This window comes from Lissotriton vulgaris, chromosome 5 (genome assembly GCF_964263255.1).
Source record: "Lissotriton vulgaris chromosome 5, aLisVul1.2, whole genome shotgun sequence".
NCBI lineage: Eukaryota > Metazoa > Chordata > Amphibia > Caudata > Salamandridae > Lissotriton > Lissotriton vulgaris.
The window spans coordinates 1,537,093,863-1,537,165,951 of NC_141693.1; the positions used below are offsets into that span (position 1 = coordinate 1,537,093,863).

The 72,089-nt window shown below is 42.3% G+C and overlaps 1 protein-coding gene across 1 annotated transcript; it reads right to left on the reverse strand.

Moving 5' to 3' along the window:
- Positions 1-25,537: 25,537 nt before the first annotated feature.
- LOC147712961 (taste receptor type 2 member 40-like) lies at positions 25,538-26,458 on the reverse strand. The gene has a single exon (XM_086919746.1). The coding sequence runs from the start codon at positions 26,456-26,458 to the stop codon at positions 25,538-25,540; it is 921 nt and encodes a 306-aa protein (XP_086775872.1).
- Positions 26,459-72,089: the final 45,631 nt, after the last annotated feature.

Genomic DNA, 72,089 nt, shown 5'->3' on the forward strand with positions numbered 1-72,089 from the left:
ACTTTGTTGTTTGCTAATAGTGGTCTTTCATGTGTTTTTTTAACAGAACAACAGATTCAAATCAACTTCTGAAAAGGAAGCAAAAATGCCTTCAAAGCAAAGAAATATCAAAAATAACATACGGAAAAGGAGAACATCAACAACAGAGTTTATGGAATCCTCTTCAACAAGTACTTCAAAAAACACCAGAAAAGCTTCTGGTAAGCCAATTAAGTCTTTTCTTCGCAACATATGTCGTAGAAAAAAAAATGATATTGCTAATGTGAATATACAGAAAAAGTCAACAAATCTAAAAAGGAAAGAGAAGCCCACAAAAAATGTTTCCATTGGAGCAGGAGAGAAGAGAATGGATAGTAATAGAAGTGTAAATGTTTTTAGACTTCTTTCGTAGGGGAATGTTTCGCAATAGGGTAGTTTTAAATTTGCTAAAAAATGATAAGAAAAGTAAACTAAAAGCTGCTTTTTACAATAAAAAGAAAAGTGTAGAAAAGATTGTTGATCAGGCTTTTGAAGTTAAGAAAAAATTATTTATTTTAATAATCAATAGAATTAGGATACTTAATAAGGCAATTGATGTTTTCAAATCGAACAGTAGATGGAAAATAATTATTAATCGGAGTAATTTTTGTGAAGTATTTTCTGGTGAATGGATGCATAGTTCAAGTTCTGAGCCTTTTTTCAATGAGGAGAGTTACTTTCAGGAAAATGATTTGGTGCATGCAGTTGACACCAGTGGTCGTGCATATGAGGTGAAAGATAGTTGTGTGATGGAAAAAGAGAAACTTGTATCTAGAGATGCAGAAGAGGTGTTAGCTGATGAAGTTTTAGGGAGACGTACTAAGGGTCCAGTGTACACATGGAAATGCAGTAGTATTTGTAGTGTGCGACAGGAATCAATCGATTTGCTTCGAAATTTCTTACGTACATATAGTAAAAAAAGTCTCAAACAAAAAATGAAGATCCTGCAAGAGTTAGATCCTTGCAGAGTGAGAGAAAACACAGGTTTGCAAGGGCATTCAATAGCTTGTCTTTCTAGAAAAGTTTGTCGGAGTGTTTTTCATCATTTTAGGATGTTAGCAGTGCATCATAATAACGTAAGGAAATTAGTGAGAAAGTTGTATTATGCAAAAAGTCCTGCACTTAAGCTTAAACAGTTAAATAGTGCTCTTTTGCATGGATCTGAAGTGGATGTGAAGACTATTTGTGAAGAAATTGAGTTTTGTTATTTTGGGAACAAAGAGGACAGTGTAGAAATAGATATAGTAATGGATGGTAATGCAGAAGATAATGGACAAATTTCAAGTATTGAAAAGTTTGATCAGGAAATTATCAAGTTTAAGGTGAAATCAAGTGAGAGGCCTAATTTAACTTTGTGTGTGTTGTCGACGGACTCATTATAAAATTCAGACTAGGTTAGTTGATTTATATGCAAAAAGTGAATTGGAAAATAATAGTGAATGGGAGGATTTTGTAAGTTATTTGTTGGTGGAGAATTCTTTTGATTTAAGTTTGGATCAGTGTATTTGTAATTATTGTTTGAAAAAATTAAATGAAAATAGAATGCCTGCTAGAGCAGTTTATAATAATCTTCAGTTGATAGATATTCCTTCTGAATTGATGGATCTAAATACTTATGAATCTATTTTGATTCAATGTGTCCATCCTTTTCAGGCTATTGTACGCATGGAGCCTAAGACAGGGAAATTGCCTCCATCAGATTTACTGAGAGGATTAAAGGGAAGAGTTGTTTATTTGCCTCTAGATGTAAAGAAAAATATTAATACAATTGGTGTAGAAAGAGTAGAAGAAGATCCTTTAGTTATTCTAGTTAATGGGGTTCCAACAAAGAGTAAGAAAATTTGGCAAGATTTAGTGGATGTTAAAAAAGTCAAGAAGGCAACGTTGTATTTGGTCAAAAACAATGAGTACTACAAAGATGTAAGTGTTGGAGCAGAGGAAACAGCTATAGAAGAAGATAGTGATTCTTCAGTTGGTCAAATTGAAAAAGTTGATGTGTCTAGAACTGAAGAAATATATGAACATTATACTGTTCATCCTTTGCATTCCAAAGAAGTAATGGGAAATGCAATTGACTTGTTTCAAATGAAAGCAGCAAAAGGAAGTCCCATTAGTGTATGGGAAGAAAGTTTGGAAGCTCGTTGATTTCCACAATTATTTCCAACAGGTTGTGGTGGACGATATGATGATCGACCAGTTCAAATTCCTGCAGCTGAATACCGGACTCTAAGATTATATGCAGAAGATCCAAGGTTTCGTCAATGCATTCCATATTTATTTCATCTACTGTTTGAAAGTGATTTGTCTGGGCTTTCTTATGCAGTTAATCATATATTAAAAAGTGGACCTCATTTGCAGAATGTTTGTGCAAGGGACTTTATGGAGAAAGTTAATCTGCAAGACAGTATTTTGGAATCTCAGCTAATCAATCTCATGGCATGTCAACGTGGAACCAACGAGTATTGGTTTCGTCGTCATGGAGAATTGAAATGTATGCTAAGAAACTTAGGAACTCCTACATGGTTCCTCACTCTTAGCTGTGCTGAGTATGCATGGGACGATTTACTTCAATTTCTACGAGAGGCAAATGAAAACATACCAAATATAGAATTGAAAACACCAGGAGAACTGTGTTCTTTAGATCCAGTGAATGTTTGCAGATATTTTAATCATAGATTTGAAGCTATGATGTCTTTTATTACCAACAAAAAAAATCCTCCCCTTGGAGAGGTTTTGGATTTCTTTTGGAGGAAGGAATATCAAGCGAGAGGTGCTCCTCATATACATATGTTGTTGTGGATTAAAGATGCACCCAAATTTGGATCAGATTCAGATGAAACAGTGATGAGTTTCATTGAAGAGTATTCAACATGTGCTGTTCCAAAATCTACTGAAGAAAACAATTTAAGGCAACAAGTTTTACGTTTTCAATCTCATCGTTGTGGAAAGTACTGTCGTCGAAAATTTAAAAACAAGGAAAAGTACTACACGAAATGTCGTTTTGCATTTCCTCGACCAGTGATTTCTAAGGGAAGAGTAAATAATTTGATGTCATCTCTACGACATACTGTGACGAGGAAATCTCCCAAAAATACATATAATTTGAGAAGAAATGAAGAATCTAAGTACATCAACGATTACAACCCAGTGATTTTGTCCATGTGGAATGCTAACATGGATATTCAGTTCGTTGCTGACAACTCTATTGCTGTGGCTCGATATGTGACATCTTACATCACGAAAAAAGAAAAGACAGAATTGAAGGAAATGTGGGAGGACATTTCACATGAAAAGAGTCTAAGCAAGAAATTATACAGTTTCAGTCTGAAGATGTTGTCGCATCGAGAAATTGGAGCATATGAATGTTCTGATCGGTTATCATCAGCAAGTCTCTATGCCAAATCAAGAACAATCATTTGGGTGAGTCTTGGTCTTGCTGCAACACGAAACCGAGTTTTGAAATCTGTAAAAGAAATTGAATATTTGGCGGAAAAAGAACCGAACAGTACAGATATTTTGAAGACAAATATGTTGGATACATACTATCCAAATAGAAGTACTCACCTTGAGAACACATGTTTGTATGAAGTTCTTCAAAACTACAGTTATAAGAGGAACATCACAGAAGATATCAATAATGGAAAATATGCACTCATTGGCTATGAAGGATGTCTAGTGAAGCAGAAAAAAGGCCATTTGATTAATCATCGAAAATTGAGTTGTGAAGTTCCAGACAAAAGAGAATTTTACTATTTAGCTCTTTTGCAACTCTTTAAGCCATGGCGTACAGAAGAGGAACTACTTGGAGATTTTCTCTGTTATGAAGACTCTTTTAATGCAACTAAGGATACCATAGAATGTCCTATTTTTCTGGAAAGGGGCGACCACTCGGTCCCCCCGCACGTATGGCAGAGTACCACGATCCCCCCGGGAAGCCATCTTGGGCGGGAGGCGTGTCTCGGCTGGTATGCCCGAAGCGGCGTAGCCGGGGCGCGCTTTTTCCCGCCCTAGAGTGGGCTGGCCTAGACACTGACGCGGCTGGCCACGCCCTCGGGGCAGGCAGGGGCGGGTTTACGCCCGCCCTGAAGACGGATAAAAGGGGACGCAAGACCGGAAGGTATCCTCTTGTTCCTGTGCTCTGAAGCTGCACCTCCTCGCTGCACGTGAGCTCGAGACGGAACGAAGAGCCAATTTTGAGCGTTGTAATCCTTCTTTTTGTCTTACAGATACTCTGTCGGAGAAATGCCCAAGAAAGGCGGAAAGAGAATGACGACTGAACAGATGCTTCGGGTCCTCATGAAGGAGATGACCGAGCTGAAGAAGCGGGTGGCGGAGAGAGAGGGGGAAGGGGGGCCGGAACGTCCTTCGGCTGGAGCAGCCCCAGGAGGGAGAGCCAAGAGGCCAAGGAGGGGACCAGCTGGGGGAGACGTCCCGGTTCCCCGTACCCCGCTTGAAGCGCCAACCCCAGTACCCGTGGAGGGGAATCCGATTCCGTGGTGGTCACCCCGGTGTCCAATGAGGATATGCCGCCCGAGCTGGCAGCACAACTTGCAGCGTGGTTGGGCGAAGGTAGTGAGGGCGCCACGGCTGTCGACGCGCAGGCGCTGATGAAGCAACTGCGTGAGAAACGGGAGGCAGCCAAGGTGTCCGCGCCGGCTGCAGTAGTTGACAACCCACAAGGGACGATTACGACCGCAGAGTCAGCGTCCGGTGCAGGTAAGCGGCCATTGCCGATTGCGAGTCAGCACCCTCTCGTAGAGAAAGGTTGGGTCAACATGTGCCTTTGGCAATTAAAGAGAAAGATTTGGGCGGGGGAATATGTGAACGTCTTCTCGTTGCTTGTTGATCATTATGAGGTGGAGCATGTTAAGGGCCAGAAAGACCTCATGCATCCGAGTGTTTGGCGCGCAAAAATGGCCGCCTTTAAAGTGAATGAGAATATTGGCAATTGGGGCAAAGCATGGGGGATTTTTACGTCGATCTTAGGGGAACGTAGGCCCGAGTTACTTTCCGAGTTGCCGACCTATCAGTCGCGAATCATGGGGTACTCGACATCACACCAGGGTAACCATTGGTTCTGCTACGATAATCTTTTTAGAAAGGCTAAAGAGCATAATAAAAACTTAACCTGGGATTGCTACGATTCTTTGACATGGGATAAAATGAAGGAGACAGGTATGTTGAAAATGCCATTGGTAGGGGGTAATGTTGGCGAATCTTCCCGCCAATATGCGGGGACGCCCTTTCGATCAGGTACGGGTACCGACGATCACTCGAGACCTGCCAGCAATACAGGGAAAAGGGGGTTCTGCTGGAACTTCAACAGAGGTAAATGTACTAGGCCCCAGGGATCGTGTAAATTTAGACATGAATGTAGTGGGTGCGGGTCGTCCCATCCTGAGTCCACGTGCAGAGCCAAAACGGGTGATAACGGGGGTAGAGGAGGCGCCAAACAGGTCTAACATAGTCCGAGGGGTGCCTTTACCTACCCCGATTGATACCTTGGCGATGATTCCCTGGCTCAGTGAATACCCGGATCGTACTTCTGCTGGGGTGCTGCGGAACGGGTTCTCGTATGGTTTCCGCATCCCAGTAGGGGACTTTCAGGGTGTGGAGAAGTGTAAAAATCAACTTTCGGTCCTACAGCATACGACCGTGGTACAGGAGAAGATCCGGAAAGAAGTTACTCGAGGTCGGGTTGCCGGCCCGTTTAGTGTACCCCCGGTGCAGAGTTTTGTTTGTTCTCCTTTAGGGGTGGTCCCCAAGAAGGACCCGGGTGAGTTCCGACTGATTCATAATTTATCAGCTCCACGTGGTCTTTCTGTAAACGATGCAATAGACCCAGAAGTGTGTTCGGTGCGGTACGCATCTTTCGATGAGGCCGCAGCCATTTTGAATCGCCTGGGGCCCGGGGCGCTGATGGCGAAGTCGGATATCGAGTCAGCGTTCCGGTTGCTCCCGGTACACCCAGACGATCAGCGTCTCCTAGGTTTCACGTTTCAGGGTCATTATTACATGGATAGGTGTATGCCGATGGGGTGCTCTATATCTTGTGCCTATTTCGAGAAATTCAGTAGTTTTCTACAATGGGTCTTCACAAGGAGGACGGGTTTCCAACATGTAATGCATTACCTTGATGACTTTCTGTTCCTTGGGGCAGCCGGGGATCTCGAATGTGGCCAGGCCTTGGCCGACTTTTGTGTATTAATGAAGCAGTTTGGTGTGCCATTGGCACCAGGTAAGACGGTGGGTCCTGCGACTTGCCTCGAGTTTCTGGGGATCGAGTTAGACTCCAGTGAGGGTTGTTTTCGTTTACCAGCTGACAAAGTGGGGAAGTTCAGGGCAGCCCTGCAAATGTGTATAAATGGATCTAAAGTTACGCTGCATCAGTTACAGCAGTTGGTGGGACAGTTGAACTTTGCCCTGAGGGTTATACCGATGGCCCGCCCCTTTTCCCGTTCGATTGCCCAAGCTATGGTCGGCCTAAAGGAGGGTCATCATCGCACGAGACTATCGGCTGAGGTCCGCCAGGACATGCGCATTTGGTTAGCATTCCTGGCGGATTTTAATGGTCGAGTCGTCTGGAACAAACCGGCCGTGTCCTCTGAAGAGCTGGGGCTATGGACAGATTCGGCAGGTAGCATAGGTTTTGGTGCCATCTTCGGCACAAAATGGTCGGCACAAAGATGGCCGGCATGGTGGCATGACAATGGACTGACAAGTAATATTGCTTTCTTGGAACTTTTCCCCATTTTGGTGGCCCTAAGAACCTGGCCCGAAGGGTTCAAAGATCACTCTGTGGTATTTTGGTCTGACAATATGACTGTGGTCGAGTGCATCAATAGCCAGGCAGCACGATGTAAACTGATTTTAAGACTGCTCAAAGAAATTGTTTTACTGTGTATGCAACTGAATGTGCTATTGAGAGCTAAACATGTCCCGGGGGTACTGAATCAGGCAGCTGATGCACTGTCTCGTTTTCATATGCAGGCTTTCTCGGGTTTCCTTCCCACAGCGGACCCAGAGCCGGCACCCTTTCCCGAAGCTCTCTGGTCTCTTGGTGCCCCGAACTTCGTCACCTCGTGGGAGAGAGCCTAACACCAAGGACAAGGAAGGCATATGAAGGGGCGTTTCGGTCCTATTTAGCCTTTTTGGGGACTGATGGAGAGGGGCTTTGGGGCCACGAGGAATGGGTAGTGAATTTTCTGATGTCCTTACGTAGGGCTGGGAAATCGGTGGCTACGGCCCAGAGGCATCGTGCTGCCATTTCCTTTGTTGCCAGGGCTCATGGTATCCAGGACCCGACAGCGTCTTTCATTGTACAGAAAGCGCTGCGTGGGTGGCAACGCCTTGAGGGTCGCAGAGTAGATGAGAGGCGCCCGATAGGTTTGGATAGGTTGGCCCAGTTGTTGGCCACACTCCCTGCCACATGTTCATCTCAGTTTGAGACGGTGTTGTTCCGAGCCGCTTTCACGCTGGCATTTCATGGAGCGATGCGGGTAAGCGAACTGGTGGCGAGGAACAAACGGGATGTGACAGGGGGTTTGTGCCGGGAACACGTTCAGGTCAGAGGAGAGACAATGACTGTCTCCTTTGTCAGGTCCAAGACCGACCAAGATGGGATGGGTGACTGCATAATCATACCCAGCATTCCCGGGTCCTCCATGTGTCCAGTAAAGTGTTTAGAAAACTACCTAGCACGAAGGGTGGCATCATGGGGGGGGACCTTGTTGAGACACGCGGATGCCACCCCACTGACGAGATTTCAGTTTCAGCGGGTGCTTGCGATGTCAATTGCCGCTGCGGGCTTGAACCCGGGCGAGTTTGGGACCCACTCCTTTCGGATAGGGGCTGCTACGGAAGCTACAGCCAGGGGTCTTAATGTTGAACAAGTGAAACGAGTGGGGCGTTGGTCCTCCAAGTGTTATAAGAGGTATGTGCGGTTGCACATGTTGTGAAGCTGTAATGATGTACTCACGCTTCTTGTCTTTGTTTGGTTTTCAGTTGCGCAAGCCTACGAGGCGGGGCGGACTATGCAGTCGACCCAACACCGGGCCAGCGGTCAGACATCACCGGCTGTGAAGAAGGAGGTGTGGGTCGTGGGCCACTCATACGTGAGGCGTGCTGCGGACGTATTCAAAGCAGGTGACATGATTCACGTAGCTGGGGAATACGGGTACAGGGTGTCCTTCTACGGAAGAGGCGGGCTCTGTATTGACCAGTTTCAAGCATTTTTCGAGGGTTTGTTAGGGCGGACGAGGTCACCGCCGTCTATAATCATAGTGCATCTAGGGGGCAACGATTTGGTCACCACCGGTAGACGACTTCTCCTGGAGGCAATGCTTTCCACTGTAAGTTGGTTGGCGAGGAGAGTTCCGGGGTGCACAATTGCGTGGTCACATATGATCCCACGAAAGGTGTGGCGAGGGGCTATTTCTGTTCCTGCTTTGAATCACTCTGTGAGGAAGCTTAATAACAAAGTGAGTAGGTTGTTCCGTTCCAGGACATTGCATTCTATTTCGCATGGCTGTATTAATGATGACAGTATGTATTTGGGGGATGGTGTGCATTTGTCTCGGGTGGGGAATGAGTTACTCATAGGAGACTTCTTAGCATGGTTAAAAACGTTAAAACATGACCTTTAGGTAGGAGCTTTGTGGGGGGTCCGGATAGCCGGTCAACTATCCGGCCTGTGGCGGTAAGGTCATGATCGGTGAGCACTAATTGGAAGATCCCTATGAGTGGGCGTCACCCAACACGGATGGGAGCGCTCGGGAGAGGTGGCCATTGGCCCCTCAACGGGGAGGCGGTCCCTTCTAAGGATGGGTCGCCGAAAGAAAAGGAAAGGCGGTCAAGGCCCCTTCCTGTGTAGGAGGGGTTACAGCCCCCTCCTGGGGAATTTCCCGGGGCCAGTGACGTCTGCGACGGCAGATGTGGTAAGTTGTGCGGGGTTTGGGGGGGGGTCTACGCTACCTTCTAGATACCTCACACGAGTCCTCGAACGACCTTTAAGTGGCGTCGAGTTTTATTGGTGCCCCCGTCAAGTCAAAGGGAAATTGGTAGTTGCACTTGAGGTACGCCTCAGTGCTGTCGCCCCTCACAAGTGGGGGGGGTATTTCTGGTTAGGGATCTTGACACCGGTTACGACCTTGCCGTTGGCCCTTAAACGTTAGGATGTACAATTTCATAATTTCAAGTAAATGTGTGTAGGATGTTAGTTCGGCTAGGAGAACCTCTGTATTAGAGAATCTGTTAAGGTTAGCCAAACATCGCAATGTGGTAATGAAATTGTACATAATATAAAATGTTGATTTAATGTTTTAATTTTGTTTTAATAAATACGGCCGGGAGGGTTACTCCCTCCCTCTTCCAAAAACTTCAAGAACTGTTTCCGGTTTCCCTCCTTTGGGGATTGTGTTGAGAGGTGGTGGCGGGTATCTCAGCCATATGGAAAGGGGCGACCACTCGGTCCCCCCGCACGTATGGCAGAGTACCACGATCCCCCCGGGAAGCCATCTTGGGCGGGAGGCGTGTCTCGGCTGGTATGCCCGAAGCGGCGTAGCCGGGCGCGCTTTTTTCCCGCCCTAGAGTGGGCTGGCCTAGACACTGACGCGGCTGGCCACGCCCTCGGGGCAGGCAGGGGCGGGTTTACGCCCGCCCTGAAGACGGATAAAAGGGGACGCAAGACCGGAAGGCATCCTCTTGTTCCTGTGCTCTGAAGCTGCACCTCCTCGCTGCACGTGAGCTCGAGACGGAACGAAGAGCCAATTTTGACCCACCCACCAGCCCCTGATGACAGCAAGTGGTTTTGAATAAAGTTGATGGATAACTCTGATTTTCGTTTACAGGTTGTGGTATTATCGTGATGATTTTGAGTATGTAATAAAGAATGTCGATTTGTGTTACGTTTTGCAAATAAAGAAATTATGCTTTAGTGTTCATTGGTAAGCATGCTTTTAATGAAAGTATAGTTGCTACTGTATTTTTAGTTTAGTCATTTAGTTAGCATTGTCGTATTTATTTTGGTCGGGCGGTAAGGTCATGATCGGTGAGCACTAATTGGAAGATCCCTATGAGTGGGCGTCACCCAACACGGATGGGAGCGCTCGGGAGAGGTGGCCATTGGCCCCTCAACGGGGAGGCGGTCCCTTCTAAGGATGGGTCGCCGAAAGAAAAGGAAAGGCGGTCAAGGCCCCTTCCTGTGTAGGAGGGGTTACAGCCCCCTCCTGGGGAATTTCCCGGGGCCAGTGACGTCTGCGACGGCAGATGTGGTAAGTTGTGCGGGGTTTGGGGGGGGTCTACGCTACCTTCTAGATACCTCACACGAGTCCTCGAACGACCTTTAAGTGGCGTCAAGTTTTATTGGTGCCCCCGTCAAGTCAAAGGGAAATTGGTAGTTGCACTTGAGGTACGCCTCAGTGCTGTCGCCCCTCACAAGTGGGGGGGGTATTTCTGGTTAGGGATCTTGACACCGGTTACGACCTTGCCGTTGGCCCTTAAACGTTAGGATGTACAATTTCATAATTTCAAGTAAATGTGTGTAGGATGTTAGTTCGGCTAGGAGAACCTCTGTATTAGAGAATCTGTTAAGGTTAGCCAAACATCGCAATGTGGTAATGAAATTGTACATAATATAAAATGTTGATTTAATGTTTTAATTTTGTTTTAATAAATACGGCCGGGAGGGTTACTCCCTCCCTCTTCCAAAAACTTCAAGAACTGTTTCCGGTTTCCCTCCTTTGGGGATTGTGTTGAGAGGGGGTGGCGGGTATCTCAGCCATATAAATTATCTGCAAATGTTGAATGACGAAATGAAGCAAGAAACTACAATTGCTGAAGAGATAGCTAGAAACAGTTCTCAAGATAGTCAGAGTTCTACTTCATTGAGCCAGGATCCACTAGGAGGACCAATTATCCAAAATGAAGCTGCCACTGCCATGGATGAGGTGGAAAGAGCTATGGAACAAGCTCAAGAGGATGGAGTTAACTTAGAAGATTTGGTAAAGCAACTAAACATTGAGCAGAAAAAGATATATGATGAAGTCACAGAGCAGATTGAACATGGATTCAGACATGAGAAAAAAGAGTGCTCATGTATATTATTTGACCCTGTCCGATTGTACGTAAGTGGAGAAGCGGGGACAGGAAAAAGTTTTCTAATTAAAGCCGTTGCAAGTTATCTGCAGAAAAGGACTGATTCACCACTGTCTTGTGTTGTAACTGCTCCAACTGGTCTGGCAGCACATAACATTAAAGGGATTACTCTACATCGTTTATTGATGCTGCCAGTTGAACATGATAATAAATTGCATTACAACAAGCTATCTGGAGATGCGTGTTCTGAAGTTTCAAGAGTCTTGAAGAAAATGAAACTTCTTATCATAGATGAAGTAAGCATGGTCTCAAATCTAATGCTTGCTTTTGTGCATTTGAGAATGCAAGAAATTCTTAAAACAGACTATGATGTGTTATTTGGAGGAAAACACATTATTGTTTTTGGAGATCTATTGCAGCTGACTCCAGTAAAAGGACAACCAGTGTTTAAAATGCTCACGCATGAAGATACCAGGAAGTCCCTTGGAAGCATTGGAAATGTTAATATATGGCTAAATTTTAAATATGCTGAACTGCTTCAAAATATGCGACAGGCCAAGGATGAAGATTATAAAAATATTCTACAAGATGTAAGAATTGGAAAAGTGACTGAGAAAGGGAAAAAAGCTTTGCATAGTCGATTAATTTCAAATTTGTATTCAAATGAAAACATTCTTCCAGAGAATATTTTTAAAAAAATGACTGAGAAGAAATCTGGGATATGTTTGATGCCAACTCTGCAAGAATGTTCCATCTTCAACCAAAAAATGTTAGACTTAGAAAATGAAGAGATTGTGAAACTGGAAGCAATAGATAAAATAGAGCATATGGGTGCAACAATTGTTTTGTCAGAAAATTTGAAAACTAAATTGGATTCATTGGAGAAAAGTATTTCAAAAACAGCTGGTTTTGAAAAGACTCTGAATGTGTGTTTAAATTGTCGTATCATTTTGAGAAGGAATTTAAATGTTGAAAGCGGTCTGGTAAATGGAGCAATGGGTTATGTTGTTGATTTTGTGAATTACAGAAATAGAGATGGAATTGAATTTTTAAAAATAAAATTTGATGGCATTGAACAAGTACAACAAATAAGTCGTTGTTCTGCTAGATTTTTACTTGTAAAAGACTTATATGTTCGCCGAAAACAGTTTCCTGTTTGTTTGGCGTATGCGGTGACAATTCATAAATCTCAAGGTTTAAGTGTAGATAGTGCTTTGGTGAACATTGGAAGATCTGTGTTTAAAGAGGGTATGGCATATGTGGCATTATCTCGAGTCAGAACTTTATCAGGATTGTACTTGATTGCGTGTGATGAGACAAAGATTTCTGCAGATCTAGATTGTGTTAAAGAATACAATAGGTTAAGAAGAGAGTATGCTCCACATTTGCCACAATATCCTCTGTTTGAAAAACGTGTGGTAGGCCGAAAAAGAAGAAATGAGGATAATTATAGTGAGGTAGTTGCAAAAAGACAAAAAGTAGAGAAAACTGTAATTGAAAACAGGAAGAAAAAGAATTGTGGAGAAAATGTTGTTGGATTTCAGTTTGAAAATAGTTCTGGTGTCAACTGCTATGCTAATGTAGTGGTTAATGTTGTTTTTTTTCTTAAAAGTTTACAAGAACAGATTGTTGAAAATCGGGATCAAAGATTGTGTGGTTTATTGAATTCTGTGTTTCAGAAATGTAGCAGTGGTACAGCACAAATAGAAAGTGTAACAGAAATTCGAAATATTTTAGATTTGTGTTCTGGTCAAGATAAATTTTCACAGAACATTCAGCAGGATTGTCAGGAATTTTTAATGTATATGTTTGGTGTTTTCGAAGATGAAGGTGTAGATGTAGATAATCTTTTCAGTCTTTCTTATCAATGGCAGCATAACTGCCACAATTGTAGTTTATCAAGTACTACTAGAATAGACACTGAAAGATTTATATATTTGACTTTACCAGACTGTAAATCAGTGTCTTTTAAAAATCTAGTTAAAGCAGCAGATCATAATATGGTGTGTACCCAATGTAACTGTACAATGCTGTCCACATTATTTATACAAAGGTATGGGCAGTATATCATTTTAGTTTTCCAACGATGTAGACCTGATGGAATTAAATTGACAACTTCTATCAAAAATGTTGTGGCTTCTCAGTTATCAATTTCTGGAAGGACCTTTACAACTGAAGCTATTATTTATCATGATGGATCTTCGACCACCTCAGGACATTATACATGCTACTTAAAATCTGAAAATGGATGGAGTTACTGCAATGATTCTCATTTAACTTATAAACAACGTTTGCCTTATGACTCTACAAATTCTTATCTAGTGTTTTTAAAACCAAAGTTTTAGTAAAGGGAATTGGCCTTTGAAGACGGGAATAGTTAATAAAAGTTAGTTAGTTAGTTAGTTAATCTAATATTTTAAATTATTTATCTCATGTAGATACTTTAAGTGGATCTCAAAGTAAAAAATACTGATATATCAGACACAAATTGGCCGTGAGGATTGTGTATGGTATGATGTTTTTAGATCTTTTTTCATAGGAAGTTGATGAAATGGAACTTATAAGGCACAGCAGACTTTTTTCCACCAAAAGGACCTTCACTATCTTCTATTTGGCCTCATGAAAAAGTAAGTGAATCAAAGATTAGTGTACATATATGAGGTGTATGTTTGAATGGGTTTTTTTAAACACAATCTTTTAGATTGTGTTTTTTTTTCCCGCTGTTATATGATGAAGACTTTGAACTCACTAATTTAAGTGGAATTCAATATATTCTGAGAACAGCAAAAATAAATAATGTAACATGTTGTATAAGTTATTCTATAGTTTGTATTGTGTAATTTATATTGTGTTCACATTGTTATACACTCATTTTCTTTTTCACCCTTATTTACCTCTCTTTACTAATTTACACTCTTTTTTCATTGCTGTTTCTTTACTGCACTTCATTCACAACTTATTAATCTAATAGGAACTATCTGCATTTCCTCTGTTCCTTCCAGCACTTTTTATCTTTTTCATATTCTCTTAGTACCACTGCTTTAGTTTCCTAACCCTCTTTCTCTTTCTCCATTTTTTTTTCTTTCACACTCATTGTACTGTAGTTCAGTTAGTTCTTCATTTTGTCTTTCTTTGTACTTACTCTCTCACTCCTGTTTTATCCATCGTTCTATAATAACTTCATTTCTTTCATCCCTTCACTCTGTGACTTCACTTCACTCACTCTCAATCATCTTCTATTCCTCTATTTTATTTATAGTTTATCAATCTGACTTCTCTCCTTTTCACTCATTTTTCTTTTACTTTCTTATCTTTACTCATTTTGTTTTGATATTTTACATTCTTTTAGTATCTTATTTACCTTTAGGAATTTGTTCTCTAACTATTTCTTTTTCCTTTTTTTTTCTTTCTACATTACTTTCTTTCTGTTTTTGTATCCTTCACTATTGCTTCATTTCTTAGTAAACTTTTGTAGATTTTTAAACCTCATGAACTGTTTCTTCTATTTTATTATACATTTTTATGTAATTATAACATGTTTTTTCCTTTATCTTTCACAGATACAAATTTGCATAGATTATATGGTAAGTGTGTTTGTAAAATGTTTTTTGTTATCACCTTTTGTTTTATTTTCACTATTTTTCTGTCACCCTACCGCACACCTATTTCCTTACTTTGCTTCCCTCACTTATTCTTTTCTTCCATGTTTACTTCCTACCACATTCAATTTCTTTCAGTACTTCTGCCTATGCACACTCCTTCACTTACCTTTTTTACTGGTTCACTTAGTACCTTTGTGACAGTCCTTCTTTTACTCTCTCTCTTCTTTCTCTCTATTTCTCCCCATGTGTTACCCTTATTCACTTACATGTACCCTCTTTCACCCCTCTTTACTTATATTCACTGCTATTTACTTTCCCTCCATCACTGCTATTCTTTTCCTCTGATTCCGTCACTACCTGTCATTCCCATACTTAACTGTCCTTCTTTTTACTTTCAACATCCATTTACATTCTCCCTTAACCTCTGCTTTAGTCTTCTTCCTATTTCTTCTTTCTTTTGCTCCCTTATTCATTTTTCTTTTTCTCAGTTACTTCTTCTTACATTTTTTCTCTGTCTTACTATCTATTACTCAGTCTCTCTGTGTTCCTCCCTTTAGCTCTCTTTCTCTTAACACCAATCTTTCTGTTACCATTCCTTATGGTTACTCCTTCATTATTTTTTTTTTCTTTTTTTTTGTTAGTGCGCTGACGGTACGCGCACCGGTGCGCGTCCCGAAAGCGCACAAGGGTGAAATATAAAAAAAAACTATTTTAAATTAAAAATATTATCTCAATATACATTATAGTGTTCATTTTTAGAAAAACATACTTTAGCAATTCACTAAAAAACACATAGGTATGAGTCTGTATAAAAAGTTAGGAATTAGCATTAAAAAAACCTATGAAATTCACTGAAAAAACCAAAGGTTTCACACCAGTTATAGTTAGGAATTAGCATTTAAAAAACCTATGAAATTCACTGAAAAAACCATAGGTTTCACACCAGTTATAGTTAGGAATTAGTATTTAAAAAACCTATGAAATTCACTGAAAAAACCATAGGTTTCACATCGGTTATAGTTAGGAATTAGCATTTAAAAAACCTATTAAATTCACTGAAAAAACCATAGGTTTCACACCAGTTATAGTTACCTGGAAATTTTACTGACATAAAACCATTGAAATTCCCACGTTATAGTTAGTTGGACTCACTATAACTTGCGCGTGCAATGCACTGCTGATGACATCACATATTACATCACTCATGACATGGTCAGTGACATCACTCATGACATCACTGATGACACCATCCTTGTGACAGAGTGACAGACCTCCTTTCACTGTAAAGTAACCTTTGAAACACATATTCAAAAATAGAAACTAACATTAACAAAAAAGTGGATATACCCATACCAGTTACAACAACCAATTCAGTAATTTCACCATCTATATACAAATTCACACATTCACCAACAGTTTTATGTATTCACTCATACATATACTCACTCATCATATGTAGTGATACCCCTATTCATTCTGTTACACACTGACAGTCATCAAAAACTTACTCATACATATACTCACACATACAAATAAACTAATAAACATCCATTTATTTGCATATACAACTATACACACATTAGCACATTACTTCTAAGGAAACTTACACATACTTACTCTCTTAAACAATCACTTATAGAAACACATACTTATTTAAACAGGAACTCTTTCAATCTCTCACTCTCACATATACTTACTTATATACATCAATTCTCATATATACAAGATTAAAACATATGTAGTTACTCATAAAGACACTAGTGAGAGAGGCATTCACTCTCTAACACACACATATACACACTCATCCACCCATACAATCCTACACAAATGCTGTCTTCAAAACACATACAAACAGTGAGTCAGTCATTGATGCATCTATGTGCTAAGTAACAGCCCCACCAAACCATACAGACACTCATACTGATGCTAAAAAAAATCTAACAACCCATATACACACACATGTAGCTACTCACCAACCCATGCAGCCACTTATACACAAAGTAAAACACTGATACATATATTTAAATATTTAAACATTACTCGCTAATATATGTATTCACTAAGATACACTAAATAAACCAGTTAACCAATCAATTTCTTTAAAAAAAACATCCATTCAGACACTTATTTAAACATTTATTCTTCCATCGACCTTAACATATACATATATAAAACATATTTAATTTTCAGAAAGGCACATATTCATTGGATGGTGTCATCAGTGATGTCATGAGTGATGTCACTGACCATGTCATGAGTGATGTAATATGTGATGTCATCAGCAGTGCATTGCACGCGCAAGTTATAGTGAGTCCAACTAACTATAACGTGGGAATTTCAATGGTTTTAGATCAGTAAAATTTCCAGGTAACTATAACTGGTGTGAAACCTATGGTTTTTTCAGTGAATTTAATAGGTTTTTTAAATGCTAATTCCTAACTATAACCGGTGTGAAACCTATGGTTTTTTCAGTGAATATATATATATATATATATATATATATATACACATATATATGTATTTAGAATGTCATATTTATTCTTAAAGGATGGTTCTTGAAATGTACATGTTAGAAATGGGATCCCTTGGCAACACACCATTCATCCACACCCCCCCCCTTGGACCGGTAAGGCAGTTTTTACCACCCCTGATTTCTCAACCTGACCACAGGTGACACAGGTACCAAACTCTGGGAGCAGGGTGGGGAACAAATGTACTGGACACACTTGGAAAATGCCACTCTTAAAAAAAGAAATAACAGAATTTCAAAAAACAATAATCCCCAAAATGTGGTCATCTAAAATGCAGAGTTTTGTAGTGCGTCCAGTTGCCACTGCGGTACAACGCAAACACAGATCCAGATCTTCACCGCCTGCCACCAATGTTAGAAATGGGATCCTTGGCTGGCCAGAGCTTGCGCCAAAGTCAGTCAGAGACCACCATTTCCAAGTCAGGGCAAGGGAGTCACACGCCAAGATAACCCCTGCTCACCCTCTAGGTAACGTGACGCGAGCAGCAAAGCTAAACTTGGAGGGTATGTAGGTTAAAGGTTTGCGCGCGCACCCAGCAACAACACCCAAGGCCCACCACAAAGGAAACTCCACACAAGGCTATATAAAAATTGCCTTTGTATAATACCAAAACACATTAGATAAAAACACACATTTGACAATGTGCCAACAGGCACGGGCAGAATTTACAGGGGATATGTACAAGACAGGGCCACATGGACCACTGTCAAGAATCAGCACTTTTATAAATAGCACTTAGAACATAGAATCACTGTAGCACAAATTAGCACACAACCAGTAACTACTGGTAACAGGAAAGTACCACCTACGCAACCCTAACCACCTTAGGAGAATATCACACAGGGCACCAGGACCTCACTAGCAACACATGTACTAGGAGAAAAACAACCACCTAAGTATCACAATACCTGTAGGGGTATAAGCACATTAGACATGATGCATCACAACACATTCAGAGGTGTAGGGAAGGAAAACACATTATGCATAATCATACATTCAGAGGAATAAGAACAAGGCACATGACGTATAAGAACACATTCAGAGGTGCAGGAAAACACAATTGCGCAAAACTCACATGAGCCACCACCTGTGGCAGTCCCTAGGCCAACTGGCCTTGTTGGGGCTAGGACGCCCTGTGTCCCAGTGTCAGGGGCCTAAACGTAGCAGCTGCCCACTAAGTGCTGGGCAGCTGTGTAGCTAATGAGGGGGCCAACTTGGGAGCCTCGCTGGGCTCTCAAAGCAATGCTGCCAACGTTGGAGCCTCTCAGGGTTCGAAAACAAATATGGGCTGGACCTTCATTGGAGTCCCACTCGGGGGACTCAGGAACAAATTGGCAACCAAGAGCCTCTCAGGGCTCGCTAACTAAGTGTGGCACTCGGAGCCTCGCTGGGCTCAAAAGAAACAAATTACCCCTCTTGAGCCTCGGGGCTCTAGAAAACAATGCGGCAATTAACCCCGATGTTGGAGTCCCGCTTGGGGGACTCAATATCACATAAACTGCCCCCAAGAGCCCTGCAGGCTCTAAGAACAAAAGCTTGTTTCCGGTCCAGGGAAGGCATGGCTTGGCATTTCGGGCTGGACTGTTCCCATGAGGCACAGGGTCAGACTGACTTGCATATAGCCATGTCTGAACTGGGGTGGCAGAGTGGGCTAAAGAACGGTGATGGATTAAACCCAGATCGTTTGACTGGGTGTGAGTGTTTGATTGATTTGGATGCTCTTTCCATCACCACCCCCTTTTGTACCGCTTTTGTCCGCCATAAGTGTAGCAGGGTATGCTCAGACGTGAGTCCCTTGCTCACTTTGCCACTGGATTCAAGCAAGCCGGACTGAAGATGGCTAGAATGCCAGAAACTGGTCCTTGGAAGCTAGTTTCCGGTCCAGGAAAGACATGGCCTGGCAGTTCGGGTTGGACTGTTCCCATGAGGCACAGGGTCAGACTGATTTGCATATAGCCATGTCTGAACTGGGGTGGCAGAGTGGGCTACAGAAAGGTGATGGATTAAGCCCAGATCTTTTGACTGGGTGTGAGTGTGTGATTGGTTCAGATGCTCCGTCAATTACCACCCCCTTTTGTACTGCTAAGAACAAATGCGGTGCCCGAGCCTCTCTGGGCTCCTAATTACAAATGCGGGTGTCGTTGGAGTCCCTCCTCGGGGGACTCGAGGATGGAAATGCCCCCGGAGCCCTCTCATGGCTCCACACACAATCTGGGCCCTGAGCCTCTCGGGCTCGAAGGAAGAATACCCTCGGGCATTGGAGTCCCTCGTGGACTCTGAGCACAAAGAGAAAACTGCCCCAGTACTCAAGGGATCTTGCTGGTTCGGCGGGGGCGGGAAACACTGCCGGTCTCCGTCCAGCTGCGCAGGGCTCCTCTTCCGCACCGGAGCCCTGCCTGCTCTTTCAGCCACTCTCTTCTCCGGCGCTAGTCACAGGACGGCTTCACTCGCAGTCTCTCTGGCCGGCGCAGCTCCTCAGGCGAGTGCGGTCGGCTGGATTGCTCTCATGCGCTGGGCCAATCCCAGCGCGGCGCTGCGGTCAAGCCCCTGACCACGTGGGCTTCACTCTGCAGCCGGGCCTCCAATCGCTGGGCACCACTTCTTCTGGCTGGCCTATCCCCGTGCAGCGGGGACGATGACGCGGGCAGACCCTGGGTCTGCGGCTGTGATTTCTTCCGGCAAAACGAGGAGTGGGCTCCCTCAAAGTAAATAATGATGCCAGCAAGGTCCCTGGCGGGGTGGGCACCCATCAGGGGTCAACAAAGGGCAGCCACACGGCAACACGCGGTGTGGGCGGCCGCAAAATGTAAAAAAAAAGTGCTACCAAGCGCTATAAGCAAAATCAAGTGCTCTGTAGCGCTAGAAGTAAAATAAAGCTCTCTCAGATCTAGGGATCAGAATAAAGCTCCAGCAAGTTCTGGAGGCAGGCAGGGGGGCAAGGCTGGGCCCATAGCCAGCTCACAGGGCCTCCAGGCAGGGAGGCAGTCAAAGTGGCGGTTCATCTGGCGCCCAGCAGCAGCCCCCCTCCAGAAATGGATCCAGGAAGAGAACATTTTGTCAGGGGACATAGCCCCTTTTTATACAGTGAAACCCTTTGTCTGGCTTCAGGGTGAGGGGAAAAACCAGTCGCAGCTGATCTGGGTGCACCCTTGATGTGCTCAGCCCCTCACTCTATTTACTGGCAGGGCTAGGGTCATCAGTTGCACCACAGGGGGCAGAGCCAGCATTGTGTGGGGAAAGCCCAGCCCTATTCAGGACCCAGGTGCACTCCTCCCCAGCCATCTGCATGCTAATCTCCACACTCACCACCGGGCAGACCCATCCAGACTCCTGGAGCAAGGCTCACCAGCCAGCTCCAGCCAATCACGTGCCAGCACACTCACTGCACACGCACACCTATGTCTAGAATTGGCACTTCCACACTAGACACATACACACCGCATACATCATTGCGCAGCAATCAATTACACAAGTCCGCACATATCAAACTCGAGCCTACACACCTCATGCATCAGGAACTACCAGGGACACAGACATTCCCCATGCATTCCTATGGGAGGGCAGGCCAACCTTACTCCACGCACTCAGAGTGCACACCCACTTTCCACTCGGACACAGTGAAAGTGCGCAGAAACCAAAAATCACTACCACCAATTCACATTCACAAAGCAAAAAGTTTAGGGGTGAACCTGCCAGAAGGGCCAAGTCCAACAGTACAACATTATTTATTTTCATAACCTATTCCTATTCAACTGTTTTCAGCTGTATTGACAGGCACAGGGGTCTCAGAGTGACATACAAAGCATTTGATAGTGCAAAGTTCTATTGATTTGAACAATTATCCCTATCATATTATTAAATATATCATTTTGCTTCTTTCTAAAAAAATAAAAGTTTTTAAATGGATATTTCTTATATTTTAAGGAATGTTTGTCAGTTTCATTTCATGATTCATTTTTAGTTAACAGCTTTTGAAAGTAGTGATGCATCCAAGTTTTAAAGTGATGTACAAAGTATTTAACTTATTTTTCTAACAAACTTCTCTTGCTCATAAATGCAAACTTTTTACTGACTTCCTGAAAATTAATGGTTTGTTTCAACTGAATATTTTTTTTACTTAAAACCATTATATATGTCATGTAGAATGTGTTGCTGTACTGTATAACATTGACCATCTCATTCAGAAAAAAAATGGCTGCTGTGTACTACAAGGGGTGTTTAAATTGCAAGTGTGTATCTTTAGACACGTTTCTGTTCCTGTGTTATGTATTTTATATTGTGTAAGGGAGGGACCAAGCTGTCTTGCCAGGTACCATATATCCCTCTTCTGAAGTCACACTTTTTTCCAAACCAGAAATCCTCCTGATATGAATCGGGCTTGCTTGCTTCACTCACATGCGCACATTTTTAAATTCCACTAGTCGCCACTGGAATAAAGCTGCATATATCTTATGCTACTAAACCATTTCAATATAAATGTGCATGCATTTGCAAAGGGGAAGGGGTCCCATGGGGAACCCCTTCCCATTTGCGAATGCATCCCACCTACTTGAAGTTAGTGGTAAATTGTGAGTGTTTTGTGACCACAATTGCGGTCACAAAATATTTGTACATGGCTATGGAGTCTCTATTTGAAAGGAAAAGCCCCTTCCTAATATTGAGTTGCAAACCAGTATTTTGCAAGTCACAATTTATTTGCGATGCGCAAAATACTGTTTGTACATGGGCCTACACGCTGAAAACCATGTTTTTTAAAAATATTTAGGGCAAAAAGCACTATAAAAAGTGAAGCAACAATCATTAGCCACTGTTTACGAGATCTAAGTGAGATTACAGGCCAACTCCAATGGAGCGTGGGACAGATATAGCAGCAAGTTTGTCCCGACCAAACACTTTTCCTTCTGATTTTATGTCTGAAATGGAAGTCAATATCCTCTAGTAATGCAAGGTTGCTAGCTCTATTTAATGGATCGCTCTCAAAGGTAGCCAGCCACTGCATGAGGTCCTACTGAAGATATTGGTTTTGATGTGAAAAGCTCAGAGCAGGAGAAAGACAAATTTCACTGCCACAGAATTCCTCGCTATGGAGGAATTCTTTTTGTGCCTTCACCCATTGAGAATTTCTTCCTTCAGTTCTAAAGCTGATTTGTATCTTGGTAGGGTTAGATCAAGTCTGTCATGGTGATGGAGTAAATTACTCTATCACCCTGATGGAATCCCAGCATACCAAATCTTGAAATTATCAACAAGACTTTGGTCCTTTCTGGTTCATTGGCAGCTACCACTGACACAGCTATCTATCAAACCTATTTTTTTCTTTCAAAAAGAAAACCCTGAAGTTGCATTTTCTTTTTGAAAATGTATTTAAAAAAACAATGCCCACTTGTCTTGGGGAAATTTTTTTGTTTTTTACTGCCATTTACCACCAGGGATTTCTTTTCATTGACAGGCAATAAAAAACAGCTATTTGCCCACCCATCTAAATTAGGTGGACATGTAGCCATTTCTCTGTTAGCCCTTTCTCTGTTGGGTCATCAGAGAAGTTTGGACTTTGTGGGGATGGAGTAGTCTCCACTGTTTCCAAACTATAGTCCACCTACATATTGGCGGTAAGGATGCTCTGATGTAGAAGCAACAGAGTATGCATAGCGCCACTATATAAAGCAGGCCCTTAGTCTTTTTTTTGGAGCTCAAAACACTTTGCCGCTGCTATGGTATATTGTTGCACCACCATATCAATGCGATCTGAAACACAATAACATGGTTGCACTGTGAATCGCATTCATACCAATCACTTCTGGTGAACAATGTAAATGGATAAATAACTAAAACAATAAAACTACACTGCCAACTTTTTCACTCCTCCTCCTAAGATAAAGCTTTACTACTCTCAACTGAGTCTAAGTACTTGGGAAATTGACTCCTTTCAACACAATAATGAGTATCAACGTCAGACAGGAAAGCAGAGAGCATATTAGCAGGGCACCTTAATTCAGGGTTAGTAAAAAGCAGCCTAGGCAGAAATGCAACAAAAATAAAATTGGCAGATGAGTGCTTATGCTTATTTTGGCTTAATCATTTTCAACCACAGATGAGGTATGGAACAATGAAACTCCTGGCTAAACAAAGGGCTAGTGAAGCCAAATAGGATTGGCCCTGTTTTCTGGTGTCACATATGTCACCAAACAGTTCATGCATCAAAATATATTTTGCATTCAGTGCCTCTCCCCCTCACAATTTAGGGGCTGATTACGATGTCGGACGGAAATGGGACCACAGTGGTCCAGACAGCCTACTTACGATGCGACAGCAAATGATGTGGTCGCATGCTCACATTTCCCTATGGCAACATGTCTTAACACCGTAAACTGGATGTAGCACGAGCTCCCTTATAGAAATGGGAGGCTGTGTTCATTCCTGAACCACGTGGCAGGTGCCTGCCACACAGTGCAGAGATCAACAAGGGGGCACAATAGGTGCCCCCTAATCGGGGGCCACAAACAGAAGATATCCCTGCTAGGGGCTCCCAAACTCACTCTCTGACATGTCAAGCATCATAATGCGGACGGAATAAAATTCCATCCATACGGATTACAGGCTGGTCTTCGACTGGCCGCTGTGCTCCCTGAGCCACTCAGAAGCCAGCTGGAATGACCGTCCGGTTTCACTTCCAACCCCCTAAATTGTAATTAGGTAGTCAGAAGTGAAACCGATGATCTGGCCGACTGAGATCACAATCTGGCCCATATTAGGGAAGATGACTCACAAAGGCTTAAGATTGATCCCTCTATTGAGATGGGTCTGTACTTAAAATTTATAATAAAGTATATCTCACAGGCACATTGATACTAGGAAAATTGCTACTATAAAATGATATTACTTTCTTGAGCATATAACCTCTTCCCTTGACAACCTCCAACACCACATGTAGGTTCTCTTACTGAAATCTACTGCTTAAGGCACCTGTCCCTCATCCTATAGCAGATTTCCAGAATCCAACTTTATTTAGCATTCCCCCTTGTCTTGCTACTTTCCCTTATTATTGACGTATCCACTTTCCAAAGCTCATTGACAAATACAAACATCAAACTCCATATCCTAACATTTAGAATACGAACAGCTTGTCAAAATGTTTTTATTATTTGCATACCAATATTTTTTACATTTCATTAAACAAACAAATATTATAGGTGCACCAACTTACAAAATTACTTATATAAATAAAGTATTGACAAAGCCATTGAATTTACAACGCATGCACATTGCGGAGCTTTCAGATTTACAGTTGGCAGGTATGCACTATAATAACCACATATTTCACAGAAGTACTGTTTTGCACATTTTTCAGTTCTTTGAATTGAAGATTTGTATTTATGAAAGCACTTGCAGTGGATATCTCCAACCCCTTCTGGACTGTTAGCTCCATTGCAAACTAATTTGTGAAATGCTTTTTGTGCTTGTTAATATTACACCAAGCTAGTCGGTGGGATGGCATTAATGATGTATACCCTAATATCCATCCATATGGTAAGTTTATGACCACCAAGCGATGGAGTTAGCTGGGTACCAGCTTTTAACCACAGAACCTCTATTCCAACCTAATTACTTGATATTCTGTTTTAGCTATGACCTTCATTGTTTCCTGTCTTGAACAATTCCATCATTATTAACAGTTTTTCTGACCCACTATTTTCCATAACATGCTGAATGTAGAAGAAAGCGGTAGTGTGCATTGTGTCACGAATATTTGTGTCAATTGATATGTGTAAAATTGACTTTATTACCGACCTTTGTCCAACGATTGGTTGGCAAGCATACCGTTTCAGTGAAATATGCATTTTGCCTAGCCACAGTTAAACCTTTTTTAAATTGATCACTCATAAAACCTCCTTTTGAAATTCTGTTGTAAATAGTAGATGCAAACACTTGCATTCAGCAATCATCCCATTGTTGAATTTGATTTACTCTTTTAGTGAAAATGGAGAAGCACATAAATTAATTATGTTTGCAAACATTTAGCACATATAATCACTGCTTTACTGTGCATGGTGCGCATGGTGTTAGGAGCAAATACAACTGATACTGAACTCATAATGCGGTAATGGTAAAGGTATATTCAGTACTAGGCACCATTTTATTGCTGCATCATCACATAAATAAGGCCCCCAAAGAAGCTCTGTAAGCCTATTGAAAAATACAAAATACAATTCACAACAGGTGCATTTTACAGTCTTGGAAACTTAATGTTGAATACAGATACAAAAAACTGATAAAATCACCATGATCTGAACCTCACTTACAGCATGCTAATTGGGAGAGAATCTTGAGAGATGTGTTCTTTAGCTTGGGGCTTCCAAGGATCAGGATAACTGACTGTGTTGGAGAGTAAAGGTAAATCACAATCAAGCACACAGTAAACCATGGACTTGTTGGTGGGAACATGTCAATGAACATCAGTATCTCTGAAACATAAAATGTAATATAGAGAAACAGGAGCAATGTCACAGTCTTTGCTGCACGCAGACCAGCCTCACCACGCGGGGTGCCCGAAGAAGAGGAACTCAGCACCATCTGTTTGGCATGAGCAACAAGAGATTTTATGATTAGTACATTTGAGATGCCTACAAGTAGTAGAGGCACAGTGCATCCAATGATATTGCTTACCAGTAGATAGTACAGATTCAGTTTGGGTATTGCTCCCACCAGGGTGATATTAACTGTGAAGTCAGTGGATGCATTTGTTTTAAACTCATAATCAGCACTCCAGGCTGCAGGAACACTTATGGCCAAGGAGATCAACACAGACCACAAAAGCAGCCAAGGCACAACCTGGGAGATGTTCTGCTTCAGCTTGATGAGTAAGGGCTGGGTAAAAATGAGAATCTGAATGCAGTAAAAGACGCAGAGGCAAACAGTGAACCAGAAACTTGAGAATATAGGAAAGAAGATGAGAACGTTAAAGGTTGAGTAGATTTCAGCTGTGAAATATTTTTCACTCCACAGAAATGTGCAGAAGTCATTCACCGTCATTGTGAAGAGGAACGAGATGTTGGAGATCCCGAGTGTGCAGACTATGAGGTCACAGGCATTCTGCCGGACTCCTTGGTCCCTGATGTAGAGGTTCACTGCCACGATGAATGCATTGGTGACAATCCCAGCCAATGTGCTAATGCCGAGGATCGACACGGACAGGACAGCTAATATAGGTAGCATTGTGTATGTGGACTACTGACCACAGCTGACCATCTCAAGGTGTGTGGTAGCAATGTCTACTTAGCCCGATAGGATATGTTGATTATAGATTATTAGGAATTCTGCTGTTGATTGTCCAACAATTTCAGTACCGCACTGTATCTTTTCAATTCTAGAGCTGCGATGAAGTGAGCATTAATTTTACCATGACTCTGAGTGCCTGTTATCGTATAACCTGTAAGACACAGCACGTTTTTGTAAGGTGCACAGCCCACACAACATATTCTTCTAATTCTATTAACAACTGAGCATTGTACAACATCTTGCACCACTTGAAATATAGATAGAAAAAGTATTAAATTACATTGTAAACTAATATGAAGTGTATTTTATAAACATTTTTTTTTATTCATGACATATTAGAAGGCCATTTCTATCATACCAATTATTAGATATAATCACTTCATATGCAATATAAATGGAATTGTAGTACTTTTTTTCAGCCTCTCACAGAATTTGCCAATTAGGTGCCCCGATTTAGGAAGCCTAATAGTGGGCGGCAATGGCCGGAATTACCGAATTTCGCCCGTTACCGGCCGGTATTAGGCTTTTCAGATGTACGAGGCCACATTTCAGGATTTAAGAAATCGGTAAATTACCGAATTCTTAAAATACCTATTCGGTAAATTACCGAATCTGTAATAGAGGGAGCACTCAAGTGAGTGCTTCTTACATTTAAGGATTCGTTATTTGCCACCAACTGTAAGTTGGTGGTTGGTAAATAACGAAGTCCTTTTAAAAAGCAATTTTTTGCATTTTTCTCAGTGCCATGCGGCAGACATACATGCCCTTAGGGCATGTATGTGTGCCATATGTGCACCCATGCACTATTCAGGGGTGCAACAGGGTGTCAATGTGACACCTTGCCACCTTTGAAAGGGTTCCCCCTATTACTGATTTGGTATTTACCGATTTGGTATTTACCGAATCGGTATTTACCAAATCGGTAATTCCCATTCATTCCTATGGGCCTCCAGCCCCATAGGAATGAATGGGAATTACTTAATCGGTATTTACCGATTTGGTAAATACCGAATCGGTAAATAACGATTCTTAATTACCGAATCTTACCGATTTGGTAATTTTTACCTAAAAATTATCTACATCCCATTTACCTATTCTTAAATACCGAATCGGTAAAATTCGGTATTTAAGAATAGGTAAATTGAGATTACCTACATCTGGCCCATGATTCTTCAGAAATAGCAATTATGCAGACCACATCTTAGAGGTTTTCTTGCTCTGCCAAGGACTGTGGAAGTAAGATTAAGGGCCTGATTTAGATCTCAGTAGATGGGTTACTCCATCATCTTCTGTCACACTGGTGACGGGTATCCCTTCCGCCAAAATATATGTTCTATTATATCCTATGGGATTTATATTTTAGTTGCCACCGTTGTGATGGAGTAACGCATCCACTGAGATCTAAATCAGGCTCTAAATCTTAGGTCTAAGACTTATTGCTTTTAGTTCTGCCTCAAGAACATGATTAGATTAGACTTGTGGTGGTGTCCTAAGTTTTTTTAAAAGCTGATCTGGATCCTTTCCATCTGATGACGATAATGTGAGCACACAGACACCTTCTGCAAGTCATAGCATCAAATACTTTACATTGGTAGCATGAACAAAAAAAAATGTGTCTAAGGAGTGGGGATAATACAGTACATTATTTGACAAATTAAACACTTTTCTGAAACATAAGTATTAAAAGGTACACATTGAAAGTTAAAACAGTATGTATTATTAAAGAATGTTCCTAGATGGGAGGAACACGTTTACTTTACCCTAATACCACTGAATAGGCATATGCCCATCCATGCCATCCACCCTCAACACCATTGACTACATTATACCACATCTGACATCTTAGTAAGGTTTCCTAAGTCGTATTTATAGACAATTTCAATGACAGTTTCTTTTTTTCTTCAAATAGTAACCAAAACACTGCAGATTCTATGGAAAATGTGATTCGTTGTGTAAAAGAATACTCCTCGGTTGTGTTCATATACACTCACACTATGCTGTCATGCTGCTCACCTTACATTTCATGTTGGAAAGATGGTGCAGTCATCAGGCAGTTGCTGTAACTAACTGTTGAGAGGAGGGCCTTTTGCTGCAGGTAGTGTTGATAAGAATAAACCTTTTATTGGTACAATTTGTATGTGTCTCTGATTCCCCAAAGTGGCAAGGAGGATGGGATATGAACCCACTCATGCAAAGCACAATTAATTAGCCTGCAGGTGGTGTTCCATGCATGAAATGGGCAGAATTTCAAGCTTTTTCCCTGAAATACGAAATACATTGAGACTGTGGATGAGCAGGATAAAATGTCAGCAGAACGAAAGACATTCATTTTTAGGTCTCGCCTAGCGAAGCGCTGCTTCGCCTTGGCAGGAGTATTGTCATCGCTTTGCTTTGAGAAGGGAGACAAACCATGTGCGTGCATGGACAGGCCATGTGCACATGCATGGCGTCTCCTCTCTGCCTTTCTCCTCTGAAGGGGGACAGAAGATATGCACTCCGTACGCGTGCACATATCCTGTCCCCGTGTAGGGTTGGCTTTATACAGCACGCACAGCACTTGCTTTCACTTTCCCTTTCCCTCCTACCTGTCATCTCAATGGAGACAGCTTGTAGAGAGGAAGCAAGTGCTGCCTGACCTGTTTGAGGAGAGTGTCCTCGCCATGCTCCCAGCTCCGTTGCGCAGCCTCTGCGACCCTTCGCTTGAGCATCCCATAAGTGGGCTTTTTTTTATCATAAAGTAATTTTGAGAAAAATAATTGAATGCAGTTGTTTAACGGAAAAGTTTAAGGCAATTATAGTATCCTATTGCCTTTAGGTGCTTTGTTGCCAATTGCTGGCGTGCCGAACTGTGCCTAATTGTTTGGAGTGTCTGAGAAGACCGCCTAGAGTCATGTTATGGTCACGCCGTGCTGTTGACGCGTGATGCAGTGTTTCTGGGGCGAAACAGCGGTGCTGAGCAGATATAGCTCCCCAAATGGAACGTGGCTCCCTGTTATTTTGTCCTAGAAAATGAGGTGCGGAAAGTGCATTGCCCAAGGTGCAGATATAAAGGTTAACTTTCTACTAGATTCAAAAGTCAATTCTGATCAGACCCAAAAGTCTCTGAATTACGCAGACGCCAATACCTGCCATGGAATTAGTAATCACGTCGTGTTTACAGGGTGTGTAATGTAAAAAGACATGTTTCCAATGTTAGCACTCCGTCATATATGCAAGTTGGTTCCGATATTTTTTTTCCTTCCCTGCTCACCATGACCAATCACTGCCACTAACAGCCAGTCAAAGAGCTGGGCCCTTATTTGTGAGGCCTTGCGTCAGTTTTGCGCCGCCGGTGCGTCACTTTTTGCGACGCACCAGCGGCGTAATATGCTCCTTGTTGCGCCATATTTAAAAAGTGACGCATCTAGGTAGGTGCGTCACTTTTTAAACCCCTGCGCCACATTATACCTGCGTCAGGTATAATGTATGCAGAGGGGGCGTTCCCCCGCAAAAAGCCTCGTAATAGTGACTCAGTGAAATCTATAAGATTTCACTGCGTCACTTTTAGGATGCTGTTGCGTCAAAATCTTGCGCCTGCCTCACAGCAGGCGTAAGACTGACGCAAGCCCTTTCAAATGGGGCTTTCCCCATGTGAATGGACGCATTGCTGGAGTTGCGTCACTTTTGTGACACACTCCAGCAATGCGTCACTTTTGCGTATCTGTAAGTCCTTGCGACATGATGCGTCATACATTAAATATGATGCATCATTGGTGTCGCAAGGAGTGCGCAGTGAAAAGTGACGCATCACTGTTTTCATGCAGCGATGCGTCACTTTTCATAAATGAGGCCCCTGGTGTTTTGACTTTCCATGAACACCAGAAACATTGATGCTTTGATGAAGAGATACCGACTAAGCAGGCAATCGATCAAACTTTACCTAAAAATAAAAAACACGTTCAAGGTAATGAAAACCAAATTGTTCATTGAAGTAATACTAAAAGCTCCTGAGTAGACATTTGTGTGTTCTTTCTGGTGCATCTGATCTGACTGAGAATCGGTGACAGGCATGAGTCAAAAAAAAACTGCACGCATTTTTCAAATGAAAATTCAATCAACTCGTTTGTTATATCAATCACACTGCCACAAATTCCAAACCTGGACTGCTTGCATTTTTACTTTTTCATTCAACAAGTTATTGCCATTAACGGCGAGCAGCACCTACCCTGGTGTACTGTATTTGGTTGGGGCTCTCTGCTGATGTACCTAGAGCACGTGTGAGCACCCGATCTGGGGTAATAGTCTTGTCAGGCCAGACTGGGATACGTGATTTATCATCTCCGGCTGGCAATGAGTCAAACAGATAACCCTTAGAGTAGCAACCTAGTAACAGAGCTGCAACTACAGGGAGAGCTGGTCAAGGTACGAGCACACCGCTCAGTTTTCTTTCATACTCAATACAAATTTAAACAAGCATTTGCAATGCAATAGGTCTCGCATTTATGGGAGTTTGAGCTATTGACGTTGTAAATGACTGCCTTTTCTTTGTTTCTAAAACTTAAATAAAAGGCCGTCATTTACAATGCCAATATTTAAACTCGTGTAAATGCGAGACCTATTCCATTGCAAGTGCCTGTTTTACATTGCGTGGGGCCCTAAGTATTAAAAGCTTTCAATTAGACGTCTAAAGAGATATGTGGAGAAGAGGATAGAAATGTTTTGAATTTACCATTACAAATTTCGACCAGTATTTCTCTCACAAGGTTTGTGTTGGCATTGTGAGGTACAAATGTTTTCACCAAAAGCAAGAACATGAAGAAAGCATTGACAATTATGTAGCTGTACTTAAAACCTTTGCCCTGGATTGTAAGTTTGGATCTCTACAGGAAAATTTAATTTGGGGTTAGGTTGTGATGCATGTGAAAGATGTGTCTATACAGGAGGTATTGTGGGTTATTGGAGATGCCAATTTACAGCACATTATGGCTATTGTCTGGATAGCTGAATTATCTAGTAGGAGTGCTAAAATTGTGCAAGCTGATCCTGGCATCAAACGTGAGGTGTGTGTGTGAGTAATGTCTCTAACAACATCCAACAATAAAAAGGTGGGGTCCAGAAAGGCATAGAGAAAAGCTTAAAGAAGGGGCTGAAGAAGTGTTTTGGTGTGACAGTAAGTTACGTTTAGACAACAGTAAATTGTGTCCTGGTTTGAAGCAGAAGTTGTCCAATTGTGGAATGATGGGGCATTTTTCTAAGGTTTGATGGAGGAAAAAAAAAAGCAAAAATTTAGGTGTGCGGATAATGGTGATGAGGAAGCATTTGACACACAAGAGGATGACAGATTTGTATTTAAGATTCAGGATTGTGATAACAAAATTCAAATGTGGATGATGCAGTCATTAAGAAGAAACCCGTATGTGACATGACTATCGGTGGGTTTGATATAGAAAAGTATGCTGATTCAGAATCTCTTTATTCTATCATTAATGAGAATGTTTGTATAAGACATCCTGGTCTGAGACCTGCTCTATCCCCAGCAGCTCCACAGCCTTGTGCCACCTCCGCTGACTCCACAATACCTCCTCCTGGGGAGGGATTTGAGGCCGCTGCTACCAAGGTCTGATACTGTGCCCATTCTGTTCTGCTGCTGCTTCTGCTGCCTCTTGCCCTGATATTGTTTATCTTGTCATTGTGCCCTGTTTTCACTGCCATATTATACTCTTTCTGCTGCCGCCTCTCCTGCTTTCTTACCCAGATATTGTTTATTTTGTTATATTGCCCTGTTTTCACTGCTATATTTGTTCTGTTTTCTGCATTGTTGTACTGCCCTGATACATTGTGTATATTTTTCCAGCTCCAATCCAGCCGCTGCTGCCCCTGCGGCCCTGCCCCCTGCCAGTACCTGCTCCTGCCTCCCAGCTGCACGCCCCCCCCTTCTTAATGGCTGCCAATGCGGGTGAGCGCAAGCAAGACCTCTGACCTCTTTGTCTGAGACCTGCTCTCTCTCTAGCAGCTCTGCAGCCTAACACTGCGACACCTCCTACTGGGGAGGGGTTAGAGGCCGCTGCTACCATGATCTGATACTGCACCCGTTCAGTTCAGCTGCCGCTTCTGCTGCTTCTTGCCTGATAATGTTTATCTTGTCATTGTGCCCTGTTTTCACTGCCGTATTGTTCTGTTTCTGCCGCCGCCTTTGCTGCTCCTTGCCCTGATGTAGTTTTTTTTGTCAACTCATTGTGCCCTGTCTTCACTGCTGCCTCTGCTGCTTTCTTGCCCGTATATTGTTTATTTTGTTATATTGCCCTGTTTTCCCTGTCGTATTTGTTCTGTTTTCTGCATTGTTGTGCTGTAAATGTGCCCTGTTACTTTGCACCTGTTTCCCCCGCTTCCACCCCGCCGCTGCTGCGCCTGTGGCCCGCCCTCCTGACAGTCCCGCACCCACTCCCGCCTCCAGTTGCACGTCCTCCCCTCTCCTTACTTAATAACAGGCGCTGCATGGGAGCACAAGCAAGACTTCTGACCTCCTGGTCTGAGACCTGCTTCCTTTCCAGCAGCTCCTCAGCCTTGTGAAACCTCCGCTGACTCCACAACACCTCCTCCTGGGGAGAGCTACGAGGCCACTGCTACCAAGGTCTGATACTGCGCCTGTTCTATTCTGCTGCCGCTTCTGCTGCTTCTTGCCCTGATACTGTTTATCTTTTCATTGTGCCCTGTTTTCACTGACGTATTGTTCTGTTTCTGCCGCTGCCTCTTCTGCTCCTTGCCCTGCTATTGTTTATGTTGTCATTGTGTCCTGTCTTCAGTGTCTTATTTGTGCTGTTTCTGTTGCCGCCTCTGCTGCATTCTTGCCTGGATATTGTTTATTTTGTTATATTGCCCTGATTTCACTGCTGTATTTGTTCTTTTTTCTGAATTCCTGTGCTGTAAGTGAGCCCTGTTACTTTGCACCTGTTTTGCCCTCTCGCATCTGCTGGAAGCCCGTCTGCGCCTGTCCGTGACCCGACCGCAACCAGCACCAGGGACCCTGGATACTCCCACCACTCACCGTTAAGACTCAGCCACCCTCCTTGCACTCAACCCCGGAAGAAAGAACAGCTGCCAACAAGCCACGCCGAATACGACCCATGGCCAGTTCTCCTGCTGCCACTGCCGCCAGACCTTCACCATCACCCTGTCAGCCAACACCACCAATGCCTTGAGATGCATCCTCCTCAACGTGCGCCCAATTCACAGACATGCCGTGGAGATCTGGAACCTCCTAAACTCACTCTCACCCAACGTCGCATTCATCACAGAAACCTGGACCAACACCTCAATCACAACATCACAATCACCATTCCAGACATACAAAATCCAGAGAATGGACCACCCAAACCACCCGGGAGGAGGCCTCACCATCTCACACAAAAGTCCCTCCTCCTCACTACCTCCAGTGAAACCTTCCCCGCTGCTGAACACCTGCACTTCCACGTCCAGACCAGCCCCAACTCCACACTCCATGGCAACCTCACTTACAACCCTCTTGGCCGACACCATCACTGATCTCATCGCACTCCATTCCATCACTGCCATGGACTACATATTAATTGGAGACCTAAACTCAACAACCTCAGCAACACCAACTCCATCACCCTCCTTGACAATCTCGCCAACATTGGACTAAAACAACTCATCACCACACCGACCCAAAAGGCAGGACACACCCTTGACCCCATCTTCACCGTAGGAAACAGCATCCACTTCAGTCACACTGATAGAGCGCGCAGGTCACCCGACAACAAATTTACCATACTCACCTGGGCCCATAATCAATTACACATTTCTTAAATCAGGTAACCTATGCTCTAACTACCAGATATTTTACCTACTAGGTTCTATACCATTGACTTACCAATCCTTGTCACTGGTACCGGTACCCTATTGGATCAGGGAGTTAGTTTAAATAAGATAGCAAATAACTTATGCACTAATATAATAACCACAGACTCAGAAAAGTTTTAAACTCTTTATCTGAACTTCATAAATGGTCAAAATCCAAAGATAGAACACAATAAGACTCTCATTAACGAAAATCAGAAATAATGTATAGCTATGCAAAATATATGTTTTGCCAATCATTTAGAAATTTAAAGGGAAGGTAAGAACAGGGAACATGCTATTGAAATTTAAAACAGACTTGCACAATTTTCTAAGGGTGGGAAAAAGAAGGAACATGCTATATAACACAACTTTAAGCAATTATCTAAGGGTGGGTATGAAGAGGGAACATAATATGCAATTACGAAATCAATTGGAGCATATAACTATATGGAAGGTAAGAAAATGGAACACACTAATAAACCAAATGACAAGTTGATCATTACAAAGGGAAGGGTAAGAAAAGGAACATATGCAATCAAAGCTTTTATTGATTTAGGGAAGGTAAAGAAAAAGGACACACAGAAGTATAATGACGATACCCACACAGATTTATATTTACCTAGAATGGTGTGAAGACCAACCCTGGCCACGGGTCAGTTAAGGACAGAAACCCCAAAAGTTGCAGTCGCCAGTAGGCTAGCAGGTGAAGATCAGAATCAGGACAGGATAAACCAGATTTGGATCAGGACCGGACCACCAAAGGTTAAGACCAGCACCCGCAGTTCAGTTGCAACGCCTGCGCTCTCTCTGCAAGTAATCAGCCAGAACCCCGATTGGGTTATCGAATTCCCTGACAAAGTGCTCCACCAGCACCTCAGCTTCCCGGACCCCAATTGGGTCAGCGAATCTTCGGACAGAGTGCTCTGCAGCCACTGCTATTAGTCACCTATTGAGTGCGTTGGGTCAGTGACAGATCAGCTATTCGGACAAGTCGGACAATTTCTCTAGCTAAACCTACGCTAGTTATACCATTTTCCAGGTCAGTGTACCACCCCCCAATGTTGCAAGTGTAAGGATCCCCGATTTCGATTGGACAAAAGAGGAGGAGAGGTCGTCACACCACACCAATTTTGAGACTTTTACCATCTCTTATTTGAATTTACGTTCCCGCCCACCGAATTCAGGTTCTCATGAGGTTTTTATTCCACCCAACAATGGATGTTCTATTGACAAACACATTGTCTAACATTGTATACATTTGGGTTCACAAGTCCACGTTCCCATGAGCATCTTCTAGTCAGTCAGTTCCTTTGCCATAGTCCAAAGGTCACTGTTCCAGAGACTTGAGATTTTCGCGCAGTCGCAGTTTCAACAAATATGGAGTACAGTGTTACAAGACTGGCCAGTTTTCAAAGTGCAACATGAAATGGAAAAGAAACAGTTTTAGAACACAGAATAAATTAATACACTGTATACCATGTATTTCTACTCTATACCCATTATCTTAATTTTAACTCTAGCATTAGGATTAGGCAGAACGAACGGCTTGGCGAAAGCAGCAGTGCAAGCTTCTCGCATGTGAGAACATAGAGCAGCCATATTAACACTAGTGCGCAGAAGTCGCAGCTTCCCTCCAAAACGACGAATGCGTCATGTCACGTGAGTATGACAGATGCATGCGCAATAGAAACCCTCACGCAGCAGCAGCCATATTAGATGCAAGCGTATTAGGATTAGTAAACACATAAGCAAGCTTCAGTCGGACACCCAATATTGATGTAAAATATGCAAAATTAGTAAGACAAACATGTTGGTCACTTTATTAACGTTATTCGAGGTTCATGAATACAAGCAAGTCGCTTCACGTCCAAATCCTTGCTCCATCAACACCATGCAACCCCCATAGACTGACCACCAGTTCGTACACTTCCCCGTTGACAAAACCAAGCCATCCAAACCCGCTCTGTGCCACCGTAAAGTAACTGGAGCAAAGTCACTGAGGAACAACTCAACTCCACCCTCAACCTCAACACCCTCACTGCTGCAACCGGCGCCAACCGTGCAGCCAGGGAACTGCACACCTGGGTCTCCAACTGCACAGACAAGCGTGCCTGCTACGCAACCCCGACAAACAGCACCCTAGAGTAGCCGCCTGGTTCACCACGACCTCCAAGATGCCAAGTGCACCTGCAGACTCCCGAAGAAGAACTGGAGAACCAGCAAGACACCTGAAAACTACACCACCTACAAGAATGCCATGATGGGTTACCACCAACGCATCAGAACCACAAATAGGACTTTCATCCACTCCAGTAAAAGTAAAAGGAACTCTTCAGCGTCATCCAGGAATTCACTAAGCTCCTCAGCGAAGCCACAGACAACACCCCCACCCAGGACCTCTGTGACACGCTTGGATCATACTTCCACCGGAAGATCAAAAACCTCTACGACAACTTCAGCAACCTCACACCTGACTCCTCAGCCACACAAAAATCTATAAAAGAACCAGTTGGAGTGGTAATCTACCACAACCAACCAAATCTTTTCCCATCATTCACACTTTCAATTGGACCAATACAATCCATCCACAGTTTTTTTCACAGGCTGTCGAGGTACTCCACTGGGCAGAGTGGGGTATTGTGAGTGTGGATGGATTTATCTGCCTGTCCACATTCCGCACAATTTCCTACCATCACCATCACCTCCACAACATTTTCCATTACTAGCCACCAGTAGTACAAAAGTAGCTTTTTCCTGGTTAAAGTGACCTCCACATGCCCTTTATGAGCCAGATGAATCAATTTCCACCTTAGCTCACTCAGCTGAATAAACAACATGGTACCTATCATGGTACGTTTTCCCTTAACACTCAACTCATCACTCACTTTAAAATATGGTCTCAACTCTGTGACAACTGGTCCCCCTTTGGCCCATGCCTACCTTATGTACTTCTTAAGTGTTATCTGACATTTATCTGTATCCACCTTCTCAATTCAATTACTCCAGGACAGCACCTCCTCATGTACTTTTACACCATCCACCAACCCAAAGACTATTTCCCTCTCCTCAACCAACTCCTCACTACCAGTATGTGATAGGTGACATCTCTACAGGAAATCCAGCCTGCAGTTTTTCCCTCCAGAAATGTGTTTCATTCTAAAACTGCACTCATATAACTTGGATAGCATTTGAATGAGCCTACGGATCACATTAGCCATGTTTTAATCTTTCCACATAAACACCAAAGGTCTATGGTCCTTGACTAAAAACACAATCTCTGCCCCAAAAACTACGTGGAGCAGTGAAGTGTACCCCACACACAGGCCAAAGCCTCCCTCTCAATGGTACAATAGTTATCTTCTGTGTCAGTAAGTCGCCGAGAAGCACTACTTTGTTCTCTTCACCATCATTCAACTGCCTGAGGACTACACCTATACCCAAACCCTTGGCATCCACTGCCCCAAGGGATGGTACCTCATCCTTAAATGTCTGTAAAGCTGATGCTTTAATGATCAGAGGCTTTAGAATATCAAAAGCCTCCAACTGCTCTTGCTCAACCTTGAACGTCTCCTAGAGACCATAGTGAACTTCAACATTCCTAACATGGAAACAGGATTAAAGACACACATATTTGTAACTAAGCATAATACAATAACATACATTAGAATATCAACTAAATCCTCAATGGTGTTTCCCACTTTAGGATTTAGAGACCAATGTGTAATGCCAAGACAGCTATTAAATAGTTAACTAATGAACTGAAACCATTGACCAGCAGCATAATACATGGTACGCTCTCTGAGTTACAACTAAGGTCAGAAACAAAACCAACTGTGAAATACACATATCTTGAAATTACAACCCAGTACATAGGTCAAATAAAGTCCCTTCTACCTCATTGACAATATGAATAAGATGGCACATCAATGTGATATTTTATAAATGCCTGCCTCCACCTGAATAAAACGTTATACCATGCCCTGTGATTACTTAATAAGTCTACAAATACAATTCAAAATGTACATCAATAGCCGGCATTTCACTCTACACTCTAAATTCAGGGAAACATTATAAAAGCACTCATCAATATCTAATGTTGGATGAAGGCAAACTCCTTCTGACAAAAATATTTGAATGTAAGATTCTGATAGTGGGAGCAGCACCTATGATTTGATGAAAGATAAAGCACTTGAGAATGTTGTTCAGTTCCAATCTTGTCTTCAGTCTGTAGGTATGTAACGCTGCCAGATATATTAAATATCAAATATGATGCCATTTCACCGACAATGAGCACTGCGAGAGCTAATTTCAGATACTGTCTCTGCCACAGTTTGGGGCTGAATGGTGGTTATAGAATTGAACAGCTGGATTAGCGCTATTTCATGACTTTAGACATAGGTAATTAACTGCTTGTCACAGGAGCTATTAATGCATATACAGATTGTGGCTGTAAATGTAGCATCACTTGTTGACATATCTGAAGTAAACAAAAGAGTATAGCACGACAATATACGGACCACAACATACTAATTCAGTTAAAAAATAAGAGAGCTGTGCTAAATTGGGATGTCGGTTTACTGGGATGCCAACCTTTGTCAAGCAAAGCAACAGCCCCAGTCCCTTGCGGGAGGATCCACAAAGGTCACTAAATTAACCTGTGCTTAAACATGTAATAGCTCGGCACAAAAGCAGTCAGGCTTAACTTAGAGGCAAGGTGTAAAGTATTTATGCAGCACCCAATCAGCAATAAAGTGAAAGCACAACACAAATAACATCCAACACCAATTCTGAAAAACAGAGTAAATGTTGACAAATATTTGATACCAAAACAACATACATCGAGGCAGTAGAACCAGCGCTATGAATTATTAAAATTTAAAGTAACACTAGGACCTAAAATTCACAGCCAGAACCGAGTACATCTAGTCCTGTAAAATGGGGTTTAGTCGAAATATATGGCTGACAGTAATGGAGAGTGAGTCAGATAGAAAAAGTGTATTTGGCCCGCTTAGCACTTACCTTTGGACTTAGACGTAATTTCAGGAAAAGTGTTCTTAGTAGGTACAATTCAGCAAGCAAGGCTGCAACCTTGTGTGGAAGGAGGGAGCACCAATGTCGGGGAGCGACAAGATGATGTCGCTATGAAAATTTCTATGTGAGGACTTAGTCACTTTTTTGGAAGTCGATAACCTCCAGTGGGCTGCAGCTGGAGGCTGTAGCAGACAAAATCTCCCTGAGGCTGGACACTCCTTTCGCGAAGGACTGTTGAACAGGATTTGCTGCTGCAGAAAAGAACATAGCTAGAGGTGCGCAAACTCACGCCAATCAGCAATGAACCTTGGGTGGATAGACGAGCAGGTTGGTTCTGGTCTTCTGTCAGTTCTCAGAGAGGTTATTAGCCAAAAAATGTCTAAGTCCTGAGTTTTGTATTTTGGCTATCTGGGCACCTTTAGCCCCACCACCAAGTGTCAAGGACTGGAGGGTACCATGTGTGCGGTTAGGACTCACTCAGGCGTTGTCCAGGTGCAGGTTCAGGATGGTTGGAGCCCTTTCTCTCCAACAGGCTCTGATCAGGAGGCCATCTAATTAACCCTTGGCGTCACTCTGAGTCCTGTGTTCAAGTGAATAAACAGGGCTTAAGCATCAAAGTAGGCCTCTGAGAGTTCAAAGAGCTCTCCAGGCAGCAAATCAGTCCTTCCAGGTGCAGCAAAGCAGCATTGTGGCTTACACAGTAACCACAGCAGTATGCAGTTCTCTGAGAGTCCTTACACAGTTCCAGAAAGTTTACTAAAGAGTGGGTCTCAGAGTCCTATTTTTATACCTGGCACCTTTTTTGAAGTATGAACCTTTGGTTCGAAGCTGGCTACATGAACAGTGCAATTGTGACAAGTCGTTTGTGTGAAGGCAGAGCATAGTCTATTCAGTTGCAAGTAAGACTGTGCCCAACTTGGTACCCCCTTCCTTCCTGTTGATGGCCCATCCAGGCACCCCTAATCCCTCTATGTTTGGTTGTCTGGGAGGAACAAAGTACAACTGCCAACTCCAGTCAGTCATTTGACCTATTTACAGGTTGCATGCACCAAACAGCTAGGGCAGGGAAATGCAAACCTTCTAAAAATGGCATTTTTCAAAATTGTACCGTAAAAGTTGACTTTATAATGAAAAAGGATTTTAACCACAATTTCTCAGACACCAAACATGAGATGTTTACCTGTTCCCAATCAAACGTTATCACAAATTCAATGTACTACGAATTGTTTATTATGGAGACCTAGTCCTCACAGCAGGGAAAAGGAATTCAGGTTTTTTCACTAACAGGACATGTAAAACGTAAAAATATATGTCCAACCTTTAAGTTACGTTACACACAATCTAGAGCCTACATTGGGATATATTGTATGCAATAAAAGGGATATTTACAGTTTGGCAAGGAGGTTGTATTGCAAAGTTGAATTGCCAGTTCAGTTTAAAACTGCATTGAGGCCGCAATGACAGGTCTGGGACATGTTTTGAGGGGCTACTTAAGTAGGTAGCACAATACGTGCTGCAGGTCCACTGGTAGCATTTCATCTACAGGCCCTGGGTATACAGTATACTACTCTACAAGGAACTCATAAATATTTAAATATGACAATCATGTGTAAGGTGATTTTACGACTTTTAGGAAGTGAGCACAAACACTTTAGCAATGGTTAGCAGTGGTAAAGTGCACCTAGTCTTAAGGCCAACCAAAACAAATTTCAGCAAAATATGGATGGCATAGGAAAAATGTTTGGAGGAAGAACACACTAAGGATGACAGGTTTAACAAAAACACAACAAACTAGAATGTAAAAAAAAAACACATCCAATTCACACTGCAATAATGTAGCACAAGAACACAACAGCACCAAAACCAATAGATAACATTATCACCATAAAAAATGCTACACATCAAATATGCACCAACATTCTTGTAACACATTACCTGCTACATTTATGATGTAGCAGGTAATGTGTGACAATGTTTTTGCACTACAACCTGGCTCAACTTAACTCCAAAAATATGACATTTTGTCGCATAAATGTTTTGAGATCCACCCCATGATGCTCAGAAAAGTGATGCAATCATTCACAACAATTCCTTGGTTATGATCTTTAGAGCCTTGACAATGTCACTGGTTGACTGCTCTGAGATCAACAGTCAAGCTGAGACCGGCTACCAATGCTCCAAAGTTAAATAGGAAAACTCCACATATGTTTAAACCAACAAGCCAGATTCTTCCCATCTTTGCACACCTACGAAAGTGGAAAAAGTGAGTAACACACTTTCGGTACAAATCAGGGGGACACAGAAAACAGTATTGAGAAAAAAACACTGGACTGGATCACACGCTTGGACTACATGGAAACAGACTGGGGACAGCACATGGCAACCTCGGTGTTGGAGGTATAGTACTTTATTGAACCAAATGCAAGGTAAACAGATCCGCAAAGGTAAGTATGATGACTACGTCTGGATTGAACTATTAGAATAAGATCTAGAATTAAATTTGAGCAGCTAAAGGTTCTACGGAGAGGACCTGGCAGTCAAGGATTCCAGCGGATTTGAGGAGTTGAGAAGGTAGGAAAGAGAAAGATACCTTAGGGTATCAAGTACATTCTTAAGGCAAAATATGCAAGAAAGAGGGGAAATGCAAGGAAATTGAAAAAGTGAAAAGGCTATCATTTAAGGGATGAGTAAGATGGTATAAACAGGTATTAGAGGAAAGCTACAACAACACATTGCCAGGCTTGGACTACAAGTCAGAATGGCCCTAAATCATGGTTCTATCTATATAACCCGATAAGGGCACCAGTAATGAGGAGGTGTATTTCCACTGCCACACTCTCCACAATCTCCAGATCCAGCTCGGCCTACTCCTGATCACCCACCTAAACTAGTCATTAAATAATGCCAACTTTGGGAGATAACCCAATTGAAACAAACATTGCACCTCAAGCAAAAATCTAATTTGGAACAATGAAAAGATACCTGCATAATCTAACACCCTGCTACACTCATCCCTCAGACCCTCAGGTTCAGAAACCTCAAAACAAATGGGCAGCCTTAGTTCAGGTAAAACTTACAACGAGAGAAATATGTCTGGTTACACACCACCTGAATAAGGAACTCATTGCACATTCAACTTTAGGGAACTAAGAGGAATATGTACAATGAAGTGGCAGAGCGTGTCGTTAGCCTCCTGGGCTTAATGACACGCTCAGCCACCTCAGAAACGCAAGGCTGCACATTATTTACAAGAATGTGGTTCAGCCTTCCGTTTCCCCCTGTGGTGGAGCTAAGTTTAACAACTTAGTGCCAACGCAGGCACCCATGCACCAGAATGCAAGAGTTTTCAAGTGCAGGGGAGGATTGGTTATGTGTAGGAAGGTGTCCCTTCCTGCACATTAACAATCCTTAAATGCCATTTTGTAGCTTTCATGTGTACTGCTTCTTGCAGGACATATGAAAGTTACAAAATGGTATTTTTTAATATGGTTTATAAATGTACAGGAATGGACACCTTCCTGTATATAAACAAATCATGGCATTTTGCTTTTTCCATGTGTGCTGCACAAGGCAGCACACATGGAAAAAGCAAAAACGAAGACAAATAATGCATTTCTCCTCTTATCGCCTATTTAAGACCAGGATTTTCATGTTCTTAATTTTGGTGCCGCCTCCTATGTACACCCCCCTTGTGCATAGGGAGCAGCGTCAAATACAATGGGTGTTGCAGTGGAACGTCCACCACAACACCTACTGCATGCCCCTTTCACAGTAAATATAGCATGAAAGGGTGCCTTGTACATAAGGCAAGGCCCCAATTGCCACGAGAAAGTCACAAAAAGTGACAATTCTGTAGCAATAGGGTCTTGTACATATGCCCCTTAGTGATCTGATAGAATCCACATTGATATATGATTGTCCCTCTCACAATAGATAAATCAAAATATAAATAGGGCAGTTTATAATAAGAATGATTTTGTAGTGGAAATTATTGGAATTGTGCTTGGGTATGGGTAAGATACCACAAACCTCCAAGCCTAGTTGGGAACTGTGTTCAATCCTTACAGTCATAAGGATAGCGTAGTAATATCAACGGCAAGGTTTCAGACTATCAGCCACGGCCCGTGAAGGGAGTTGCGGTGGGGCAGAGAGGCGGGGGAGGGGCATGGTGGGGGTGCTAAAAACTGGCTTATGGATAATTAGAGGTAAGTAAACAATGTAATTAATAAAACAAATTTTGTAGCTTGCCCTGCAGTCTATGATGGAAAGTTGACACCCCCTGCCTCCTTGACTCTCCACCATACCTTTTTTGAATTGACAAGGCCTAGCTCAAAGGATTCGGAATCAAGGATGTGATGACCTACACAATAGCACAATTGTCACAGTACCGATAAACAAGGTATGCCCAGCTTGAACTGTCATTCATATTAAAAATAACAACACTTCAATAACACCACCATATGTATAAGGACCTGCAAAGCAAAAGTAACAACTAAAAAGTGAAAATCCATGAAATTTATAAAACTCAAAATAATAGAAATGAAATTGAGCAGTACTAATGGACATTCCCGCTACACATTAAATATGTATACTTTCACAATTGTAAACTGATTCCAAATGTTACATTGTCCTAAAAACAAAAACCAGAACACTGAGAAGCTTCATCCTCATGCCGAAATGGTAAGTCCTAAATTTCTATTTCTGACCAATTGTGCTGAACAGGAAAATTACAATACAGAATATAAAATAAGTGCTTTGCAGGGGAACCAAGATTCTAACTTCTAAGTGTTTGCATTTAAAAGTTTGAGGACAAAGAAAACCTGTCTTGAAACTCAATTTAAGGTTAAGATTTATTGGATCAGAACAACCTAGTTATAAACATTTCATCATATCAGCTTACCGTTGAAGAGACACTCACCCTACAAAAAGGACAATCGTTTGTGTCTACCACTCACATAAACTCACTGGAATTGGAAGTTAGTGTTTTCAAATTGATACGTAACATACGTCTACGTCATTACTTCCAGAACACCGTGTCTACACCTACACAAGAAGATGACATATTGAGAGGACTTCGTCCCCATAGTACATTCTTGGCTCCCCAGAGCCATAAGATCATAGACACGTTTGAAAACTTGATAAAACATGAGATATCAACCCTTCCATTCCAGTCTTCCATCAAATGAGGTAATCTCTCCAAAAGAGAAAAAAAATCCTGCAAAAATTGGCTAATAACACGTCTATAGTATGTCAAACGGCCGATAAAGGGGGAGCGCTCGTTATCATGGATGCAACATATTACCACGAGCAAATCATAGAACACACATCAGACAGTAACACCTATGCGCCACTCCAAATGGACCCGACTCGCGAGTACGCTGAGATATTGAACCAGATCATAAAACAAGCATTCGACAGCGGTACAATCAACGATATCTGGCTCCAAACAACCCTTCAGCACCCACCATGTATATTGTGCCAAAGATACATAAGCACCCAACTAGGCCACCACTACGACCCATAGTGTCGACTAAAGGGAGTATTCACGAGACCATCGGTAAATTCATCGATAAATATCTCCAACCTTTTGTACTTCACACTGGATTTTACATCAGAGACACCACTGACTTTTTGGTAAAATTGAACACTTGTACCAATCTATTGGAAGATCATGATTTGTTATTATGCACAGTAGATGTCTGTTCACTGTATACTTCCATACCTCATGACCTAGGCATAGAGGCTTTGGAGAAAGTACTTTCAGGATCCTCTCTGGACGCCGATCTCCAAGTGTTTTTAATGGAACTTCTAGTCTTCACACTCTACCACAGCTATTTTTCAGTTAACGACAATTGGTTTCACCAATTATGCGGTACTTCCAGGGGAGATTGTGCAGCTCCATCCTATGCCAATATATTTATGAAGGTCTTGGACAACCACATGTGGAAAACCCACGGTAAACTATATCTCAGATTCATTGACGATATCTTTATCCTTTGGGCAGGCACCAGCACCAGTCTTTTGGAGTTCTTAGATAATTGGAATCACATCAACGATCGCATTCAATTCACATGGAATCACGACAAAGATAGCATTCATTTCTTGGATGGAGTAGTTCACAGGCAAGAGGGCAAAATCTCGACCACTATATTCCGCAAACCCACGGATCGCAATTCTATATTGCATTACAAGAGTTTCCATCGACCCAGTCTTAAAATCAATCTACCATACTGCCAACTATTGAGAGTCAAACGTATTGTGTCCTCCTCTGAGGAAAGTGAAAATCGACAAAAACACATGTTGGAAAGATTCAAAGCACGAGGATACCCACAGGAGATATTAGACAAGGCAGCAGCCCGCTGTAAGAAGGCCAATCGCAAAGATCTGCTACGCATCAAACCCAAAGTTGAAAGTACACGTATGGTAGTGGTGTCCAAATACACCGTCACCAGCAACCTGTTTTGCTAGATCATTTTAAAACATCGGCCACTTCTGAGCACAGAACCAGATTTTCACAACATCTTTGCACAAACACCTATCTTCGCTTACACTAGAGGACGCAATCTCAAAGAAATCCTCACGAAACCAAGTGATCTCACGGAAACTCAAACATATAAGGGACTCTTGCCGTGTTACAATTGCAGTAACTGCAACAATGTCATACCAGGGAACTTCACCAATCATCCAATGAAAGGACACAAAGTCAAATTGAAAGTTAATGCCACATGTAATTCTTCGAACGTTATTTATATGTTAAAATGTCCATGTGGCTCGTGCTACATAGGCCACACAGAGAGAAAAATTCAAACACGCATTCTTGAGCACAAAAGTAACATTCGGACCAAAAATGTTAAATCTACAGTGGCAGCACACTTTCTTGAGAAAACCACACAGTGGCCCAAATGAAATATCTGATTCTGGAACAGATCAAACCTACCAGACACAACAAAAAGACACTCCTCAAACGAGAGAACTATTGGATCCGCTATATGGCGACGATGCAACCGAACGGGTTGAATGATAGGATGGAATTCTTATGTTATCTATGATCTTCCACCTATTGTTGAATATTTGCATAACTTCTTTATACTGTGTTGTTTTTTTGCTTCTACAAAAGTTTTTGCATTGTATGCTTCATAACATATTGTTCACCTTCATCTATGGCCCTACCCGGTCACTGTTGTATCACGTGTTCTCTTTATTTTCCCCACCACACTGCTCCCACCATGTAATGATGGCGCTTGCTACAGTGGTGCAGTCCATCTCTTTTCGTTTAACGCCGTTCTTTACTGTATGCACCCACAAAAGTATTTGACCACTCTAAGATGGCAACCACAGTCGTGGTTTGCATCCATCTTCTATGTTTATAGCAGCCGTCACACTGGCTAAGTTTACACACACTCTAACCGGGCACCACACGCCAGCTAACCGGTGGAACGCCGTCTGAGAACTTCATGCAGAGCTTGTTCTTATTCCAGTAAGTACCTCGTCCTGAGGACCAGCTCTTTATATTCACCGTACTATTCAACGAGCGTTAACCATCTGTTCACGTTTGCGTGTATTCACAGGTCATTGGACCCATAACAGCAGGGTATCAGTGAGTTGTCTATGGATTATCATTACTGCGTGTTAGACACTTGGGGTCATGGCTTCACCAGCAGCATATAAAATCGAACACCGGGTCTTTTTGATAACTTTCAAGCCACACTTTTCATTATTAACATCACGTGTATTTACACATTTTTTCGACAGCACCCGCAGTTTGTTTTTATCTATTCAGCCCCTTCACGTATCAACTCCACCCTCATATATTCAGACTTTTCTCATCACCCCCGCAATTTATTATTCACCATCCTTCAATATCAACCACACCTACGAAGCATGCACATACTTCTTGTTGTCACAATAACCATTTATATTACAGTGCTCTTAATCACCTTTGAGCATGCCGCTACTTTTGTATGTACAGCACCATCATCATTTCAGCTTTAGGCTGACCGCCATTTCTTTATTTTTCTACCTGTAGAGTAATCCCCTGATGAAGGGCTGAGGGATAGCCCGAAATGCATTGGGATAAATGAATTTGATGAAACAAGCATTGGATCATATGTTTAATATTTTTGCAACCATGAAAACAATGTGTTGACAGAGACTATGAACTTAAAGACTTTTTGTGTTAAAAAAACGTTATTAAAATCATACAAGTGAAGAAAACTCGTGTAGTCTTTAACGCAGTGCTTGGAGGAGACTTCCCCCCTGTTGGGGCAGCTTTGTAATAGACTTGATTTTCCCTGTAGGGATCAGACAGTGCCACCTCTTCAGCACGCTACAGATCATAACACAGATCACCATAAATGAACTGAGCAGTGCAAGTCCCTTTCTTTTCTTTGTAGGATTTTACAGTACCTGAAGCAATTGAAATCTTGGAACGCACGGTACACAGCACGCTGCGTGGCTTGGTAACTACCGGTTATTAATTTGTAAAAGAATAATTGCGGGGGTTAAAATTTGCTCAGAAGCCCATGCCATTTGTTCAGAGGGGCACACCTGGATTAGTGAATGCAGGCATGATGAATACCAAGACAACTGAATCTTGAATCCACCTCATACCTTTTTCGTCCAGCACCAGACACTCCCTGCCTCTTTATCTTACTCTTACAGGTTGATTTTCATCTCTGCTTTCTCGGTTGTCATGTTTCTCCATCTTTCTCTAACTCCTTCTTTTCCACTTGTGCGTTTGGCCTCTGTTGCTCTGGGTCAACGTCTGTTGAGGAAACATAAGTGCTGGGTCCCACAAATGTGTGCTGGTGGTCCCTCCTGCAACCACTGGCTCAGATTAAGTACTGGTGGCTGTTCTTCTGGCACCCAGAATCTGAAAGTGGTATTGGGCCTGCACACATCTACAACAGGTAGATGCTTGTGGGTAGGGTACCAGAACAGGGTAAGTGGAGAGTTTACAAGCAATTACTGACAAAGGGAGTGCATTCACCATGCAGATTCACCACTTAGCTCACCTATACTCGTAGATAGCTGTTTCTTTAGTAGCACCACCAGTCATGATCCTAATCCATAATGGTTTTCTTCAACAATATCCTTGTTTTTGAGGCACATATTCAAGCAGCAGAACAAGAGAAGCAGCCCTGTTTCAGACGACACTATCCAGCCTGGGGAAGAGAGTAGAACCCATTTTAGGTTGTATGTACCATTATGTCATACAGTAGATGTATACTGAGGATCATAGGCACTTACCAGTACTCTCTATCGAAACCTAAACTGAGTACTCAGCATTAGGATTAGTGGCATTCCTAAAGTGAAAAAAGATCAGAATAAAAAGGAAATTATTGCACACCAATAGATGAGCTTTTTCTTAAGATTGCAAATGGTTGTATCGGGTAATAAGAAAGCATAAGATATATTGGGCCAAGAAACCCTCGGGTAACTGTGTGCTTTAACTGTGTGATTTACTAATGCACATAGTATGTTATAATACATGTAGCTGATATAGTAGCAGGGCTCCGAGCCTGAATGTCAAGCCTAAATGTCTGCATAAAGCTGTAGAAGTACTGCTATACTGTTTTTCAGAACATAGACCATACTATTAATTTGGCAATTTAAAGCAACTTTATTTGCTCTACTAATATCAAATTCAGTTGGACTGATTGCATATTGCATCGTGTGCTGTTTGGAGCAGTCCATGCCTCTCTTCTCACCATGGACATGTAATTACACAGAGCAATGCGGGTGATATTTCCACATAGTTCTTGACAATGTCACTGTATGGGCAGAAGTTGGCTGAGTGTGCACAAACAATGAAAGCGCACTGAATTTTCATCAATCACCTGCAATAATAATCTACTTGTAAATTGTTGAAGTCGGGATGGACAGGAAATCCCCCAACAGTGGAGTATAAATACATAAATCGTGTCTTCATCGGCACTGCTACAGAAGAGATGTATGAACAAGACAAGTGCGCCCTTTAAACTTTAAAGTCACAGGGCAGATGTTTGAAGCACACGGTACAGGCCATACAACCCCTAGTACTGAGGGTTATTATAAAGAAGAACTAAAGGAGGTTATGACCGAAATTTTTCTTACTCACTTGCAATGAGTTTTGATGTCATTCTGAGGGTACACACTCCAGGAAGAGTCATCTCCGGCCTTCAAACAGATACTAAATATTTCGTTCAAAATGTTTAAAACAATTATATACAATATAAAGATATAAGCAGTAATACTGATTTCAAAATAACAATGATAGTTTAATAATTTCTTATTTTTCCTTAAATGTCATCAAGTTCTTAACCATTCCGGGCATCAAATGAACTGTTTCCAGAATGTCTTGTCTATGAGTTGGGCCTTGAGACTTCTCATTGGCTTGTTTATTATTATCATGACTGAGTATATCCTCCTTGCTGCTGCCATTTGCTTCCTCGGTATCCTTCGAGTTTTCCATGCCTCAGAGTCTTTTCCAGAGTTGGCTCTTGGCATTTTGTGTATGAGAGCTTTAATCTGGTAATCAGTACTTCGAATTGAAGTTCTGGCTTCATTTGATTAATGATTAATCTAATCGTTGTCCTGGTGTCCCTTGCATACTGTGCGGTCTCCTCCAACACCATGTTAAAAGACATTTATGCTCTTCCTGCGCTGTTTCCTCATTGTTTCCTCATTGTGACACTTTCATATCCATAAAGGGTGATAGAGAAAACCATTTCTTCTTTACGTTGTAGATGCATTTAGACATTGTTTTCTAATCTTTCGTTGCAAATCTGCCTAATGGAAGTTCCTCATTAACTTATATAACTTAAACATATTTTACAAAGACTCCTGCAATCCGCAATACAATCACAACACATAATTGTTGACACAATGAATTTCAAATGACTTAACCCTATTCATCAGGAGTAATTTAATTATATTCAATAATAATATATATCACTAGTAAGTATTATGAATGTTATGTTATGTTAAAATAGATTTGTAGAGCGCACAGCTACTCTATAGAGTATCCCGGTGCTGAGACAGAAAAAAGACAGATGCAGGGGGGAGAGAAAACAAAACCCAAGGGTGAACGGTTATTTTGATTGTTGGAACAACCACGTTTTCAATTGTTTCCTGAACGCAAGTTGGTTGCCGGCTTGCCTTAGAGGAAGTGGCAGCTTGTTCCAGAGTCCAGCCACTTGTAGTGAAAAGAGCGACCGCCTCTGCAGGCTCTGAGATACTTTGGGGTGACCATAAGATGTTGATGTGCAGATCTATGAGATCTGCCAGGTACGTAAAAGGAGACTCTTCTGCAGATGTACTTCGGTCTCATACCGTGCAGAGCCTTGAAATCCAGGACCAGAGCTTTGAAGTGTATTCTGCTACGGACGGGCAGCCAGTGCAGATTCATTAGATGGTGTGAAGTCCTGTTTCCTGGACCGACACTCAAAACAGCCCTGGTTGCCGCGTTCTGTACCACCTGCAGTCTGTTGAGTAAAAACTCTGGCAGGGCCAGATAAAGGACGTTGGCATAGTCCAATCTGGAGATGATAAGGGCCTGAATGACTGGCCTTCGGTGCTGGGTCTGTAATAAAAATAGAAACCTCCGGAGCATGTTCAAGAGACCGAAGCAAGTACCAGCTGCCGACTGAACCTGAGGTACCATAGACAGGGTGTTGTCCATTTTTACTCCCAGGTTCTTTACAGTCCTGACTGCTGCCTGGGCAGGAGAAATGTCTTGAGGCCAGCATTGTTGCCAGGCAACCATCGGGGGGGGGCCGAAGAAGATGATTTCGGACTTGTCTGTGTTACATTTCAGATAATTCTTTCAGACACTTGCTGATCTTCTCCCTGTTAAACTCCTCTCCCTTCTTTCAGGTGAACAGCAGTTGGGTGTCGTCAGCAGTGCCATATTATTGTGACCTCGTTCTCTTCAGCCAGGGGGGCCATGTACAGAATAAAAAGTACAGGGCTAAAGATAGAGCCCTGTGGCACACCCACACTCATGGGTGGCATACGGGCCAAGAATGGTGGTGGCCAGACCTCCTGATTTCTACCCTCTAGAAAGGAGACAAACCACTTCAACACCGTGCCCTCAAAACTACACCCCCTCAGCCTCTGCAGGAGGTGGCCGTGGGGCATGATGTCAAAGGCCGCAGAGAGGTCTAGGAGGACCTGGACCGCTTTGCCGCCTGCATCCAGGGTCTCTTTGATGGATTCAGAGACTTCCAACAGTGCCGTCTCTGTACTAAGATTCTGCCTGAAGGCAGACTGACTTGGGTGGAGCAGGTTGTTGGCCTCCGCGAAATGGCTGATCACTGTATGAACATATTTCTCGACTGTCTTTGCAAAGAAGGGCAGAAGAGAGATGATTCTGTAGTTAGTTAAGACCATAGGATCAGCCGTAGGCTTTTTAATAAAGGAATTATTTTCGCGTTCTTACAGCTTACTGGGACCTGGCCGTTAAGGAGAGACGTGTTCAAAACATTGTTTACAATGGAATTCAAAACCTCTACCATAGAATCCAAGAATCTGGCCTGGCATGGGTCCACAGGCGAGCCAGATTTCAAACCCTTCATTATTGCGAGGGATCTCACTAAGGGCATGGGCGGTAAGATGGAGAGGGAGGCCCTATCTTCCTGACTCTGAAGGGCAGTCCGTAGAGTGGCCAGCACATCTTTTCCACCCAAGCCATTAAAGGAGGAATGTATATTTATGATCTTTGTATAGAAAAAGTTAGCTAGATTAGCTAGATTAGAATCTGTGTGTGATCACTATATGACCTTTATGGCCAGATAGGCAAAACATTTTTGCAGTTGCAAACACTCTGATTTATGATTATGACACAAAAAACGTTTTGTCCATGTGCAAATCCCATCGTAGAAGTCTGTAATATTTTATTGACTCATAAAATAGGTTGGCTGCCTGATACCTATTCAATAATTGAAAGGGGTGTGTTGTGGTCGTCCCTTCCAAATCCTGAACCGGAACCCGATGTCTCAATGGTTTGCCACTGGAATTTAAGTCTCAAACCAATGAAAAGTTACTGACTGTCAAGTTGGGTTGATAACTTTCTCGCAGAAGGAAACAGTCCTCTTTCAATCCCTTCTACTTTGGAAGTTGAGGGAAGGATTTTAGAGAAAATAGACAGTGATCCCAAAGTTCACTGACAACACTCACAGAAACATTTTGTAAAGTTTTTTTTAAATTCAGCCTTGTTTTCTTTGGAGAAAATGTTTATTCAAACGCAATCAATGATGTAGGGGCAGATGTATCAAGCGTTTCTTTTGTCGCAAACGCTGCGAATCGCAAAATAGCAGCGTTTGCGACAAAAAAACGGGAAATGCGATGTATTGAAAAAATCGGATCGCAAAATTAAGGAATTGCAAAATTTACGATTCTTTAATTTTGCACTACCATTTAAGGAATCGCAAAAAGCAATTCCTTAAATGGTATGTAAGAAACAAGAAAATTTAGCGATTTCACACTAAGAAATCGCAAATTACCACCAACTTGTTGTTGGTGGTAATTTGCGAATTCTTTTACAAATGCACTTTTTGCAATTTGTAAAGGTGGCATGTGACGCTCATACATGCCCTTAGGGCATGTATGTACGCCATATGCGCACACATGTCAATTTCAGGGGTGCAGCAGGGTGTCCTTAAGACACCCTTGCACCCTTTTTGCTGTGGTAGAAAGGGAGATGGTACATGAGTGTATTCTTATGTTAGCACTTGTGTTCCTTTTTCTCTTTCCTTTTATTTCTTGAAGCATGATGTTTTCCATCTTTTATCTTCATGCTGACGTTTCAGATTGTTGCTATTCTGTTATGTGTGGCAATGGTTCTGATGTAATTCTCTTGCTTGCTTTTGTTCCTATGCCTTCCTTTGCTTGAACCAGACTTCTTTGTTATTCTATTTTGAGAAAGGTGATGTGTTATACCTGCTGCTCAGCCAGCGTGACTGGGCTGAAAGAATGTTGGTGAGTGGAATGTTGGGGAGTGTGTGAGTCAGTTGGTGGATTGGCTGAGCAGCAGCAAGGTTGCCCCTGATGGGGCTCCACACTGTAACATCTATCTTACATAAAGCTACATGAAGAAATTACTTGGAACTGGACTGTCTTTTATTAACTATAGGGTCCCCCTCAGGTTTCGTTAGTCCACCTTCTTAGTAGAATGTAAAGTCTTTTATGATGGCTCCGAAAAGAGTTCGAATAAGGACCAGTGAAGTTGGGTAAGGGCCAATGGATGCAGATGCTGTCTCTGGTGTACTTTGAAATACTTTTTTTTCTAGAAAACAGTGCAAGAGACTACATGATGGCCGTGGACGCAAAACCTAGCAGAGCAATATTATACACACATATGGGAATACACTTTAGCACAGCTTGAGCTACACCATAACAGTAGTAGAAACAGGATCCGACTAAAGATAGTCCAATTGGCACTTGTCTGTATTCAAGAGACCTTGGAAAGTTGAGAGGGAATTGGGGCACAATACCACGATAAAATATGTTACTTCCATTGACCTAGCTAAAGCAGATAGAATCTAAGTCATTTAAAGACTGTTTATTTCCTTTTTTTAGTTTTGCCAATCGTGGTTGCTCTTCTACTTCTTTCCTCACCCATGAGGCCTATTTGCACAGCATTAGGCAGTATCCCTGCTCTTCAGACGACCATGGCTAGGGTTCATGACACAACATCTATTCTTGCTTTTTAAGTATTACTTAGTATCATTTTACTCATCTTCCAAGACCAGGACAGGCATTGTGCCTGCTGTCACATGGATTACAGGGTCTACTCTAATTACCACCATGTTTTAGTGCTCATGCACACTGCTTCCTGCTGCCACTCTCGCTAAGTTGGTGCTGAGGATATGCTTTAGGCCCCCCACCTATACTGGACTCCCTATAAAGCAGACCATCTTGTCCATTCATCCTGCATTCATCATAATAGACTCCATGAAACATAACACAAGGTCTGCAGAGTAATTTATAGCAGCCAGCCACTTGCAATTCTACCTTGCTGCTTCTCCCTCCGACTTCCTCCTCTATTGCACTGCTAGCCTCTGTGCCACAAGACACTATTAGCACCTCCCTTGTCTCTCATACACTACACCAACACACTGCACACTTCTACACAGGATCTCAACATATACAACATGCTATCTACCACTCACTCCCCTATGGTGTGCAGCACCTCCCATCTGAAAATGTGTTTCGCCGCCAGCCAATCCAATTTGAAGCACTGCATCAATGCTACCACACAATACAAATGTGATTGGTTGGGCACGCACTTCCAGGCAGCAGTGATTACTGAAATGCATCTGTTTTTATATGTCAGCAATCGCCTGACACTATGGCCAGTAAGGGTGTTGTTTATAATACATGGCTTGGGTTTGAGTGTAATGGTGCAGCCAAGGTGGTGTGGCCCCCAATTGCAGCCAGGAAAACTAGGCTCAACTACCACTGGTTTGATAGTAAAAAAACAATTAGGCTGCAGTGTGCCCATCACATCCCTGAGCTTCAGTAACACCACACTTTCTACACTTTGAATAGCTATGTCCATGTTTCAGTGCACAGGCCCATAGATTTACTTATAAAGACCATGGCATCAGGGTCACTTTCCCTTGAGTATTAGTTTGATTATTATCTATGACTGTAGATAACTAAGGGAACATGCCCCACAGAACAATGGGTAGAAAGAAGTCTGCTAAGCAGAAGATGGGTGCTATTAAGAGGTTACCCTTCATTACTGTTGGTCAGAACACATCTAAAGATGCTTAACAAGGCTGGGATAGTTGTTATAGTTGCAGTGCACATTATAATGCATTCAACTACATTGCTATCTCACCTGCAATCTGTCACTCAGAATCCATTGTCTTCAATCACCCAAAGCCTAGCAACCAGCGATGATAGTCCATCGGAGTCCTCACCATACTAATGCCATTACACTTCATACATTACCCAAAAACTCCCTGTCGACCACGATCAACAAAGCATTCAAGACAACTACTGACAACCGTCCACACAATACCCTTGAAACTGGAAATCAATAAACCCAAAACATCCATATTGATGTGCATTCAAAACTAAATGCAAGCAAAGAGCTATATGAAAGCAATAAGCAAAAAGGTAGAGACTGACTTCTCCATCTAAAACTGCTAGCACCCTTTCTACAAAGGTATAGGCCTGTGCCAGTTCTATTCACATCAAAAATCACAGCTGATGGCATTAGCAAGAGAAGCTCACTATTCAAGGCAGGCACGCATATCAATAACCTAATATCCATTCATCCCGCAAGCCCATATTACACAGAAAGCATGACAGACTGCTTGTACATAGAAAGACAAGCATTTACATAGCCAATAGGTCTTGCCTTCGGGACCTCATAAGTGTATTATATTACCTATTACTTTACATTAGCCATCACAGTTGGTGGTAAATTAATGGTGGAAGATATAGATAATGTGCTGTTGAAAGAAAGCCACCAATTAAACGAATATGCAAGCACTGCAAGTAATTTTGCACAGTTCTGGCCGTATAGAAGTTAATACCGATCAGAGCAATTCCCCTATTGTCATACAGAGAGTTTTCAGATTGCTAAGTGTGTTTATGCTCCTGACAAGTGCCACGTTTTTCATTGTTATGTGAAATCACATCAACCACACAAAAAACGTTTGTAACTGCACATGAACAAATGAAAAATGTCCTGAAGTCATGAAATAATGTAGGGAAATGTCAGCAATGACTTTAAGAGAGAGACAGAATTTGTTTAATTCTTTACAAGCATTTATTTCAATTGGCTCTATTTCAAATTTTGGTTGTAGGAGCTCTGGCATAGGATAAACATCACACAGTTGCTGTAACACACCAGGCAATATAACCCACAACTCAGGCCTTACAACCAGCACTATCAGAAGCAAAATGCTTCAATAATTGTTGCAGGAATCCACAGCATCACACTTGCCAGAGCATAATAAAAAGAACATCAAACTTTCATGTAAATTGTTCTATGTAACTTGCATCCAAGAGACGGCAAAATAAATCAGACTCTAAATTCACAAATTATCCAGTAAAGAGCCATGAAGGTCAAAAAAGTCTTGAATAAAAGATAAATAACATGATAACACCAGGCGAGGGTTGCACTTAGAGACAGCCCTTTTGAGAAGTCCTAAGTTTCAGAAAGCGATGAAAAACAGCTAGATTTCATAGTTGATTAACCGCATCGATGCTGCGGCGATTTTCGCGCTGTGCGGCTTTTTTTTAAAAGCCGCGTTACATGACGAGCTCAGCTCGTCATCAGCACACGCCACCCATGGGTGATGACGAGCTGAGCTCGTCATCAGCATCGAAAGGGTTAAGCAACTTGTATACCCAAACTCCCCTGAGCTAATGCAAGAAAGCGCTGATTGACTCAGATGCTCCGTCCATCACCACCCCCTTTTGTACTACTTTTGGCCGCCATAAGTGTGGCAGGGTATGCTCAGACGTGAGTCCCTTGCTCACTTTGCCACTGGATTCAAGCAAGCCAGGCTGAAGACGGCTGAAATGCCAGAAACCGGTCCTCGGAAGCTTGTTTCTGGTCCAGGGAAGACATGGCTTGGCAGTTCGGGTTTGACTGTTCCCATGAGGCACAGGGTCAAACTGATTTGCATATAGCCATGTCTGAACTGGGGTGGCAGAGTGGGCTAAAGAACGGTGATGGATTAAACCCAGATATTTTGATTGGATGTGAGTGTTTGATTGACTCAGATGCTCCGTCCATCACCACCCCCTTTTGTACCACTATACCTGCTGCATCATTGCCAGGTACCATCCTGTCCCCACTCCCCCATACACACCACTTAACTGCAGCTTGCCTCTGACATGAGGTACGATTGTCACATTGTCGTTTTCTTCCGACATGAATAATTTAATGTCTCAGCCAGTGTAGAAATAGAGAAAATCACCCTGAGTTAGCATTTTTCCCCTTTGTAGTGCACACTTAGAACAATATTTATAAACATGAATGCACTTTACTTTACAATGTGTTATAGAGGTTCCTTAATTACACCTAACTAGGGTTGCAACCTGGCCGATGTTTTACTAGTACCATTGGCATTTTAATGTCCCTGTTGGTACACAAATTAGCAAAATCACCGAAAGCTACAGTTTTTAGCCCTATCTGTACCTAATTCAAACAGCAAATATAAATGAAAAATTCTTTTAAATGGATTCTGTAGATACAAAGATCCCTGACTAGTAAATATAGTAAAAATAGACAGAAAAGATATGGTACAAATGTATACACACAATTTTATTCAAAGTTCTATTTGGTATCATGTCCATGCCTGAGCACACTCCTAAAACTACAACAAATAGCTGGCATTTTCTTTTGAAAAGGTGACAACGCTACCCCATTTTGATAATTAATGTAAACAAAGTGAAAAAGCTTCACAATGTTTGGCCGTCCTTGTGGCCTCTTCGGCGGACTGGGAGGACCAACGTTCATGTTTGGTAGGGTCAAAGGTGATGAAACAAGGACTCATGAAAGAGACTTGCTTGAAAACAATCTTCTCATGTAACCTCTAACCCCGTATTATACCTGTATTGTAGTAATAATTTGCACTACACAACATTTAGGAGAAAAGACAAAGCTTACCTATGTGTTTTATTAATAAGTAAAGCGAGTATATTACTGGCCGCTAACTGCAAATCTTTAGTGCGCATACTTCTAATGGATCTATGTAGTATGAAGTACCTTTTTCTTGGAGGAATCTTTCTCCACTTGTGCAGTAGTTAACAAAATGGCCGCTTAAAACTCTCATGCTTGCCACCTCATTGCTGGAAAACTCAACTCAGCTTTTTTACTAAAGTTAATGCGGGGAAAGTAATAATAAGAAAATGGAATTAGAGTTGAGATAGGTGGTATACAGTGAAATTATTTATTTTTAATTTTAACATTTGTCTTTTTGACTCTTTCAATAGTTCTTATAATGGGCCTAGAATTGTGAGCCATAGTCTATTCCTTCTCGTTCTACCGCACATGCGTAGTGAAACCAAGGTGGAAGACGGGACGTCAACTTGAATATCATCCAAGGTTGCTGATGGATGCTTTCCTGAGAACCGGAACGACAGTCCACTGAAATGGATGGGAACCTGCAGACTTTTTATAATTTGTGACAATTACATTGTGAATGCCGGTGGGAAATAAAATTTGAATAAATTATTAAGGGCATGGGTTTAATAACAAAGGGCTAACTGAAAAGAGTATTATGTGAGCATGGTGTGATGATCCCCTCCCTTTGCCTGACCAATCAGAGTTAGTAATATCATAAGTTTGAAACATTAATGGGTGGTACCAGCAAACTGAAAGACATAATTTAGGTAGAATTAGTTTGTTAGTGTGGCATTGAGAAGCACAGAGCATTGAGACTGGGATGCTGTCAGAGTGACGAGTGATGTTGAAGAAGAGTCAAATTGCTGAACCAATTATCTTAAGCAAATTAATTTCGAAGAAGTTCAAAGAAGAATCTCGAGGAGGAAGAGAGTGTCAGGGAGGGGTGTTATGCGAGCGTCAGTGATAGAGAGGTCATCTGTCTTGTCCAGGTTCCTGTCCTGAAGTCTTTGTTCACAGATCCTTTCTGGGGACCTACTACCAATTCCTAGGCCTGGGAGTTGGTTTTCACACCATTCTAGGTTACTATAAATATATCTGTGTGTGCGCTTATGTGCTTTTCTCTCCCTTTCATGCAATTTCATTGCAAAGTATAGATTAATGCATTTAATTGATTATTTAAAATTTCCTTTCTGTGAGAAACAGAGTTTGTTATGTACTGTGTAAGTTGTTCTCATTAATTAATTTGAGATAAAATGTAATATACATTCCGACTTTCCGATCATTTCTAATGTGTAGGTATATTTGAAATCTTATGTCATTTCACCATCAACTAGTTCAACCAATGGTCCATTGACCAGAGGAAAGAACACCTTGATCAGTGAAAGATTAGTTAGGTACTAGAGATAACTAATCTAGAGAATTACAAAAACATGACCCTAACAGTTATTGCCAGTGTGTTGTGAATGAATTTACAGGCCCGGGTGAGAATGTGGTGGTAGATTACTTGCTGCTCGTAACCTGCTGGATCAGTTTTCTGGTAGCAGAGGATGGTTTTTATTGACTAGTTTGGTGATAAGTATTGATTATCGATTATCTGATTGTGTTACGTTTTGTTTTATGTTGTCCAGAATTTCCCGGGGGAAAAGTGAATAGTGGATGGCGACAGAAACCACACTGCAGTGAGGTTACTCGTCTGTTATATTAACACTGAGAAGCTAGGTAGGGCTGGCAGTGTTAAATTAGGGACTATTTTGTGTAAACGTGAGAGTGATTGATAGCAGAGAGTTCACTGGTGAAACTCTGGTCTTATATCACCTAGTAAGGGTAACACCGAAGGAGTATCAGGGTATTCCGAGCTTTATTGAAGGGTAAACAGAAAGTTTTATTCGCAGTGTATGAAAAGTAAACGGAAGGTCTTACTCAAAGAAGAGTGAGCAAAAGGTTTTACTTGCAGTGAAAAGAAGTAAACTATTCTTTGAGTTAGTGGATCAGACAGAGTAGCAAATGTTTATATGTCGTTGTTAATGGATTTTATTTGAAAGAAAAGTAAGGAAAATAAATTTACACATTACCTTGTAAAGGGAGGGTCAGTTGCTGGAGTTGCACTGACGTCAGAATGACCCGCACTTGGAATGGGAGAAACAGTGGGTGTGTGTGACCAACTCAGATTGTAAAGGAGGGGTGAGTAGTAAGGAGCAGAACTGACGTCATTCGAAAGGCTGTGCTAGCATTGGTCAGATTACAAGCGTGAGCTGAAGCATGAGTGGAAGCCTGAATAAGAACAACAATTTGATTGATTAGGGAAAATGTGTTTGCTCGATTTTCATTTGCCTTTTTTGCAATTCCCTTTGACAGGAAAATTTGAGGTTTTGCTGATTATTGTTTTAGTCATAGAGTGTGTAAAAGGTATGGAGAAAGGAGAAAAGTGTCATTTATAAATTAAAGAATGTCTTCAAGAAAGATTAACTAGAGAGGGAATTCCTATTCCGCCACCTAAAACGCCTGCTTCATTTATGATGATGGAGAGAGGTTATCATACATGTGTATGGTTAGAGAAATGGATGGAGTACACAAAGGATGATGGTGTTTTGGCTTTTCCAAAGCATGGTACTTTAATGGAAGAATTTTACAGAATTTGAGGATGCAGATGTATGAGTTAGAGCCAAGACCTAGGTTAACTCAGTATGAGGCATTAGAAGAATGGGAGACTGAGTCATTTGAAAGAGAACAGGGTCAAAGAGGAAAATTTACAGGATTTTATACAAGACATATGTATGGGTCACTGGAAGAATAATTGAAACAGTGGAGAATAAGTCATAAGTCATAAGTCATAAAATTTGTATAGCGCACAACATACCCAGAGGGTTTCAAGGCGCTTAGGAAGGGGAGGAGGATTATTTGTCAAATATCCACATTTTAAGCTGCTTTCTGAACGCTAGGTGGTTCTGGGTGAGGCGAAGGTAAGCGGGAAGTGAGTTCCATGTTTTAGCAGCCAGGTATGAAAAGGATCTGCCTCCCATGGTGGTCTTGTTGATGCGAGGTACAGTGGCGAGGGCTTGGCTGGAAGAACGTAGTTGGCGGGAGGGGGTGTAGAAGGACAGTCGAGAGTTGAGGCAGTCTGGTCCGATGTCGTAGAGTGATTTGTGTGCGTGGGTAAGCAGTCGGAAAGTGACACTCTTATTGACGGGTAGCCAGTGGAGGTCTTTAAGGTGACCAGAGATGTGTTCGTTGCGTGGGATGTCTAGTATGAGCCTGGCTGAGGCGTTTTGGATTAGTTGGAGTTTCTTCTGGAGTTTAGCGGTGGTACCTGCGTAGAGGGTGTTTCCGTAGTCCAGTCGGCTCGTGACCAGAGCGTGGGTGACTGTTTTCCTTGTTTCGGAGGGGATCCAGCGAAATGTTTTTCTGAGCATGCGAAGAATGTTGAAGCAGGAAGAGGATACGGCGCTGACTTGTCTGTTCATTGAGAGTGAAGAATCCAGGATGACGCCAAGGTTCCGTGCGTGGTCTGTCGGGATGGGTGCTTTTCCGAGGTCTTCCGGCCACCAGGAGTCGTCCCAAGCAGAGGGGGATGTACCTAAGATGAGGACTTCTGTTTTGTCTGAGTTCAGTTTCAGACGGCTTAGTTTCATCCATTCGGCAACTTCTTTCATTCCTTCGTGTAGGTTAGTTTTGGCGGTGTTGGGGTCTTTGGTGAGTGATAGGATCAGTTGGGTGTCATCCGCGTAGGAGATGATGTTGAGGTTGTGTTGGCGTGCGATGGCCGCGAGGGGGCTCATGTATACGTTGAAGAGGGTGGGACTGAGTGAGGATCCTTGTGGTACGCCACAGATGACTTCGGTGGCCTCGGACTTGAATGGTGGGAGGCGGACTCTCTGTGTTCTTCCGGAGAGGAAGGAGGTGATCCATTCAAGTGCTTTTCCTTGTATTCCGATGTTTCTGAGGCGCTGTAGAAGGGTGCTGTGGCAGACTGTATCGAATGCTGCAGAGAGGTCGAGGAGGATGAGGGCGACTGTGTCTCCATTGTCCAGTAGAGTTCGAATGTCTGTTGCTGCGATGAGGGCGGTCTCAGTGCTGTGTTTTGCTCGAAAGCCAGATTGTGAGGGGTCGAGGGATTTGTTGGCTTCGAGGAAGGCGGCGAGCTGGTTGTTGACGGCTTTCTCGATGACTTTGGCCGGGAATGGAAGAAGCGAGATGGGGCGGTAATTTTTGAGTTCGGTGGGGTCCGCTGTTGGTTTTTTCGGAAGGGCGGTGAGTTCAGCGTGTTTCCAGTCTTCTGGGAAGGTAGCGGAGTTGAAGGAGCAGTTGATGACGTCTCGAAGGTGCGGTGCTATGACGGAGTCTGCTTTGTTGAAGATGTGGTGAGGGCATGGGTCTGTGGGGGATCCTGAGTGGATGGAATTCATCAGGCGGATTGTGTCCTCAGTGGAGATTGGATTCCAGGCGTTAAGGGTGTTCACGGGGGGAAGATGGTCAGCAGATGGTGGGATTGGTTGGTTTCCGGGTTGGATGTCGAAGCTGTTGCGGATGTCTGCAATCTTGTTGTGGAAAAAAGAGGCTAGGGAGTCGCAGAGGGTTTGAGAGGGGGTGATGTCGTTGGAGTTGGCCGAGGGATTGGAAAATTCCTTGACGATGTTGAAAAGTTCCTTGCTGTTGTGGGCGTTGTTGTCAAGTCGCTCCTTGAATGCTGTTTTCTTGGCTTTTCGGATCAGTTGGTGGTGAGTGCGGGTGGCGCTTTTGAAGGCGTCCTTGGTGCTGGTGGTTGGGTCTTTTTTCCAGGCCTTTTCAAGGGAGCGGAAGAGTTTCTTGGACTTCTTGAGATCATCGTTGAACCATGAGGCTTTCTTGCTGCCAGGTTTGCTTTGACGTTTTTTCAGTGGTGCTAAGGTGTCGGCGGTGTTGGATAACCATATGGTGAGGTTGGCGGCGGCTTCGTTGGCGTTAGAAGAGAGGGCTGGGGAGTTTCGAAGGAGCGATGCGGAGATTTGGTCCGTGGTGATTTTGTTCCAGTTTCTTTGCAGGTTAGGTTGGGAGTGGTTGATGGGTTTCGGCTTGTTGTAGGTGAAGTGAACGCAGCTGTGGTCGGTCCATAGGAGATCCGTAGTGTGGCTGAAGGAGACGTGGTTGCTGGAAGTGAAGATGGGGTCGAGTGTGTGACCTGCGATGTGGGTGGGGGAAGTGACTAGTTGTTTAAGTCCGAGGTTGGCGAGGTTGTCCACGAGGGTGGTGGTGTTGTGGTCGTTTAACTTTTCAAGGTGAAAGTTGAGGTCTCCCAGAAGAATATAGTCTTTGGAGGGGAGCGCGTGTGGAGAGATGAAGTCCGTGATGTCTTCACTGAATTTTGCGCGGGGTCCTGGTGGTCTGTAGAGGAGAGTGCCTCTGAGTGTTGTTTTGGGGTCGATGTGGATCTGGAAGTGAAGGTGTTCGGAGTTGGCGAGGTTGGCGTCAGAGCTGGTTGAGATGCGGATAGATTTCTTATGGACGATAGCGATTCCTCCTCCTGTGTGGCTGGTACGGTCTTTGCGGGTAATCTTATAGTCTTCAGGGATGGCAATGGTGATGTCTGGTGCGGAGGAAGCATTCATCCATGTTTCCGTAAGGAAGGCTACGTCTGGAGAGAAGGTGTCTAGTAGGTTCCATAGGTCAATGGCGTGCCTGTGCACCGATCGGGTGTTGAGAAGGATGCATTGTAGGTGGTTGGGGTCGGGAATCTGTGGTGTGGTCGTAGCGGAGAAGTTGTCGGTGCCGCTGAATTTGCAGGAGTAGCAGGAGAAAGGTCCATGGGTGTGTCCAGGAGCGGCTTGGACGCAGGTGGGGGCGCGACCGGGGTTGAGGGCTAGGAGGGTGGCGGCATCATAGCTAATGCGGGAGGGCTGGGGAGCGCGAGGGGCAGGGGGTCTGGCGCTGGGCGCGGGCTTGGCGTGGACGGGCGTAGACGGGCTTACCTTTGGCGCACCTTCGGCGAGGCTGTAGCGCGTGGACGCTGCGCGTGGGACCATCTGTCCATAAATGGATAGTGGAGGGGCGGAGCGTGGGAGGGGCGGGTGGGAGGCGGGAGCGAGGTGCAGGGAGGGTCTGGGATGGGCCGAAAATAAACACCAAATGGCGCTCTGGTCAACAAATGCTGCGAGGGTTCCCAACAATGAGGGCAATACTGACACTGGAGCGCTATGAGGGCAAGAATAGTGCAGGACAGCAAAGGAAAGCGCTATACGAGATTCTGGCTACTAAGCGCTGTGCAGGCAAAATTACGGAGAACACCACAATTGTAATTAAATTAAAATGGATAGCAAGGCACAGCCGCTGTGCAGAGCGCGGCGTAGCTAGGTGAGCAAACATAATTGATAGCGAGGCAGTATGCAGCAAGCAGGTACGATACCACGGGAGGAGCAGGGGGAGCGATCCGCTTCTGGAGGCAGCAGGGCGGTCACAGCTCTCCCCGAGGGCGAGCGCAGCCTGTGACTCTGTGGGTGGGAGGGGCGGGTGGGAGGCGGGAGCGAGGTGCAGGGAGGGTCTGGGACGGGCCGAAAATAAACACCAAATGGCGCTCTGGTCAACAAATGCTGCGAGGGTTCCCAACAATGAGGGCAATACTGACACTGGAGCGCTATGAGGGCAAGAATAGTGCAGGTCAGCAAAGGAAAGCGCTATACGAGATTCAGGCTACTAAGCGCTGTGCAGGCAAAATTACGGAGAACACCACAATTGTAATTAAATTAAAATGGATAGCAAGGCACAGCCACTGTGCAGAGCGCGGTGTAGCTAGGTGAGCAAATATAATTGATAGCGAGGCAGTATGCAGCAAGCAGGTACGATACCACGGGAGGAGCAGGGGGAGCGATCCGCTTCTGGAGGCAGCAGGGTGATGGTGTCAGAAGGCTTATATCCAGTATTAATAGCTGACAAACAGACAGGGATTAAGTGTAAAGAAAAATTTAAACATTTGAAAATGACAGGATATGGCGAAACTGAATACAAGTTATTAGAGGACATTTTGAATAAAACCCTCCACCATATCAAGAAGAATCAAGCAGAGTTAACCCAAGTGCACCAGTCTTAGGACTACCATTGATTCTACAGGTTATGCATGAGCAGACAGTCAATAGAGTATTTTATGACAAAGAAAAAGAAGCAAAAAATAAAAACAGAGAATAATTAATACAGAAAGTTAGCCAACTAAATGTAAATCCCAAAGGGTTGACCATACCCATAACTAGAGGTCCTGTTGTTCCTTTGTATGGAGATAGAGTAAATTGTCCAAAGCGACCAGATACAGTAATGCCTCTAAATAATTCCAGAAAAAGAAATCAAAATAGCTGATGACCAAGCCAGTGAATTTGATTCAGTAATTTCATTCATGGATCTACCGATAAGAGACAATGTGAATAAAACTCAAAAGAGAGCAGTGCCTAGAAGTTCAAAAGAAGGGAGGACAGTAACATCCTCGGGGGATCAGGAGAGGCATATCAGTAACACCAGAGGATTTAGAAAGATGGGCACAAGGGATGGAAAATCAGAGTTCATCACCTAAAATAATAGACATTTGAAAATTAAAGGTAGAATTGGAAAAAATGATTGCTGGAAATGTGGGAATAGATAGCATGAACACCTATGATGAAGAAGAATTGTTGTTTGTGTGCAGAAGTATAACAAGAAATGCAAGACTGTTTCATGAGAAATTGACCGAACTATCCTCTGAGATGGGAATAGATGAAGGCAGGTCAAAGGTATTACAGAAGTCTTACAGAGTGGATTTTACTGACATGGATTTGGAAAATATGTATGTGTCCGGAAGAAAATTGCAAGTGAAATAATTACTGAGTATCTTACAGGAATGGGGAGACCTTGATTAGTGGAGAGAAAGGTGGCAAAGGAAAAAGGAAAGAAGCACGGGTTAAGAAGTGTCTACTGCATACATCATGAAAGAAATAGGAAAAGTAGAAAGGTTGTGTCCGATGAGAGATGTACCTGGTGGTGGATATGTGCATCTTCTATGGAGTTGACAAGATATTTTGTCTTTCAACAAAAAAGTTCCAAAAATTAGGAGAAAAGCCAGTTGAATGGTATAAACAAGTTGAAAGGTTTGTGAAAGTTTTGAAGGTTTTGTTGAAAGATCTTGATGGTCTGTTTGATATTGTGATGCCTGGAGACTTGTGGACAGAATGTAAAATCACAGTAGATTGGCCTAGTTAAGAATACCGAGAGATTCAAAAACAGGAGTACCGTCACATGATGGGATGAAGAAATATCACCAAGTAATTACATTTTTGAAAGGGAAAAAACCTCCAAAATAGACAGATTGGGTAAAAATAGATCGAGCTAGACATGAACCAAATTAATCTGTTCATGCTTATTATGAACGATTACTGCGGGATTCAATCATTATAGTGGTTTTGAAAACATTGGAGATAAGGATATGGGCATTTTGTATATTGATTTCATTATGGATTAAAACCTGAGATTAGTCAAATAATCCAAGAATATAAAATTTGTTGGCAAAGTAAGACCATAGGTGAGATATTTGAGTATGCTAAATAAGCATAAGAATCTAAAAGAAAAGATGATGTGGGCACAAGTAAAGTTGGCTGAACAACGGGGAATAAAATTAGATGGTCAAACAGATGGACAGACAAAAGAACAGAATTAGAGTGATAATGTGGTACACAGAAAGGATGACTGAACAGAGAGGATGCAAAGAAAAGGTTATCTTGTCATGGATGCGGAAAGCTTGGACATTGGAAAAACAAGTGTAAAAATATTCTGAATAATAATGGACCAAATCAAAATCTAAATCCACAGATGCAGAATGAGGGATTTGTGAATCAACTTCAGCAGGTAGTTAATCAGAAGTGTCTGTTGCCACCTGCCCCTATGCCAAATTTTGTGAATCAGGCACAGTACAGTGCGGACACCGGATTTCCAGGAAGCGATAAGACAAATTCTGTGGTTTCACAATATTTTTTGCTGAATAATAGTAAGAAAATATTTTGATGCAATGACTGTGCCTGAGGGGGAGGAAGAGGAATGCGTATTTGGCGCATCCTTGCCAGTAGATCAGTAAGGTCTATTTGTTGATGGGAAAGAGGAAGGGAATGACATCACTTTTCTATTGGATACAGGTGCTACCCAGTCTACTGTGAGAACAGCATACATTCCAAACGTAACCCTCTCGGGAGACTCTCTCCAAATGGTTGGAGTTACCAACCAGCAGATCAGAACCCCAATTACAAAGCCTATGGAGGTACAGGTCGGAATCTTAAAAGATATGCATGAATTTGAAGTATGTGATTCAAGTCCAGTGAATTTATTAGGGAGAGACCTTTTGTGTAAAAAGATTTTCACAATTTATTGCACACCAGATGGTGTTGCTTTCCAAACCCCTCCTGAAGATATGGTTTATAAAATAATGTTAGCTAGGCAAGGTACCGACAAAATGTATTATTTAATGGCAAAGAAAATAGGTCTAATGGCAAATGTAGTCCCAGTAAAAGTGACTGTGAAAGAAGGTGCAGTTTATCCAAACACCCAACAATGTAAAATGAGTTCAGAAGTTAAAGAAGGAGTAGCTTCTGAAATAGATCGAATGATTAAACAAGGCATTCTAAAGGAAATAATGAACACTCCTTGTAATTCATCTATAATAGGTCTGAAAAAGCCTAGTGGAAAGTACAGGATAGTGCAAGATTTAAGGAAAATCAATAACATTGTAGTACCATGTTGTCCTATGGTACCAAATCCAGCAGTAATTTTGTATCAGATACCCTTGAATATTGGATGGTTTGCTGTAATTGATTTGTGCCAAGCCTTTTTCTCAATTCCTTTACACATCGACAGCAGGTATATTTTTTCCTTTACATTTGAGGATCATAATTTGCCATGGGACTAGTTCCTCAAGGGTATATGGAGAGTCCATTTATTTTTAATCAGATTTTGAAAAAGTGTCCAGAAAAATTAATTATGCCACGAAAATCAGATTAAGTGCCATATATTGATGACCTACTTGTGGAATCATAGTGCAGAGATGATTGTGTCACTAATTCAATTCCACAGAAAGAATAAAAAAAAAAGACAAATGCAATTACCGCAAACTCAGTGAGAGATCAGAATGTCTCTTGGGGTGGAAGGATACTGCAGATAATGGATTGTCGGATTTTCTCTTCTAGCAAAGCTCATAATTCAAATGACATGAAAAAGAGTTAAAGACCCAATAGATTGGGATGATGAAAGTGTAGAAGCCTTTGCGAGATTACAAAGCAGTTTATGTGAGGCCTCAGCCCTAGGAATTTCTGACTAATGAAAATAATTTGCATTGTTCTGTTGTGAGAGAGAAGGTTGTGCACTCTCAGTCTTAACCCAGAGACATGGATTAAGCCGACGTCGAGTATCCTATATTTCAGCTACTTTGGATCCTGTGGCTTCAGCATTACCTGGCTGCTTAAAAACAGTTGCTGCTACTTGTATGAGCATAAAACAAAGTGAGTCAATTGTGATGGGACGTCCAGTGAAGATGTATTTTCCACATTCATTCGAGATCCTATTAAAAAGAAATCAAACTCAGCATCTCACCCCTAGTCGAATGACGAAGTAAGAAAGAATAATTCTCGGAGCAGAAAATGTGACAGTAATCTGGTGTACTATGTTAAATCCAGCTACATTATTACCAGACCGCAAATGTGAAGAAGTGAAAGATGAGGTAGAACATGACTGTTTAGATGTTACTGAGATGTGCACCAAGCAGAACATGAGTTATATGTTGATGGCTCTTGTTTATGACTTGAGGAAGGCAGACTGAGTGCAGCCTATGCTATATGCAAATTGACTGGGGTTGTTGAAGCTTCCTGTTTACCTGGAGTAAAATCTGTACAAGTAGCAAAATTGATAGCTTTAATTCAAGCATGCAAAATTGGAAAAAAATTGTAGAGTGACCATATTTACTGATAGCCATCATGGTTATAGGGTTTTGCATGATTTTGGCCAATTGTGGGCACAAAGGGGATTCATGTCTTCTTCAGGATCCCCTATTAGAAACGGAAAATGTGTGAAAGAGCTATTGAAAGCAATGCAATCGGCAAAAGAACTAGCAGTGGTCAAGTGTGCTGCTCACCAGTCAGGAAATAACAAAATGACAGCTGGTAACATTTACGCTGATCAAGTTGCAGTATTGTGCTAGAAACAATTTTTTAATAAACAAGAAAATTAAAACAAGTCGAGTCAGCTGCCAACTTATGTCATTTTCAGTTTTTGAAACAAGGGAAGACGAGAGACCGTTGCAGGAGGAAGTGAAAGAAAGTAAAAAGGAAAATTGGATAAAGCAGGGTCGTCAATGAAGGAAAGCAGATGGTGTGTGGGTAGACCGTGATGGCAGACCAGTTATGCCAGACTGTTTGCTCTCACAAATGGCACAAATGTACCATGGAGACACAGATGTAGGAAGGGATACTATGATACGACAATTCAGACAGGATTGGTACAATCCAAGATTTAGGGCAGTCTCAGAAGGTTTTTTGCCAGAGATATTTAATTTGCCAACAAATAAACCCAGGGAGAAAGACAATGGTCAGTTGGGGAAGAATTGGGAAAGCAGAAGGAACATTTGCGAGGATACAGCTAGATTTCATAGCACTACCACCATACAAGGGATTGATGTACGTCCTTGCGATTGTTTGTTTGTTTTCACAGTGGGTGGAAGCATAGCCCACAAGAAGAAATGACAGCATCACTGTTGCCAGATTATTGTTGAAGGAACTCATTCCACGATTTGGTATTCCAGCAACTTTGGAATCAGATAGAGGAGCTCACTTTAACAAAGAGATAATTTTAATAATCTGTGAAGCATTTAGGATCAAACTGAAACTGCACTGTGCATACCGGCCAGAGGCTTCTGGAGTGGTAGAACAATTGAATGAGAAAATAAAGTCAAGAATGGCAAAGGTCTGTGCGTCCACTTCAATGAGTTGGCCAGATGCATTGCCTCTTGTGCTGATGGGACTCAGAAGTATTCCTGACAGAAACACAGGACTGAGTCCCCATGAGATTATCATGGGAAGAGCAATGAGACAAGCATTTATACCAGGAATATTACTGATGATCTGGTATTGGATTATTGCAAAGGATTGGCTGGCCTAGTGTGATCTATCTCTCACCAGCTTGGAGAAGACACAGTGACCAGGCAGCCAGATCAAGTACATGATTTGAGTCTTGGAGATTGGTTGGAAGTAAAGAATCACACCAGAGAGTCCTGCCTAGCACCAAGGTGGGATAAGCCACAGCAAGTCATATTGATCACTACCACAGCAGCGAAGTATGCAGGCCTGCCAAACTGGGTACATGCCAGTCATACAAAAAGGATGCCAGCCCCTGATGAAGAAAGACCACACCTGACCCGAAAAGTTGAAGTTGCTGAAGGTTGTACAGTTGAAGATCCCAGAACAAGGCACTCTAGAAAGTTTGACAGAGAACAGCCAAGCACAAGTCAGGAGGACTGGATACCAATAGTTGACATACCTGTGGTCTTCATCAAAACTCGGAGTGGAGCACAATTTGAAGAGGATCAGACAGGTATAGAAGAACATGCTCAGCAAGAATTGAACAAAGAAACTGAAGATTATGAGCAGGACCAGACAGGTATCGAAGAACAAACTCAAGCAAACAGACCAATTGAAAGACCTGAGCAGGGACTGATATAGAAAAACACGTTCAGGAAACAGCAGACAAAATTATAGTAAGACCTGAACAGGACCAGTTATGAAAAAAAGAAGAAGTTCAGGAAGAAGAAGGAAAAGAGCTATCTGAAAGAGTACCTGAACAGGAACAGGTAGAGATAGAAGAACAAGTTCAGGCAGAAATAGCCACACAGACAAGTCCTGAACAATCAAGTTGTGCCGTAAAGAAAATAAAAGGGCTCTTGAAAGAGACCAAGACGGTGAAAGTACAATGCAAGTTAAACGAGTCAGAAAAGGGGGCAATTGGCCAGGTGGCGTCAAAAGGTTAAAATATAATTTAAAAACAATAAATGAATATCCAGAACAAGTAAATGAAGTTACATGTCAAACTCAGGCTCAACAGTCAATTACTAAAAACATTTGCAGAAGTTCAAGATTGAAGGTATTAAACAATAAGTTCAAAGGACCTGAATGGATCTATGTGATCCTTGAAGAGTTTGAGAATTCCGATATAAATGAAGAATATGATGAAGAAGTAAACATAGAACAGATTGATGAGGGGAAAGTGAGGCCTCCGTGAAGTACTCAAAAGATTCTGATTCCAAACTAAAAGAAAGAAGAGAAATCTTATTGAAATCAAAATGGCTGACACCAGAATTACAGAAAGACTAAAACGAAATTGTACAAAAAGGTATTGTAGGGTTTGTATATGTAGTTTGGTATTAGTGATACTAGTTTGGCTATTTTTAACGATAGCAGTTCCTTATCTTATGACAACAGATAAAAGGAATGACACTAACATTACTGAAAAGACAGCTAACATGAAAGAAGATAGAGTAGAATTAGAAGCCTAAGATGAGATAGATTTACAATACACAGTAACTGACAATAATACTTCAATAAATGTATTTACAAAGTTATTATTTCAGTATGTAGACACAATGGAGATTAGTGATTGTTATGTGTGTATGAAATTACCTACTTCAGTAGCAGAGGGAGTGACATATCACCATTTGCCTTTAAAATATGGTATATCATGTTGCATATAGTGTCAAGTTTATTTTATAGAACAGGAAAATTACAATATTATTATTCTAACATAGATGAAATGTTTATAGAAATTCCTATTCAAAACAATATGAATCCAGTACGTAGTAGTTTAGATGCACAGTTTATGGGTTAATTTTTCCTGACAATGAAATCATTAGACATAGAAAAGGCACATAAAGACAAACTAACATGTTCATAAAGTGAAGAAAAGAAAGTATTTTTGAATTTAGTTGAGGGAAGGAGGCAAGATGTCCAAAGAAAATCTGCTGTATAGAAACATCATATTCCATCATGGGCAGAGAATGAATGGATTTATACAGCGGGCAAAGAACATGCTGCACTGGCCCAAGATTTTGTAAAGACAGGGAACATATATCTCCAAAGATTAAAGACAGATTAAAATAACACATTTATT

What these genes read in the sequence shown, in the direction of transcription:
- LOC147712961 (XM_086919746.1), bottom strand. Translation starts at nt 26,458, where the DNA reads ATGCTACCTATATTAGCTGTCCTGTCCGTGTCGATCCTCGGCATTAGC.